We start from the raw sequence: 72,089 nt of genomic DNA, 5'->3' as shown, positions 1-72,089 counted from the left end.
ACAGGCTCGAGATAAAATACTTTCTTCTCCAATCGTTCCAATAATACCAAGGACGATGCGTATTCCCTTACAACTACGAATCTATGAAATAAAATATAAACATAATTATGACAAATAAAACAATAGTCAAATTCATCGTAGACTTTGTTTGACATAATAAATGTTTAATACCTGATTTCGAGGCGTTTCCTGGAGCAAAAGAGTAGCTAAAATACTTAAAGAAAGGTCTACAATCTTTGAATTGGGTCTAGATAGGAGTGACACTAATTGAGATACGATATTGGACTTAATAAGGAGCTCCAAGAGTTTTTTGTTGGGTGGTACGATGCTCACCCGGCTCTTTATCGAGACTAATGCCCCCACAATTTCAACGGAGGAAGATTTAAGATCCAACTCCATGGCTTTTAATAAAGGATGGTTACTAAGTTCAAATACATTCAATCAAAAAAAAAAAAAAAAAAAAAAAAAGAGTTATATAATTTTATTTATATTACAATTTTAATATTTTCATAAAACGAAGGAATATTATTTATTAATTGTACAAAATATATGTATGTGTACATAAACAGCTGATGCTATGAGTTTACTTATGACGTCATTTGTCCAACCCATCGGAGATATTAATATTATAAAGTAATATTACTTTTCTCTGCAAGCTGCAACCCATATAATTTTTTAATTGTAGAAATATAAGTATGCTTGTAACGTGACATTAATAACCGAGCAGCCTATCAAAATGCCTTCAATCACTATCTTTGCGGGAGTCTGCAAAAAAACTCAGTCATTGCATCATCAATGTAAAAAAAAAAAATATTTCTACCGATATTTTTTACCTTTTATACTTAATAGATAGGTCAAAGGATCATGATAATTGTTTTAAAGTATACTAACAGCAGTAATCTCCACGGATCTAAAAGATGCTCAATTATTATATATATGTTGTGACCGCGTTGCGATGTCTGTACAAGTTGCAACTTGTATAAGCAAATTGTACAAGTTCTTATTTCTTTGTCATTAAATGCATTATTTAATTATAACATGAGTCATTCTAATGAACAATTATACATTGATACTATCATTTCCTTTTTTATCTATTAAAATTAGCTGAGTATGATGTATTTATGAGTAATATAAATCATGGCATTTGAAATTTATAATGTGTCACAGAATATTTATACTTTAGAAATATGACTTAAAATAGTCAATAGACACAACTAATATATAGATCATCCATAGAATATTCCGTTATTTCATTAAACTTATTGCTCTATTTATTTGATTGCAACCTATACAATTTGCTTATAATATACAAGTTACAACTTGTACAAAATCGCTACTTGTACAGAACGTATAACTGCACTTATCTCAACGGGAAAAAATGTTTGACTTAACTAAAGGATAATAATAGGATTTTCTAAAAAATTACAAAACTTATCTTTTTATCATAGAAATACTATGTTCTACATAATATTTCATTGTTTAATATCTTATAATTAGATACAAATACTATGTGATCTGTCTGAAAAAATGAAAGCACACATAATGAATACATTTCAAAGATTTGAGATTATCTTGAAGTTTCAATTTTATTAATCAAATGATCACAAATGTATTCAATTTATAATTCACCAACTAAGAAAAAATACAGTTCCCAACGTAGCAAAAATTCATTAATGGAGCCTGTTCTATTGAGAATAATTGTATTTTTATAAAAGCCACATTAATCATGCCTTTCAATTATTCAACCAATGTTACCTTGCCCAAGAGGAATGAATCACTTTAACAATGCAATAAAATAAATTGAGGAATGAAAAGAAATACCTACCATTCAAATGATTAAATCAATAATGATGAATAAAGAAAAATAAACAATGGATTGCCTGGTGGTCCTTGTTTTTATTTAAAACAACCTGGGCGTACTTCATCTACACCCCCAACTAACTGAAAAAATGAAATCACTGGAATTTCAGCGAATTAAAACTTCGACTATTAATAGTGTTAAACGGGGATTTTCAATGTCGATGTCTAGAAACTGAAATATTCCATCTGAAAAATAGATTTCCTTACATATAAGAAAATAACACACACAAATTAATCTACAGTATTAAAACAATGTGACCTAAAGATTATAAAATGAACATGGAATACGCGTAAATACTAGTTGGTTAAAACGATTTTAAATACGTAAGATAGATATAAAGCTTTAGATAGATCCAAGATACTTAGAGATACTTGTCTCTAAGTATCTTGGATGGATCGAGATTGAATGTACTACGTTATTGGTGCCCCTATATTTAATCGCCCATTGTTAAATTAATCTAGAAGTTTGCTTTATCTCACAAACACATAAAATATCCTAAGTAGTTTGTTGTCCGCTGACGATTCCCTCTTCTCCCTGAATACGTCATGGCTATTTCATAATTGATTCTTTTCGACAAATATACAAAGTATTAAGTTATTCCATACATATGCTCCGTTTCCAAAAGAACAGGAATACAATGTCGTGTTGATTCCTCATCGTTTATATATTACATTGGCCATTTTATTATTTCTATGAAAAAAAGTTTGACTATCATACACAAATACAAATGTATGTATAACTACTATGTTAATAAAATATTACTAAGCAATATTCGAATACAGTATCGAATAAAAAACTATGTAGATTTTAATAATATGTAGTTTATTTTAAAAATGGTGAAGAGATAATATGACAGTGAGAGTCTGGGGGTAAATAATATATAAATAGTGGTTGGTGTGATTTATTTATTTGGCTAACGAACAAATGATTTCGGGCCTTTTTTCTCTCGCCTTTTTTTGGGGGGGGAAGGTTGCGTGGTACAATAAAAATAACGCCTAGAGAAAGAATATTCCGATTTTTTTCCTTTTTAGTGTGAAAAGAATAAGAAATAATGGGAATTGACAATTTTTTCTCTTTCAAAAATGGCGTCGCCTTTGTGGCTTAATGAGCAATATAACAAAAATCAAAGGAAATGAATTTAAACAAATACTTTTTATGGCCTGCATTGCCCATATCTAGAGCAGCTCCTGGAGAGAACATTAATTACATATTGGGTATATTTTTATTAGAATATTTATAAATATAGACATAAATTTTCAAATACAGAATTGAAGTAAGAATGCGTAAAACCTAATATGATTTGTCAGTCCTACGACCGGTCCTTATCCGCCTTTGATTGGAACTGCAACAGCTCAAATGACGTACTTACATTGTCCTTTCAGCTGTTCAACATAACCTCTTTCAGTTGACAAGATCAAGATAGCTGAATTGACGGGACTCTGGTGTCCAATATTTTGATTCATTTTTCATTGCATTATTTTTTATGATAATTAAGACATTTTTTATTATTAGAAAGAGTGATATTTATATAAAAGCATTTTTTCATAGAACTTTATGATCGTGCTAGATAAGTCTTTAAAATATGTCATTTTTTTGGAATTCGATAAAATAACATTCTACCTATCAGGTACTTTTCATGTATGGATAGTTCAATTTTTGTATTGCTTATTTAATATTTGTCTAGTATGAGGAATAATTGTTGGAAATTTGGCTTTGTTTTGATAGAAAATGCAAAAGTTATTCTCTGTTTGAAAGGTATATCTTTTTATCAAATTTAAAAATTTGTTCAGGATTAGAAACATATCGTATTTTTTTTCAGAGCAGGGATTCTCAACCTTTTTTAGTGATGTAGCACTTGTAAAATATTTATTTAAGCCAAGTACCCCCTTACCAGTAGAAAGTATTTTTAGCTTCAGTGACAGGAGTGTCCGCAGGTTTTGGGATTTTTTTTTTGAAAAGAAATCCAAAAATTAAAATTTTTTGGAAAAAATTTCTTAATATTAAATTTTTTCAAATTTTTTTTACATGAGTCCATCGCTACTGTCAAAAAATTAAATTTTGGGGAAAAGAAAATTCTAAGATTTTTTGCTATTCACAAAAAAATTAGTTTTTTTTTGAAAAAAAATTTCAAAAGTCCCTATCTATTCTCAAAAAATAAAGTTTTTTTTTGGCAAGAAATTCAAACTCTACAGCTGTTCATAAATTATAAAATTTTTGTAAAAAAAAAATCAAATATTAAATAACAAAAAAAAACTTCTTGCAAAAAACAGAAATTCCTTAATTTGGGAGACTGAAGCACCTCCAGCCCACCTCCTACGGACGCCCCTGAGTTATGTACCACTTGTAAATTATTCTTTCAGAATCTCAAGTACCCTTAATGTGCCTCCATATACCACAGGGGTATGTCTACCCCCATTTGAGAACCACTGTTTTAGAGTATTCATATTAATATACACTTTTTTTGTGGACATATTTATAAAGTAGAACGTGTTCAAACAAAAAAGAAACTCAAACAATTATACATATATATTTTTTATGAATAATTTATTATTGAATTTAGAGGTGTTCACGACCTAAATAAAAAAAAAGATATTTTAACCTTTTTAGCAGCACTATTAATGAACAAATTTATAGTATTTTAAACGAAGTAGGCAGTGCCGTTGAAGAGAACATTCAAAATGTATTAAATAACTATAATATAGTTTATTATAGGTGATGAAGCGGTTAACACAGAAACGAATGCATAAGATGTTTCATTGACTCATTAAGCCAAGATTCATGTCATTACAAATTATACTTCGAAATCTTCACTTTGATGATAACCTCAAAGATGATAAGAGTGACTGAGTATATACTTGTCTGTCAGAACGAAAGGTTCACAAAATTAGTGTCCTACCTTTGTAAAGTTCTACAATACAGGCATAGGGAGAGTCGATTTCATGGATCAAAGAAGCTAACTATTCTAGATATAGCATGTGTTCTTGACTACAAAGTTGTAATTGCCCAGAGTCTGATTTAATATTATGAAAGGCGTCAAAAAGGCTATCCAATCGTCTAGACCAGGGTTTCCCAAACTTTTTCAGCCTGACACCCACTTTGCTTCTCCCTCCCCCTAAACACATTTAATTTTTTCTTCCAAATTGAAAATAATGGGATGGATGTAGGATGTATTTGGTCGTTCTTCCAAATATGACCATGGAAAAGCAATAATTATAATTTAACCCAAGGCTAATAGATATACAAGGTTAGACCATCATGTAATCCGGCTTTCTAAAATTTTCAATCTGATCTATAGGATCGACTGCTGGGCAAGACAGGCAGATGTTGACAAAACACGCAGCCACTCATAGTATATGACGTTACTATTGCTAGAATCTTCAATTTAATGTATCGTCCCGACTGCCTGGCAAGAAAAACAGATTGTGATAAAACACACAACCACTCATTTACTATGACATCAATATTAAAAGCGTGGTGGAAGTCAAACATATATCGTACATGTGTTATGGTATAACCTTGTATTTCTATTAACCTTGATTTAACCTTATTTCATCATACTAGATAGAGGTCAGATATCTTTTTTTTTTTGTAGCTAAAAATATTGGTATGATATCTTGAATTTGGACTTAGCTCAAAGTAGTTTTTGGATACATTGTATAAGTTTTCTCTTTCTTTCTCAAAATGTGAGATAGCTGCAGTGGATAGTCTAAAATCAATAAAAAGTTGTTGTCCACGAATGACCTCCTCCACATAATGTGACCTTCAATTTACTTTCGTGATCCCCTAAGTGCTTTGCAAAGTTATTTCCTTATTATTCAAAGGTTTGCAATAATTGAATTTCAACAATCCATTGGCGTTGTCTTCAATTTCAAGACAACCCAGCATGGTACTATTAGCTATAAAATCCTGATCTCATTCAGACATGTATCTTTGCAACTCTTCCAGGCGAGAACAAATCACTAATCTGATATTTTATTCTCTTGAACCAGTTCATCGGGACTTGGAAAATGGTAAATGGTTAAATTTTGTAATAACAGATTCAACTTAGAAATGATTGGTATAATTTCCTTGTGACTGCAAATTAATTTCCTTGAATTTTGTGAATATATCTTACAATAAGCAATGTCATCATTATTTTTTAGAGTCGAAAAAAGAATAAAAAAGTATCTGGTAGTTTTCCTTTGATGGCCATGTACCTTTTTGTGTATTGGAATCAACATTAAAACTGTTTATCATTATAAACGCCAAGCTATGGAAACAGTCTGGAATCACCGCTTTTACCTCTAGGCTCTAACACCCCCCCAATCGCCACCAGGTGGTGGTATCGTCCACTTTGGGAAATGCTGGCTTAGACTAACGAAAAATAAAAAAGTATATCTCTTATAATAAAAAATCATAAAGGACATTTACCATAGTTTTAACACACACACAAAAAAAAAAGATTTGTCTACTGTGCATGCAAAAATATATAAATTGAACTTTGGTCATTTATATCACATGTAATCTTGCTTTATGCTTGCTAAGATATATGAATTCCTTCGTTATATTTCACATTTAAAACATTTATTATATTAATATTAATCAATAATTGTCAAAGATAGAATTATTACTTGTTTGAATTAGAAATAAAAAGTATATCAAAAGAATGAACAGATATAAAGAATTCGACTCCATAGCGTAACTTTAGTATTTTGTTTATACATAATAAAAAGTTACCGTTCACAGCCAGAGGGAAACGAGTGTCCCATCAAATTTTGGCGGACCTATTGATGTTATTTAAAAAAAAAAAAATACTTCTAATTAGTTCTCATATGATCAAACGGATCAAGAATTTACTATAATTACCCTTGATTTTCTTTCCAATTCCTTGTGGATCTGAAAAGTTTAATGTAGGAGCTGAAGAGGCTAGAACCTATTATTATACGTTCTAACTATCAGTTATTGTTTTATAGGTGGGACTGAAGGACCGAGGTTCACTGAATAGTAAAAAAATCGGAAGGACAGATAAAATAAAAGAGTGAATCAGTTCTAGGACCGATCCAGCAACACTAAAAATAATTGATGATAACATGCTTATTGAAAAATCTATAAAATAAGCATTTTTTTTTTTTTTCAGACAAAACATGCAGTGTTTTAAGCTTTTAATCATATATTTATGAACATCTTGCAATTTTGTACAATGCATAACATCTACAAGTTGCAATTTATTCGTCTTAATTATTATTATTTTAATTATTATTAATACATTTGAACTAAGAAATGTACATTATTGATTCAATCATTACATTTTGATAAACACAAATAACTTATTTATTTTGTACTTAATCTGTCATAGAATACTCTCAATTAATTAGTAATTTTTATCAGTAAAAGTCAAAAATTATCCGCATTAACAATCTATAGAACATCTGATATAATTCCAATCAGCGGATATTACTCAGTTCAAGGACAGTACTTCATTCGAAATTTTGAAATAGGTGAGGTACATTTTGCTTTTACGCCGAAGGGAGATTACCTTGACTATAACTAAGCTTAAGTTAGCGGCTATAAGGGTTGGTTTGTTCCTCTCGATGCCCACCACAATTTACAGAGCATTATTCCGCTCAAGAAAACCTGATTGCACTTCCGCTCAATTATTAAATTTGTGAGCACACTCCCACTATCCTTCGTTTTTAAAAGGAATGAGCGCGCTCCCACTCTCGCTCAACTAAAAATGAGCGGGGCTCATTTTTTCACTTGTAATTGGAGTATTTGAATTTTATAACTATTTATAATTACAATTAATTTCTGGAAATGAAAACACTCGTCTACGAGTATTATTATTTTCAAAAAATTGAAGGGAATTAAGGTACAAGAATAAATAAAACTTAAATTCTAAAATTATATTTGAAATTAAAAAATCCATGAAATGATTTGATTCATTCATCAAAGTTATTTATTTATTTTTTCCCCAAAGTTTTCATCTTTTAAACTCTGACATCTATTCTTAAATAATTGACCACCTTAAGAAAATACTCTCTTAAAGGAAACTGAGGACAGCAGTTTGTAAATCAGAAGGTAACATTTGTGTCTGAGTAGATCTAACGGCAATTCTCCCAGATATTCCAATATCTTAGAATAACAATCATAAAATTGATAGAATTACCACTTGCAAATAAGAGCACATTAACTACTAATGGGTAGTACTGTGTGTTTTTGGCCAGTCCAAGTGTTTGGTACAATTTGTGTCAACCCAAATTTTTTGATATTATCTCATAAGATGTAGAAAACTGACAAAGAAACACAAATTTATATTAATTAGCGAAAATTCGAGCGATTTTATCGCTCTTCTAAAATAGCGAGCGCGCTCTCGCTCGTTATTCAAATCAAGAACCGTGCTCCCATGTATGAATTTTGAACGCCGCGGACTAATGTTTTGACAATTTATAAAGCACATTTCATAAAGTTGTTTTAAATTATGTGTGTTTTGTTGAACTAGGTATAATTTGTCGTTTACAAAATCTCGGATAAGAGGAATAATGTCCAGATCTCGCTCACGTCATACCTGCTTGTACAATTTACGATTTGTATATTTTTTTAACAAGATAAAAATTGTATAATTAGATTTGGGAATAGTTGATATCATCAACTATTCCCAATCAAATCAAAAATACTTGGTGTTTATGTATTTATTTAGACATAGTGTTGTGCAGCGTCCTTATCAGTCTTAGAACCGATCTTCGGACTCTCAGTACTGGAATTGATTAAAAAAGGAAGAAATAAAGTTGATTGACGTCATATTGCACTGTATTTTACACAATTTCTCACTTTGAAATGCTTAATATCACACTGGGTTGCAACTTGTACAATATGCTGAAATACATACAAGCTACAACTCGTGTAAAATCGCAACTAGTACCCAACATATACTTAGTATGTGCTTTAGAGCATTTATCTGAGTTTAAATCAGTGTTATGATAGACTAACCACTCTGAGTAATTGTATTATGTAACGATATAATTAGATTATTCATTTCCGTAGATGTAATTTCCTTCTTATTGCTAATCAAAGAGAAGAGAATTTATGAGAGTTGTGAAAAACTATGTATGTATTTGTTGGAATATTGATAACACAGCTAAACAGAGATACTAACGTACTATAGGATGTAGAATTTAAGTATGCGTGAGGATCCATAAAATATATCCAATGGCATGTCGTTGTGACTTAATTTGAGTTAAATCAATTCATCTTTAATGAAAGTTTCTCACTGATTGTCATAATAAACAAATAAGTGTACAGACTACTAATATATAATAAAAAGCACAAGCTGGGGCCACTAATCCTATTATTTAAATAAACTACTGGGTGCTTCTGATAAATTGGGAAACTCTTTAAATGCTTATAACGAACGAACTAGACGGGGGTAGAACCTTTAACTTTTTATTACTTGAAAGCAAAATTTCATGACCTTCAATTATTCACAATGATCTCCTGAGGGTTAACTTCGATACAAAAATACTATTTAAAAGCCCTTCTGCTGCATTCAAGCAAAAATGGCTCTCCTACAGAATCGCTACCTCATCAATTTATACGAATAAGTCCAATAACGAGGATGAGAGTATGAACTGCACATTATGTAGTGAGAAAATAGAAACGTCAGCACGTGTTTTATACGAGTGTAATAGGGGGAATCCTTTGGTAAGGATGTATCAAGTAAAGCTAAAAGAAAAACTACCAGTCTCGACGTCAGAAACTGATTGGGTAGTGGCCACCGATCCGAATCTTCCCAGGGCTTTTAAGGTTGAGGTCATCATGAGTAAAGTGCAGGTTATAATATATTCTTGCAGATCCAACTAGAAACCCATACCAACAAATTTGGAAGGTGTAATTGAGAAAGAACTCGACGTTTTAGATAATTTTTCCGATAAAGGTCGTTAATTTGGACTTTTGGGTGTAGGGAAGACAAAAAAGTGAAAAAAGCTGTGATTTTTATTGTCGTTTTTCTTATTATTGTTTTTTTCATTCACTCATATCATTTATGATTAAGGAGTGTGTTATGTTTAGTTAGAATGTTTGCTTGTCAGAAATGTAAATAAATGTATGCCTATTGGACTTTTAAAAAGAAATCATAACGAGAACTGCCTTTCTTGATAACCTCGGGCACACAGAAGTTTTGGTAGGTCCGGGCCACCTCGTACGGATGCAAACTTCTTCAAGGCTTCCACAAACGAATGATACTTGGTACAGGCTTCATACTTGACCCTCTCCCACAGATAGAAATCGCATGGGTTCGGGCTGTTTGCAGGCGAAAAACCCGGGCTCCAAAAGCGAGGACATTTTGTGGCCAAGACATCCTGCAACTTTTTGGCCTTGTGGGCCGGTGCACTATCTTGTTGGAAAGTGTAATTTTTTCTTAAGGCTACTCCATTAATCCAAGGAGTGGACATCTTCTCAAGCACCTTCAGGTACACATCCGTCTTCACTGTTTTGCCCTTATTGAAGAATTGGGGGGGGGGCATGACATTCCCCTCACTGAAGATGACACCCAGGATCTAAAAACAAAGCTCAACTCCCTTCAGGATTTATTTCAAATCAAATAACCTGTAAGGCTCCCGGATAAAGGCTTGACGGGCTTGTTGTCCTCAGTGAGGCGATTTTGGATTTTTTTTTTTTTTCAAAAAATTTAATTTTTGGATTTCTTTTAAAAAAATCCATAAGACCATCATGACCTTCTTCAAAATATAATCCTACTGACGCACCTGTATTTGAAACTAAAAATACTTTGTCCTAGCAAGGGGTACTTGTGTTCAATAAATATTTTACAAGTGTTACCTCACTAGAAAAAGGTTGAGAATCCCTAATTTAGTCAAAAGCAAAAACTTCTGACATCACATCTCTGAAGATTGACTGTTGGAATGTTTTATTCCTCCTTAGCTAAACAAGTTTAAACACTTAAAGTCAATAGATATGTCGAGAATAAGAAGATACAGACATAATATGTAATGTGTTATATAAACATACATTGAGGTAGATATGTTGTATATCAAACAAAAGAGTATGTACATAGAATTCTTGTAGAAGTATAGTTCACCTGATGGATATTCATACATTTATATATGTGAGACATTTTATGGATATTGAGAAAAAAAAAAATAAGGCCGTTCATTCTTTCAGGATATTTTTGAGTACCTGAGCGGGAAAAAATCTATGAACGGCCTTGATTGGACAGAAATGTCCGCAGGGAGTGAGCTGTAGGTGCTGTGGCCTCCACCAATTAAGAAGTTTTTCTTTTTTGCAAGAAAATTTAAGTTTCTTTACAAGAAAATTTAAGTTTTTTTTACAAGAAAATTTAAGTTTTTTTACAAGAAAATTTAATATTTTTTCGATATTTTTTTTTTTTTTTGAATAACTGTAGATTTTTGAAAAAAAAATTTAAAAAAATTTAATATTTGAAATTTAATTTCTGAATTTTTTTTTTCAAAAAATTTAATTTTTTGTAAATAGCTGTAGACATCTTAACTTTTTTAGGATAACAGTGGATTTAAAAAAAAAAAAAAATTTAATGTACGAAATATATTTTGAAGTTTTTTTTTCCAAAAAATTTAATTTTTCAAACATTTTTTCCAAAAACCAAGCCCCCCAAAAAAAAAAAAAGAAAATATATATATATATATACTGGTAGTTGCATAAATACGCGGACTATTTGTGGCAAACAAATAAATGTGTAATAAAATTCGTATGACGTATTTTTTTTTTTTGAGAATTATATAATAGAGAATTTATTCTGGTATAAAATTTAATATAATTACTAAATATAACCGCCATCAGCTGCTATGACACCATCCAAGCCCCCACGGAAGGCCTTGTACACATTGATGATGTAATGTTCTTCCATGGCTGCCCATTGCTCATTGACGCTGGCCTTCAATGAGTATAAATTCGGGTGGCGGGTAGCACAGGCCTTCTTCTCAATTTGCCACCACACACTGTAGCCGATGGGATTCAAATCAGGTGAAAATGGCATGTTGGCAGCGAGCCAATCTTGAGTCATTCCAGAGGTATGGACAGGTCTTTCAGATCTTTTTCCTCCTTGACAATCTTCTGGACCTTGAACACAGTAGTCCTGAATAGTCCAGTGTCCTTGATTATCTCATTGACAGACCTACCGGGGCGGAGGAGAGGGGCAATCATATGACGTCTGACCTCGTCATTCATCGTAAACGACTTTGTTTGATACGAGTAAGAAAACAAAAACAAAGCCAAAAGATTTACCGAGTGACTTGTGCTGAATTTTTTTATTTCCGATCACGGAAACTTGAGATACAACGGTTTAAAAATTAGTCTGCGTATTTTTGGAACTACCGGTATAATACTGAGGAGGACGCCCCTTTTGAGTGTACATTTTTATTGTTCTTCAAACACATATTTTACCCTTAGTTAAGGCTAAACCCTAGTTTGGACCGATGACCCTGTGATTCATTTTTATCCAAATTTAGTTGTATATTAGAATACTTTTTTGTCCGTGAGGAACACTGAGGGTATCCACAGGATTACCACGCTAACACATAAATATATACTGTATTTTAATGCTATGTTTCTGCTTCTTTTCTCCTAAGTTGTGTTCTGAACGTTGATTGGTTGAATTAATTGCATAATAGTTTCATAGTTGGGAAGAATCGGCCAACTACAAATTGATTTTGAGCCTGTTTTCAATTTATTTTCGGGGGAAAGGTTGCGTCATACAATAAAGATAAGGACGTGTTTAGAACAACATAATCTTCAAAAAGTAACAAGGTCAATTCCCCGAAAGGAATAAAAATTTTTATACGTCAAATGATTAAGTGATTACTTTTTTAGTAGTACCTGAAACTGGACACCTCACGAGGGAGACAGTTTTTCGTAGGCAGCTCAATTTGTACAAATCATTTGTCATGTGATCGTTATTTCGTTTAAAAAATATATATGAACCGATATATATTAACAAATGAGTACCTTAATGGGCCTTGTATTATATTATGAAGTATGAGAGATTTGTGGGCAACTCCTTACATAGAATATACATATAATGTACAATTTACAAGTTAGGGGAAAGCATGAAGTTGATCGCAAAAGCATCAATGAGATTGAATTAATTGTTTTTAATATATGGATATTGTATATGTCGACATTGCACACGTTGACATTGTCAAAAATAATATTAATATTTCACATAATATGTGGTGATAATAAGGACATTGATTCCATTAGCGTTTTTTTTTTTTTGCAATCGTCACTGCTGTTGCATAAATATAACTCTTTAATAATAAAATACGAATGCACCTATTAATTCTCACTCTCGGGATCCAGGAATACCATTTTTTATGGAAATTGTTTGGGTTTTACACTTAAGGGATATCCACCATTTAATAAGTGTCATTTAGGGTAAATACTCAATTACCGCGAACTATCACAATTAAAAATGTAATATTTAATGTGCATAGATAAACAGGCGAGTCCGCAGTTTGCTGGACTGTAAATACTTGATCCCACACTCTCAAATAAAGTAATTTTTGTCGTCATCAGTCAAAAATTATTGGTATGTAGAAAATATTTCAAATGACAAAAGGAATAAAAAAATTAGAAAAGTTTCCTTTTCTAATAAAAAGGTCAGTTGATCAAATTCAGGGGCGGTCCAAAAATAGAAAGTTTTAAACTATTGCCAAAAAATTAATTTTTTCTTGGGAACCCTTTATAGTACAGCTTTAAAAACCAGTTAATCAGATTCAGCATACAATTTTGTATAAGTTATGTTTAGAAAGCGTTGAAAATGTCCTCCGAGTACGGTCATCGTGCAACAATATTTGTCGCCCTCTGTGCAGCCTGTGCGCCCAAAAAGATCATCAACTTTCTCAAGTTGTCCTGTACCACCGCTTCGAAAGTTACAAAGGAGTTCAAGGAGTCTGGAGGGGTGGGAACACGAGCAAGGAAGAAGGAAAATCGATCTGCGTACAAAATTGGCTTCCAAACAATTTGGAGGTGTTCTGGTCTAAGGAAATGTGCCCCCTAGCTCCCCGGACTGTAATCCTTTGGACTATTTCGTGTGGGGCATCTTGGAGAGGGAGTCCAAGAAGCGTGCTCACAACAATTTGGCTTCTCTTAGAGCCTCAATTATTGAGGCGGTGAACAATAGCAATAAAGATCTCCTGATCAAGGGGTGCAGCAGGTTCCACGCCAGGTTGGAGGCCGTGGTTGAGGCTGAGGATGGCTGGATTAAATGTTTATGTTCATGGAGGGTCCCTACGTTTGTATATAAATGGATTTGTAAATAATTATAGTAATTTAAGAAATAAAAAGGTTTTATGTCCTGATCTCGAAAATTCTTAATTGTAAAACCGCACCCTGTATATATATACTTGAATGTAATAGTTGCTATTATTTACTATTGGGATCAAGATATTTAAAAAAAAAAAAATTTGCCTGGGTCATACTCCAAGACAATTTCCCGGGAGCAGAGAACCCCTAGTACCTACAATCTACATAATAATATTAGGTAGTCATTACTTATAATATAATATTATCAGGAATGACCTAGCAAATATATTTTATAATGTGTAACCTGTAAGGAAAACGAGTTTTGATGTTTTTATTTCCTTTAAATAAGTGCTTCGTATTGAACATGAAGATTATGCATACAAGGCTTAACTGTGTGAGTGTTAAGGTAAAAATTAAATAGGTACATGAACGGTGTAGTACGTTTATGAACTAAAATCAATGAATCCTACGTATCATTTGATATGGAGTCCGTCGAGGAGTTTTGAACCCTCTATGATCGTTATATGTAAATGAAATATGAATGTTCATTTTATGTATTTGGAATTGATAAACTGATGAATCTAGATAATGTTACCTCCTTAAATATAAATTACATACATAGCACAAGAATAATATTATGCTTTTGAATTGACGGATTGAAATAGGAGATCCATGTCTACGATAAACAAAGGCCATGGCTAATATTCATATTTAGATTTGCTGTAGCTTGTACTAAATGAAAATAATAAGACTATTCTATAATAATCATAAGATATAGGTCGTGCTCCAAATAATGAATTAAATGACATCAGGTTATTATTCATCTACTAAATACATGTGTACCTATGTATGGGCTATATACAGTAATACCTCTAGATACGAGTTTCCCAAAATACGAGGTGGATTCCGAGGAAAGATTTCATTGTGATGCAAGTTTTTTGAGATACGTGGTAAATTCTGAGAAATTTTCATTGCCAGAAAAGTATTTAAAAATACAAGGTGGATTCCGAGCAAAAAATTGCATTTATTTACGATTTTTTGAGACACAAGGTTGATTCCAAGAAAAAAAAAAAAAATAGGATACGAGTTTGTTGGCGGATTCCAAGCAAATTGATTCTAAGTAAAAAAAAAATGTATTAGTATGTGTTTTTCGATATAACAGGTAGATTCCGAGCAAAAATTTGCTTTAAGATACGATATTTTTATAGATATATATGGTGGATGCTGAGCAAAAAATTGCATTAGTATAGTTTATACTAATGCAATTTGCAAAGATACAAATCCAGTGTGGAATGGGCATAAACCAAAAAAAAAGAAACACAAAATCAACATGGTAACCCTAATAATTTAAAGAATGTTTTGGAGGAGAGAAGGAATAATGCTCATGACGTTTCATTAGATCAGCTACAATCAGCTGTGACAAGAGAGGAAGGAGAAAAGGATATAAGCAAGGACATTTGCTAGAATTAATCTAATGTCGAACCACAATTATACACTGAGTCCAACAAGGACTTACAATTATATCTCTATAACAAATTCTCAGGGTTACACTCCGTCTTTTATGAGCACACACGAACGTTCAAACAGGTTTTGCATATAATTAAATCTATTTAGGAAAGGATGTTCACACCTCAGGAATTAAATAATAATGACAACTGTTAAGGAAAAGAAAATTCATTCTTTACACTACCAATTACAAATTAATGGGCCAGCTAAAAAACACGCCGGATTTACATGTATGAGTATAGGAGTTTTTTGAGATACGAGGGGAATTTCAGAGGCATATACATAAGTTATTTGAGAGAATGGGGATTTGTAGGGCATTCGATTTTTATCAGATACAAGGTTAATTCAGAGCAAAAATTTGCACTGTCTTAACGTGTTTTTATTGAGATATGAACCGTTCAAGAGTTGGCAATGGAACACAAAAGCCGCTTAATGGCTTTGGACAACGATTTTTTTACGAACGAGCTTAGTCCAGTAACGAATTAAATTCGTATCTCAAGGTGTTACTGTATATTATTTATTTTAATGATAATAAATAGGCGTTACAAAACAACAGAAATACATTAGATGCTGTGCGTGCTAATGACATATCTGTTTTTTATTAATATGTAAATCAATATCTGCGATCGTAGAAACTAACAACTTTGATTCCTGGGTATATACTACCTAGAGGATGTTGTTCTTGTGTTGCAACAAGTTGAAGGGATTGAGGCATGAGAAGAACGACTTAACTGCAAAATATTCCCCCTAAAAAGCATACCATTTCTCTCTACGTTGAATTATTTATCGATTGAGTTGTAAAAATAACATCAACGTGTAAGTAAAAGAAAGAAACCGAAATGTAATGTTAAAACTATGACTAGTGTTGTGTCAGTCATAATTTATTTGGTCTACTCCAGTCTTAAAACCGGTCCTATCATTCTTATAGAGCACAGTCCTTCGGACTGTCAGTACTGGAACTGATTAAAGGAATAAAGTTGAGTAACGTCATCACTTTATAAGTTTTAGGACTGATATGCAGGACTGAACTGGACGGAAATTGGAGTCTTTTGTGATGGACTAACAGTATGTATGATGAAGAATGTTTAGAAAGAGAACCTCTAAGCTATCACGGCGTTTTTATTAGATTAGATGCAAGAAGCTAAGTAATTCAAATCTAACCAATCAACTTTCATAACACTGATAAGATGAAAAAAATCAGAAAAACGACATACGATAATAAAATAAACTGTACATTTTTATGTTAGTGAGGAAATATCCTGCTAAATCTTCACTATGATACTTTTTAAATACATATTATGTACTTCAAATTAGGCCCTGATCAATCAATGATCACTGGTGAAGTCAGGAATCTCTCTTTCGCATTGCAGCACCATATGAAAATCAAACGTCACAGTGTGCCAATTTTGAAGAAGAGGATCAATTTGTGGTTACACTTTATAAAGTTTATAATAAACTAGTTCATAATAATATCTAATTATAAAAAATTGGACTCTGGACTTCTAAGATTGTAATATTTAGGAGTTAAAATGAGTGAGGGGAGTTTGTGGTTGGATTGAATCGTGGCTTTTATTCATTTCATGTTATTTTTAAATTAATAAATTATAATAAGTAATTGATTTAATTTCTTCATTATATTCCATGACTTGTGAGGTTTGGATTTTATATTTTACACGTATGTGTTTAAGTAAAATGAAGCAAAATATTATTACATTATGTATTACAAAACTCTACAAATAACCTAAAAAAGCATACACAAGCAATATTTTGAAGCCATCTTTTACGAACAATATATAGGCATGTATTTAATAATCAAGTTTTGGCACTCCTTTGATTATTTTTTTTGATGAACGAGTTGGTTGATGATTCCCAAATTGAATGATTAAATGGGGAGAATTAAAGAAACCCAATAATTTCCTATAATTATATTTTTATAGCTCATTTATATTGTGTATACATCAGAGGTGGGGATGTGGATCCGAGTCCATATTTTGAAGACTAATTGCAACTCTACTTGATCTCACAATCAAAGACTCAAGGCTATAAAGTCATTTCAAATTTTCCACTTTGATATTAAATAATGTATCTTTTATTTTCTGAGGACTTGAATTGGACTCGAGGAAAATATTCATGGACATATAATCAAAGACTTGAGACTCAACTTGGACTTAACAGCACGAGTCCTAACTATAATGTGTCCCTATGCAAAATGGATTGCACGAAACATAAATCCCAATCTAAAATAAAGGGCTCTTTCTTTTTATGAAATGACTATTTAAAGAAAAAAGTATTTTTCAGTGGTGTTTTTTAATTAATATTCAGGCGCAAGGCCTATTAGAAATACATGGTAAGGAGCATCCGTAGAGGGTGGGCTGGAGGGGCTGTAGACTCCCCCCAAATTAAAGAATTTTGGCTTTTTACCAGAAAATTAAATATTTTAATTTTTTTGGGAACAGCTGTACAATAAATGTTATAAAAATTAATATTTGAAACTTAATTTTTTCCCCAAAAAAATAATTTTTATTAAACAGCTGTGAAATTTTTTGAAAAAAAAATTCCAAAAAATTTAATATTTGAAATTAAATTTTCCAAAAAATTTAATTTTTGAAAAATTTTCCTGAAAATTTTAGTTTTTGGATTATTTTTTTCTCAAAAAAAATCCAAAGACAAATCCCTCTCTCTAAATATAGTCCTACGGACGCCCCTGAGGGCCAACTGCGACAGCAGTGGCCTTAGGCCGATTTTTCCCCAGCTCTGATATACATAGACTAACGATGAAGATTTTTGTATGTAGAATAAGTAAACAGATAGTTATCTCATGACATGAATTCCAATAGCTACACATTGATAAAATATGTATAAGTGTCACCTCTTATCAAATCCAATTCCATACTTTGATAACTTTTTTCCTCTCTTAATTATCTCTCGCTTTAAATAAACTATATTTTCAAAAATATTTATACCTAATATCTCTTTTATTTATCTATTCTATGAATATAATTCCTAAAAACGAAGGAATTTTTTTTTGTATGTGATTTGATGACTAGCTATGTAAATAATTAGTAGGATACTCATAATGAGTTATTCTACGCCTTTATTTACCCATATTTAAAGCCATTATTGTACACATTCATACAAGGTGAGTATTTAGGAACGTTCATACTTTCCAGTCATGTTTTGTACGGCTAAGGGGAATTTTTGTAGACAATTAATGCAAAAAGCCTTTGCTCACTGCTTGTTCGTTTACTCCATTTTTATTCTGCTCCAAAGACTTTATTTTCACCTGGACTAATACTAAAAACAATTGGCGAAACGAAGGACACATGATCAATTTTCGTCCTTTTTTGTGATTAGTAATGATGGGAGGATTCAAAAAAAAAAATCTCAATGCTGACTCCAATACGATTCTAATAAAAATACCTGATTCTGATTCTTTAATTTTTTTAATAATAGTTTAAAAAACATGTTGCTATCAGAGGCGTCCACAGGATTATATTTTTTTATAGGGGGAGGGAGGGCTTGGTTTTTCGGTTTTTTTTGAAAAAAAAAAATCCTAAAATTAAATTTGAAAAATTAATTTTTTGGTTAAAAAAATTCAATAATCCATACCTGTAGAGAAAAAATTACATTTTGTGCTCCAAAAATTCAAAAAACTACAGCTGTTCATAAGAAATTAAATTTTGTACTAAAAAATTTCAAAAAAACACAGCTGTTCACAAAAAGTTCATTTTTTTGCAAGAAAATTTCAAAAATCTACAGTTGTTCACAAAAAACTAATTTTTCTTACATAAAAATTTCAAAAATCAACAGCTGTTCACAAAAAAATATTTTTTTATGAAAAAAAACTCATAAATAAAATTTGTAATATAATATTTTTTGAAAAGAAATTCAAATTTAAAATTTTTGTGAAAAGTTTGGAAAATAAATAGTAATTCACAGAAAATTAAATTTTTAGAAAAATAAATTAAATTTTCAATTTTAAAGCAAAAGTTCCATAATTTGGGGGGGGCTATTTTTTCCCATAACTCAGAAAAGTAATAAATAATAAATACCAGTAATCAAAAATTAGAATTGGAATCGCAAAGTAAACATTAGTTTCCCGATGTCAATCCTAATTAATCGTCTTTCACTACTGATTATTGGTTTGTTTACATACCCGAGGATTTCCATGTCACCTTGCGTATCTTATCATCTAATAGTAATTTGTATACTTATTTGTTAATTAAAACAATTTAAACATACAATTGTTTCTTTGTGTGGAGCGTGCTATTTTTTTAGTTTACTTACGCCCAAGGTTAATTGAAATACAAGTTTAGACAATCATCTAATCGAGCTTGCTAGACTGTTCAATCTGATGAATTGTACCGACTACTGGCCCTGACACGCAGATTTTGACAAAACACACAACCAATGATATTCTATGACGCCACTATTACATTGAATTTTCAATTGAATGTATCGAGCAAGGCAGACACATATTGACAAAATTTGCAACCAATCATATTCTATGACGTCACCATTAAAAAGCGTGGTGGAAGTCAAACATCAGTCGTACACGCATTATGATATAAGTAACCATGTATTTATATTAACCTTACTCATGCCATATTTTATACGGGTATACGTTTTTGTACGCTAGAGGCTCTAACGGTATCATTAATTACTCTATAACTATCTAGATAACCCCCATAAATTCACAAGGTGAATTTTGCAGGAAAAAATGACATACGCAATGAAGAAAAATGATTCATTGACATCATCTCAAAACGGATATCTCAAAAGTTTTTTCGTAGATTACTAAATTTGAACAAAAATTGATTTTGTGAACGTCGTTTTATGTAGTAAAATATATGGCCAGAAAAATAATTTGATGACCAGATGAACGGACAAAAAAGTGTGAAGGAGTTCAAGAATATACAAATATAAGTAACTAAGAATGACTTGATTTTTTAATGGATAATATGTACTGAGCCATGTTCATCTTCACAATTAATGCAGTCAAATCAAAATCTAGGTACTTTTACGATTAAGCATTTTATGAATGATTGAACAATTTCTCATATGATTATAATTCATAGTATTATTATAATGATACTTTTGGTAAGAAGGAATTACTATTATTTTGATCAAATATCAATATTTTTGATTTTTGATAGGTTTATTTATGTATTTCATATCTAATTCAGTGATTTGGAGGTATAACTGTTTATTTTTATAAAAAGATAATATATTTGGCAGCTTTTGTTGTTTGTACATATTTTATGTATACAAACATAGGTATTTACTATTTAGCAACAATAAATGGCCATATGATTCCTTCCACGTTCATTTTTAAGTAGCATACTAACTCATATATATATCCTCAAAAGCCATATGGGCCTTCTGTAATAAGAAGTAAAAACAGTTGGACGGAGGATTGTAATCTTTAGCTTATTCAGTCAGCACGTCATATTATCTACCTATGCAGGTTTGAATATATATTTCTTGATTGGGTTAATTGCAGTTGCTTCGGCTGAGTACTATTTACACATAATAACAACATGTTATAATACTTGTTGAACATATGTTTACATAAAAATAACGAGTTAAACATACAAAAAAATTACAACTAGGAAAATCATAAGTAAGCCAAATTCCCTAGTACTTGAAATGTTGAGGTTTCAATCAATCTAGTATAATATAATTAATAAATATGCATTTGATTTTGTGTTGAGACTCGGTCCCACACTGATTCCCCCCCCCCCATTTGGTCTTACGTGATTTTGACTAGATTAATATGAATCGATATGTCGGGGAAAAAATTAATCATTTTGAATGGTTTTTTAAATTTTTTTCCCAAAAAAATTAATATTTATGTTAACAGCTGTGGATTTTTAAACTTTTTCCCAAAAAATTTAATTGTTGAATTTTGTTTCAAAATATTAAATTTTTTGTTTATAACTGTAAATTTTGAAATTTTTTTCTATAAATTTTAATTTTTTTGAGAATAGTTGTGGATTTTTGAATTTTTTATCCAAAAAATTGAATTTGCCATGAATAGCTATGTATTTTTGAAATTAAAAACTGAAATCTTTGACATATTTTTTCATAAAGTTTAATCTTCGAAATTTAATTTTTGTAATTTTTTGTGAGCAACTGTGGATTTTTGAAATATTTCTCCAAAAAATTGAATTGATGAATTTTCTTTTCAAAAAATTTAATTTTTTGTGAACGGCTGTGGATTTTTGAAATTTTTATTGTTTTTAAATATTTTTTTGTAAACTGCTGTGGATTTTTGAAATTTTTTTCCAAAAAATTTAATTGTTTAAGAATAGCCATGGATTTTTGAATTTTGTTTCCAAAGAAATTAATTTGTTTTGAATAGCTATGTATTTTTCCATAAAATTCTATATATAAAATTAAATTTTTGTAAGTTTTTTCCACAAATTTATTTTTTTGTGAACAGCTGTGGATTTTGCAATTTTTTGTAAACTGTTGATAATTTTTGAAATTATTTTTGAAAAAAATTAATATTTGAAATGTAATTATTCAAATTTTTTTCAAAAAAATTCCAAAAATAAAAGCTCCCCCCTTCCAAAAAAAAAAAAAAAAAATATATATATATATATATCTTTCGTGCGCTTCTCAGTACATCATTAATTGTTAGCAGATGTTTGATTGCAATTGGTCTAAGTTTTAAAAAAAAATGATTTATTATGTAATACTCATATATCAACAGGAGTTCTCCTATATAACACGGTTTTTGGAAACACAAAAATCCGTGTTATATCAAATCCCCGTTTTACAGGAACCATGTTGGAACTAAAACCCGTAATATGGAGGAATTATAAGTTCAGTTATGATAACTTTTTCCTGGATTATTCAGTATAATTAGACTAAAAATGTATTTTATGCATCAATAAAAATGTAGTTAAAACCAAAATATATTTTGTACAAGTTGAAACTTGGAAAACAAATTATACAAGTTACAACTCAAGAATGAGATGAATAATTTTAAATGAAGTATCTTCAGTAATTGGTATGAGGATCATATATTAATAACGTAATTATTGACTATTTGACTTTCCTTTTAAACCTTTATATTGAAAACCTTTATAAGGAACGTAATCCATTAAAATGTACTGCTTATCATTAGAAAATAAAGATCTTATTATGTATTCTATACTTTCATAGACGGAAAAACCCCGTGTTATAATAGGAATACTTAAAGTTATATAAAAAAAATGACCAAGAAAATGTGCGAAACTTTTTATAGTTGCAATCTGAAAATGATTTTTGTATTTTATGCAGCTGTTATCATTATTATCTAAATCTTGAAGACTCGATCGCATCGATGAATAAAGTAATAACTAATATGTGTCCGTATGTATAAATACTTGTTGTTATGATAGTAGAATTGAGATCGAAGTAATTCCATCCTATATATTATTGCTTTATAAAGGGTGGGATTTGTGTTTATTGTCTTCCTCTCACAGTCGCTTGTAGCTGATCTGATAAAACGGGATGACAGGTAAGCTACTCTCCTCTTAAACATTCATCAAGTATTCAGGATTATCACGTCAATATTTATTTTATTTTACATACAGGCGGATAATATTTGTACCAATCTACAAATACACAACTGCACTATGAGAGGAATTGGAATAATTACGCGACAGGACTAACGTAAGTGATCCTTTACAGATCGTTTTTCTATCTTTCCTTCTTTAAGATTAGCTATTTGTTTAAATATTTTCAGTTTTTTTTAGAAAATAACATATAGGCCCCTTTCTTTTCGTTTTTATAATGATCTTTTTTTTTTTAAATAACTTACACTTCTTTGATCTCAAGGCCCAAATCAAGAAAGGGCTATCTTTTTTTATTAATGGCGATAATTATTGATGAAAATAAGAGATACAAACATCGGAAAATTGACGTCCTTTGTCTGTGAAAAAGCCGAGGTTCATTTGATCCCACTAGGCAGATCTGAATATATTTTTAAACATTTCTACTATTATCTTTAATTTATCATTCTAAAATCTGCAACAATCGAAACATTAAATAAAACCTATTAAAGTACCACAACAGAAGAGTATTTTAAAGGCATTTAACTTAATTTGGTCAAGATACGTGAATAATTCAAGCTAAATACTTTTTGAACTATATTTAAGTAAGATCGTACTTCATATTTTAAAATTAAAACGATTTATTTTTCCTGCTATTGATTTATAGATTATAAATTTTAAGCGGTTTTGGTGGATACACATAAAAAAAACCCAGAAAATTAACATGGTAACCCTGACAATTTGAAGAATGTTTGTTAGCTAGAATGACATTGCATTAAATTAGGTGATATCAGCTGTGAGAATAAGAAATAGACACAAGTTCCACTCTGTACCAAGCAAGGACATAGACAGAAATGACTCCGTTTTTGATCCATAATTCTATTGAGTCCATGGAAGACTAAAGCTAATCACTTCTAAGCGTTACACTCCCGTCATCTATATACTGTATCTATCTTCTTTTTTTTAATAAAATTTTCAATGAGATAAATGAAAAGTGTATACCGGGTGGTCCACTGACTAATTCAATAATTAATATAAGGTTGAGTGATTGAAATTAATTCATATTTTGATATATTAAAGCCTAAACAATTAATATCAAAACAAACCTGAGCTCTCTAGCTTACGTCCAAGTCCAGAAGATTACACTTGAACATGATCTAAGAGTTTCCATTCCCATACTTCAAGCAGTTGGGGGTCTCCAGGACCACGGTCTTCGCCTTAAGCAAGTCCAAAGCGTTGGAGAGGAAAAAATGCTCGGTCATAAGGCCAAAATGCTCCCAGAAGAGTGAAAGAAAACAGACCAGCCCAATGCTCTCAAGTTCATGAGGGCTCATGCAAAAGATCTCGGGGTTTCACGTCAGTCTGTCCAGACAACTATCAAAAGTGTGGGTGGAAAGAGCCTTGTGAGGGTGGAAAGGCTACTTTTTATTCCTTTGCTGCAAGACACTTTTAAATTAGTCTTTTGAACTCTTTTTTTGACACTTTTGGACCCCCTACAGCCCTGATATAAACACCCTCTAGTACACCTTTTGTTGTATGTCGAGGGGAAGACCGGCAGTGTCCGTCATCCAAACACCGGGTTCGCTCAAAGCTACTACTATCCAGCACTGGGACGCCATGACAGATGACTATATCTGCAGCGGGCGCCAGGACTTCCGCCGCCCCCTGGAAGCCATCATTGTTACTAAGGGCGGTTACATTAATGATTAAGAGAGTTCATACACACATCTGTTTATAGTAATAATTTTGTTGAAATTATATTGTTAACTAATAAATCTTGTTTAAGTTTAAAATTCATAGTGTTCAGATTTTAATGGACCAGTCTCTATATATGGTTGATAAATTTTCACCAGGATAGATTTGACTCAAATTTACCACCATGTGATATTGTTGACAGTAGACCATCTCAGAATTATAATTTTGGATCTATAACTCAAACTCTGAGTTCTGAGGCCTTAAAAATTAGCATTTTGGTGAATATTGGATTAGCTATATATCGTAAATCAAAGGAATGATAGGCATTTATAATACATAATAAAAAGGCTATCAGTTAGCTTAACAAAAATTCTATGACAATTTTTTTGATATTTGTTATTAAAAAAAAATAAACCTCATCTTTTTTAAATATATGATTATTCATTTATTTTAAATTTAAACCATATAAAATTAGAACTTCTATAATTAAAAAAATAAGGAGTAATGGTGTGATTGATAAAAATCTTATAACGTGTGGCCCATCTAGCGGTTGCATTTTGAACTACCACTTTTTTGACGTCTGACAGCTGTAGTAACATTCTCATTGTATCTAATACTTTGTAAAAGGTATCCGGTTTACAAAATGCTTAAGTTTCGCTCGAAGAAAATTGGACAATACTGAAGACTTACTTCCAAAATGGAGAGTCTTCAAACGAAACTGCGAGAAAATTACGTCGGTCAAAATAAAGTACCTTCCAGGAAGTTTGTGGATAAATTTGTGAAGCGTGTTTGCTAAACTGGTTCGTTAATGGATAAAACAACGCGTTCCCGTGTTTGTCCAGTGCGCTCAATCGAAAACATTGCTACTGTTGCCGAAAGCGAAAAACAAGCAAGGAGCTGCCGTTACGGTCAATGGTGAGCGCTATCGGACCATGTTGGAAGATTTTTTGTTCCCCCAAAAGGAAAAGGAAGACATCGACGACATTTGGTTCCAACAGGATGGCGCTACGTGCCACACAGCCAACGTTACAGTGGATCTTTTGCGCACTGTCTTCGACAATCATATCATAAGCCAAAACGGCAACGTCAACTGGCCACCTCGTAGCTGCGATTTCACTCCGTTGGACTATTGTTTGTGGGAAACCGTCAAGGATAAACTTTACACCAACCATTCAGAGACGATTGACGATTTGAAACACGAAATTGGAGTCGCCTTTGCAGCTATTGAAGCTCACACAATCGAAAATGTATTGAAAAACTGGGTCGACAGAATGGGCTACTGTAATGCCAGTGACGGCGGCCATATGAATAAAATGGTGTTCCATTATTATCTGGAATGTTGAGGCTTTCAAATAAAAAAACAATTATGGAAAAATATCCATCCGTCTTTTTTTATAGCGATATCAAAAAGGAAAAGAGATTTGAGTCTTAGAAATTTATTACATTAAAAAAATTCAATATTTTCGTCAAGGATTATGATAGGCATATATGTAGGTATATTATGCTAACACACGCAATTTATCATTCAAGCATGAATGACTTCAAAATCGGACATTTCTTCTCCATACAAATGATTTAAAAGAGTTTTATTTCATAATAATATTGTATATATCATAAGTACTTATACATAGAATATGGATAATATATAATATCAATATGAAGGGAAGGTAGAGCTCAAATGAGCAATTCAATTTGGCTCAAAACATATTTTGTCTACATTGATTGATAATAGTTTAACTAACTATATAACATAAGTACTCGCAACCCATTTAAAGAATTATGTAACTGATACAATATTAAAGGAGTCACTGAGATTTTTAAAAACAGAAGGGTTATATATTAAATAGCTACATATAAGATTAGTTAGTATGACCCCCCCTCCCCCAATTTAATTACTTATTAATGAGCCTATATTCCGAATACTAGTGTATAGTGTTGTATCGGTTGACAAACTATCAAGACTGCAGTCCTATCTATCGAGTTTTTATCAATTTTTTCAATCCTAAGACTGGGTATTTTATGTTGACTACAAGAGCTGAAATGACGTTGTTACTAACAACGTCATTTCAGCTGTTAAAGTTGTATCATAACTAAGGATGTCATTTTCCTAATGACGTAGCTATGTTTAGAAAAGGAAAAACGATTATGCGTGTGCTCTTTCTTCTTTTTTGTTCACTCTTTTATAGATCGTCGTGGTGTTAACATCTGCTTAAGGAAGAAGAATTCTCGCCCATCTTAGGGGTAAATTGTTTCATAAATACATAATGAAATAAATATGATGAATTGCAATGTAGTTATAATATTTTATTTGCACTAATGCTATTTTAAATCGAGACCGTTCTCCTCGATTTATGAAAGTAATTCACTCCCCTCTCCCCCCTAAAAAAAAAATCATACAATTCAGACTTTTGTTATTATGAGTTGATAGTAGGAAAAGTCTTAATTCAGTTATAACTAATACCGCAAGTCTCGCTCTAGCCTTCTCCTCGCGCTCATTGGTTGTTTTTTTATTTACAAAAATAACATCCTTAATAATAATCTCATGAAAGGGATGAGATACTTGAAGTTTAAAGGAGGAAGTGCGTGGCCAGAACTTATAATACTCATATATTATACGTTCTAGCTATCATTTATTATTTTCTTTGTTTTTATATTCCTCAATCCTAGCTAGGTGTGAAAAAATAAAAAATAGTTAGGACCGTAGGACAGACTACTGGGCCCTTAGGACTTAGATGAAAAAAGACTGGGCCAATCAGAAATAATTTTATGTCTACTCATTACTACAAGTGTACTATTAATTATTATTATATCTTAACGTCGACAACCGTCCTCTTTTTATGTCCGAAGCGTCCAGTGACGTTTTTATAAATTCATGTAACATCCGGGGTTTTTTTGGTTTTTTTGGGAGTTAATTCTATTTTCATTCAACTTATAATACAAATGAAATTAAAAATAAGGAAGAATCAAATCTTTATTTTTATTAATCAAAATTATTATATGATTATTTTAGGTAACCTTAAATATTATCAATGACAGGATATTAACATCAATCCTGCATAATACCGAAGATTATCACTCATCGGTAGCGGCGTAAATCCTAAATTTTTTGTAGTGCGACATGTTTTATGGTGTTGGCAGCCTGAACAGTATTTTTTTTTTTTTTTCTAAATCTGTTATAATTACTGTTATCATTTTTGAAGAGAGAACCTCTAAGTATTATGTAACCACTAGTGCTTAAAACGGAAAGTAATCCTATTTGGGCTTAGAATAAGATTGAGGATGGAGATTTGAATAATTCTAGACTATTTATCCTTGCTATAATAGGGTGGTCGGAAAAGTTTGCAACCTCAACGTCAAGATGTTATTGCTCGAAATAAAAGCTAAACACATCTATCAAGCATCTGTTGACAGTTACTCACCAAAGTTTCAGCCATTTTGGACGCGCAGTTGTTATATAACAGTCGTTTGAGTTAAAGGACTCTAGGCAAAGAGTGGATACTCAAGGCAGGGAAGGTAGGATATATTAGTTCTCAATTCTGATTGGCTTAGAAACTGCTACATGTTCCTTCAGCTAGGCACGCAGCCCAGTGGGGGGTATCCCCTCTAGTGAAAAGAGAAGAATAAGGATGACTACTTTAGGAACATATTCTTCCCTGTGTTTTAGATTGAATTGTTTTATTCTTCTCTTCACCACTCCTTCCCTAGAGTCCTTTAGTTTTAGTGAATTGATGTGATTCTTTTCACGAAAAAAAATTCTGAAATTTGTTTATTTATTTTTCAACATTGTCTCTTTGTAACTCTACATACTTCTCCTGGGGATGCTACCATCTTTGAACCCGTCCCGTCTGTAACTTTGATGGGAGAAGTATGTATTATTAACAAGAGAGTATATTGAAAAATAAAATCAAAAATTCAGAAGGTTTTTCCACAAAAACACTCACTCAAACGACTGGTATATAACAACTGCACGTCCAAAAATGAGTGGGATTTGTGTTTATTTCCTGCCTCTCCCAAATGATCTAATTAACCGCCGTGACAGTTAAGCTGTTCTCCTCTAAAACATTCTTCAAATTGTCAGGACAACCACGTCACTTTTTTTTAAATACCGGAAATGCTTACAATTTACAACCTAAGTAATCTTCTCTTTCCTGGAAATCAAAAAATGGAGCACCCAATTGTATCCTTTTTATCAGAGCTGGAGATTCGTAGTCGTAGTTAAGTCTAATGTAATCTGAACTTCAAACTCGAAGTTAAAAGATTTAGACCAGAATACGAAGACTCGAGGCTTGAGACTCACACGCAAATATTTCATATTATCGTTATACGTTAGGTAATAAATATTTAAAACCCTTTATCCTTTAAACTCTTAGACCTAATGACTGTAGTAACTTCCCTTAGATTAAACTAGGGGTAATGTTATTGCATTTAAACTATCCTTGAATATAATTTTGTCGAGTTGGTGCAATTGTCAGGTCTTTAATTAAGTGATTCAAGTTTAATATTGATGATGACGGACGATGAAGTCTCGGTCAAACAATCTTACAATTTTATTATAGAAATATTATATATAGTCTAAAAAAGTGGGGCCAATGGTTCCGATACCACTACTCACAATGCCCTCTCAGAGTTTTGAAATCAGTTTGGCGTAAGATTTTTAATTTTACTACGTGACGTCATACGTGTTATGATGTAAAGAAGTTTTTTTTGTTGTTGTCAGCCTAAACATTTAATTCTTTATGATGCTGTTATCATTATTATTTCAATCTTGAGGCGAGAACGTCACAGTATGAGTAATTACTAATAATTAATTCATAGTAATTTAGTAGTGTGCTCATGAAAAATGTTGATTAATGTTGCTTGTTCGTCGACGCCTAATAACTAGTAATTAATAAATGTTGACGAGGATTTCGACAATTTTCATATCCCTAAGAGATATGATAATACAACAATTGATAATATTGTAAGAGCGAGACTCACGAAGGGGAAGTCAGCTAGAATTGAAACAATTGTTCTCTATTACATTATATTATATATTAATTCTCTCTATCATGGAAGTGATGTTTTCAGAGTGTTAGATACTCAGGTGCAATAGTGTATAAGTATGGCATATACTTCACTTTGCAAATGATCCCATTGCAAACATCATATTAATAATAACATTATTAGTAGGACTATTCCAACGTTTAAAAAAATATAGAGATGAGTCATGGCTTTTCATTACATGGGTATTATTTTATATTTATAACAATAATATAAGTTGGTGTTGGTGGAAGTAGTAAAAGAAGAAACGAAGAAATAGGTACGTAATCTGCAACTCATCATCAAGGATAATATTCATACCTATGAGCTATGAATCAACAACTGAGTCAAATGAATGAATCATGGACTTGCTTCCACTCCTAATAGTACTATAGACAAACATTCAATACGTAGGATGTAAGCCATTTTTGCTCCAGAATAAAATGAGTAGTAATATCTTTTTGGCCCTTGTGGATCATCATCCCATCCTCCTGCAATGGGACACGCTCACTTTCCCTTACAATAATATCCAATATCCATGTATTATAATATGATTATTTTGTTAGGATTTAAAACAATATCATATTTAAATATTATGTTTCATGTTTGCTTCTATGATAAAATACATAATCATTTTTGAAAAATCAAACACGTAGTCCATTGCAGAGGTACAGAGAGAGAGAGAGCGAGTCAAGAAGATTCCATCCACCGAGAGGCTACTACAATTAACAATAATAACCGTCGTAAATAAATACACTTGCAGACAGAATCAAGCAACAAGAAATCCCCATTTTCGGAGGGAAAAAAATACATAGATTCATTGACGAACCGTTGCGCCCCTCTGTTTATTATTGCCCCATTCACAAAATAGACTAGAAAAAGAACAATAACAATAAATGGAGGGAAATGGAGAGGAATTGAAATTTCCGTGGGAAGTAAGTATCTCACCCCTCCTCCCCGTTCCAGCTCCTCTTTGTTTTTATTATTTTACATCCATATAATAGATATCATTAAATAATATCCGTACAGAGACTCAATCCGTACCCAAACAACTCTTTATTTCAATGATAATTATTATTTATTTAAATGAGAATCCCTTTTGACTTGGTAGAGTCATCCTCAATTTATAAAAGCACCTATGTTCTGAGTGACATCATAGGCAGAAAACTGGATGTCCTTCCTGCTCTGCTACCCGTTTCTTCCTTCCTTCCTTCCTCCCTCCCTTTCTCTCTCCTTCCCGAATTTTAATACATACTATTAATTCTAATAATATTTTCTTTTTCTTATTCTTTTTGTAATGAATATGAGAATCAGGGGACGAATGTGAAGAGGGATTAAAATAATTACATGCAAAAATAAATGTATGGAATCAACTTTATTATTATGAAGGAGAGTTCCCAAAGGTATGCATAGGTAGAAGAAATAATAAATCTCTATCAAGTAGCGATTGAAGGAGAGTGTAATTTATACACGGAAAAGGAGACTCAATCCATGTAGTATATGTATGTTAAAATAATATTTGCTTTATATACTACTACTACTAGTAGATCGTGAATGCTTGGCCTAAACTGCCAATATATTTTAACGTCAGTTTTTTTTTCTTTTTGAAAAAAGGCCCCCGCGGAACGTTAAAGAAGAATATGAGCTAAGCTGGTGAGGAGCTGTGCTCATGTACAAGATGGAAGACGGAAAGAGAGGGAGAGAGAGAGAGAGAAGGAGTGTGTGTGTGAGAGAGAGAGAGAGAGAAACAAAGAAGGTAAAAAACGTTGAATTAGTTTGAAGACACGAGTCCGTGCGAGAGGGTTAGAAGAAGAAGGATAGAGCTTGATTCCCCCCTTCCTTCTCTCATCACTCTCTTTTTTTTTTATTTCTTTCTGTTTCTCTCTCTTTAGTCCCTTCCATTAGATTCTCTTGCCTAAAGGTGAGGGGCGAGTTAGAGGCTCGTGTTATATTCTCCGATCAGAAAAGAAGACTTGATCCGTCGTCCTTTTGATTCTACAACTACTACTGGATTCCTTCCTTAAAAACTAGATCCGCTTTTTGCTCCATCCTACTTGAATTTCAAAATGCCGAAAGCAGTTAACGTTCGTGTCACGACGATCGACGCAGAGTTGGAATTCGCGATCCAGCCCAACACAACAGGGAAGCAGCTCTTTGATCAAGTTGTTAAAACCATTGGACTTCGAGAGATTTGGTTTTTTGGACTTCAATACACGGACACTAAAGGCTTTTCCACATGGCTTAAGCTCAACAAAAAAGTCATGGTCCAGGATGTGAAGAAGGAGACGCCTCTTCAATTCAAATTTAGAGCCAAATTCTATCCAGAGGATGTCGCGGAGGAGCTCATTCAGGACATTACTCTAAGGCTATTCTATCTACAGGTAATTTAATCTAGACTTGTGCCTCGGGTCGTCACCAACCATTCTGGATGCCATCCTTGTCGCGCTCACGCAATCCTTCTTTTTTCTGCTGCTCGTTCCTTCCTTCCTTCCTTACCCCTCCCTCCTTCCTTCCTTCCTTCCTTCCTCCTTCCTCCCTCTCTTCTCTCTTACACATTATTTCAAATATACCCCATGTTCTCAACTACGCATTTTTTGCTACTTCTTTAACAACTCATCAACGAATTCTTCCTCGTCCTCTTCATTCTTTTGCAAAAAATATATATAAAGAATTTCCTTTATTTCTCATCATAAAAGAGGTATCAAAAGCTAATAGCTAGCATGGAGGTCCCGCTAAGAAAAAAAAACATATCTCCCATGATGAAATATCCCGAGTCCTTATTTCTCCTCTTCATCATTTCAATCTTCCATGATATCCCTTCTTTACCATTCATTGATATGTGTACATACTTCAAAACGTAGTCCTATCTATTCCAAAAAGGAAAAATAAAAAAACGACTAAAAATAGTTGATCATTCATTGTCCTTGACGACTAAGGTTATTCCTGACTTGGGTCATTCTTTATTTTCTTAAAGAGAAGAAACGTCTACTTATGCATTTTTTTGCAATTCTTTTATTAGTATGTTGTTTATTTCAAAACTTTTTAAGTATCTCCCTAAGGAGACATTTCCGTATCAACCAGAACAACAGGTCGACAACCTTAATAATATATCATTTAATTGTCTTATTTTTGTTTTAAATTGTAAGGTCAAATATGCGTACAGATGTTTCTTAAGTAATTGATTTATCCCATGTCGTCGTTGTCGTCATGTTCATTAATTTTGATTTTTTGATCTACTGTTTTTACGAGTATTTGATATATATATATATATATAAGTGGAATAGGATTATGGATAATCTAACTTTACTTTTAATATTTATATTGTAGATTGTATGGTTTCATGATTTAAAAAAAAAAAAACACAATTTATTTTTCCGTTGTAGAAACTTAAAAGATTTAATTTTTTTAAATATATGTACTTTATCTTAAAAATACTGTGGTTTTGTACATATAAATTATATATGTATATATATTACAACTTTCATATTTTTTGTTCAAGAGCTCGACTACTTGTTGATTCATATCCCATCGATTTCTCTTGATATTATTATTATTATTTATTTATTTTTGATAATTTAGGTCAAAAACGCTATTTTAAGTGATGAAATTTACTGTCCACCTGAAACATCTGTTCTTCTTGCAAGCTACGCTGTTCAATCCAAGCATGGTGACTTCCAAAAAAGACTTCCATGTTGCAGGATTCTTAGCAAATGATAGATTATTGCCAGAAAGAGTAACTCAACAACACAGACTAAATAGAGAACAGTGGGAAAAGCGAATCACGGAGTGGTATTTATATTTTTATTTAAAAGAAACTAAACTAGACAAAATTGAGTATAAATATTATTCCAATTGTTCTAACAATCTCTTAGTAAGCTATGGGTATCCTTGTCCCAACTATAAAAGAAATTCGTTTCAAGGAACTCATCCTCAAATGTTTTTATCTCTCTTAGATACAATAGGAAAATAATTATCCTTAATTCGTACAGTTCCCACGTATTCTAAATAATTATTATTTACAATTATTGCATACATGACGTTTGATACGTTTTAATTTCCTGTCAAATGCTATTAAAACAGTTTAATTTGTCATTGGATTAAATGCTAAGTTATTTTGAATCCTGTCCTATTTATAAATAAATGCTCTAAGCAATGAATAAATGACTTATAGAGGAGATGTTGTTAGAAATGATGTAGAATATTATACTGATTCAAACTAATATAAAAGGGTTATTTTTTTGAAGCATTATTAACGTGTAAATATATGTATCTGCATATTAGCAAGTCAAAAGTTATAATTTGATTAATTTTGTAGGTACTCAGAGCATAAAGGTATGATGAGGGAAGATGCTATGATGGAGTATCTAAAGATAGCTCAAGATCTCGAGATGTATGGTGTAAACTACTTTGAAATCAAAAATAAGAAAGGAACAGAGCTTTGGCTTGGTGTTGATGCTTTAGGTCTCAATATTTATGAAAAAGACGATCGATTAACCCCAAAAATTGGGTTTCCATGGTCTGAAATCCGTAATATTTCCTTCAACGATCGTAAATTTGTTATTAAACCCATTGATGCTAAAGCCCCTAACTTTGTATTTTTCGCTCCCCGACTCCGTATCAACAAAAGAATTTTAACTCTCTGCATGGGAAATCACGAGCTCTACATGAGAAGACGCAAGCCCGATACGATTGAGGTATATTCAATTAAACTTGCCTTTTACATAAATATTTATATGTATATCATGATAACTCCCCTTTTTACATGCAAAAGTACGTTCAATTATATACGTCGTCTTCGCATATGTTTGTTTAGACCAGGGGTTCTCAACCTTCAGTAACAGAAGGCACACTTGTGATTGTCAAAACATTTCAGGGTACATCTTCCAAAATAAATTTGCTAAATAGTCATAATAAAACAATCTAGTACATCTGCTTTTTCGGAACGCAGGTTGAGAACCCCTGGTTTAGACTATGATGTCTGACATTATATTTCTTTGAGTTTAATTAGAATGATACTAATGTACTTAACTTTTACTGGAATTACTGTATAATAACTTTAGTTGGATAACTACTTGATGAACGTGATACTATTCGCTAAAAAATAATCAACCATGCCATTCAATTAGTAATTAGTATATGAACATATATGAGTAGTGTTTGAGTTTTCTGACTTTTCATTTGTTGTATATTTTTTGTTTTCATTCATAGGTTCAACAAATGAAAGCTCAGAATAAAGAGGAAAAACTCGCGAAACAGCAAGAACGTGAAAAATTGCAAAGAGAAATTGCAGCGAGAGAAAAGGCAGAGAGAATTCAAGCCGAATATGAGGATCGCCTCAAAGCAATGCAGGAGGATATGGAAAAGAGACAGAAGGCTCTTTTGGAAGCCCAAGAGCAAATTAAAAAGTTGGAATCCGTCCTCCGGGAAACTCAAGTATGTTTAAGTCAATCCTGTTTTTATATGATAAATTTCCTCGGATACCTCCACTTTTTTAATAGCTGAAAATTTATTTTGAAAATCAACTTCCTTTTTTTTTTTTTTTTTTTTTTTTTTTTTTTTTTTTTTTTTTTTTTTTACACATTAATTTTTGGAACTCGTTGCCGAGTGGTGCTATTAATAGTCGAGTATTAATTATTTTTTTTGTTATATTAATTTATAGGATGCTAAACAAGAGTTAGAAGAGAGTCAAAATGAATTGAAGGATATGATGAGGCGATTAGAGGATGACAAGAACTTGGAAATTGAAGAAAGAACTCGTCTTCAAGATGAGATTGCTAGGAAACAAAGTGAAGTCAATGATATCTACACTCAAGTCCAGACAAAGGAACAAGAAAATATGGAACTACAGAAAGAAATGGATGACGCCCGACGTAAGCATGAAGAGGCAACTATTGCTCTCGTAGCTGCGACAACGACTCCTAAACATCATCATCTTGAAGAAGACGACAATGATGATGAAGTTAGTAACTCTGAAAGGGATCTACATGTCCCATCAGATCCTATTGACGATCCTGTTTCTGATCGTCTACTTTTGGTCGAAAGAAATGAAAGACTTCAGAATCAACTCAAGTCACTCAAAGAAGATCTTTCCCATACTCGCGATGAAGGCGAAGAAACAACGATGGATCGTATTCATAAGGAAAACGTGAAACAGGGTCGAGACAAATACAAGACCTTGAGAGAAGTTCGCAAAGGAAATACTAAACGAAGAGTCGATCAATTTGAAAATATGTAAATCTAAGAAAAAAGAAGAAAAAAATGTTTGTATGATTATTAAAGTGCTAGGAAGACTTAACTAAACAAATTATAAGTAAAAAAAGAAAAAGGAATTAAAAAACAGTAAAATTGATGATGAGTCAACAACCATTTCTCTCTCTCCATCCTCATTATTATTAAGTGGAAATATTTTTCTCATAGAAAAATGCTCTGACATCAACAACAACAACAACAACCGACCCCGTCGAAATTACCATCGGAATAAATAGTTGAACCCCCGGACTTTACTGCTGTTGCTACTACTAGAACTGCAATGTGTATCATCCAACCTCTTTGTATTCTCTTTTGAATGCCTTTCCTTCATTTGGCCTGAACTCTGTTACTGTGTTAATTTCGGAAGGAGGAAATAATTCAAAGCCATTATTATTATTATTGTGTTGTTTCATAGTTTATTACGGTCAAGAAAGTGAACACTGCACATATAAGCATACATCCTTCATTCATTATCATTTATGTGTCTTAAAGTGTAACTACCCACCCACCCGTATGTGCTATATATAACTGCCATTTCTTTGGGAAATAATTGATGCCGTCGCATATATATATATATATACAATACATAGTTAAGAGATAGTGCCTTATGGAATTGTACGAAAAAAAGTAATTTGGCCCCACTTCTATTTTTTTTTTTTTTTTTTAATGTTCCACGATAGGAGTATGTTTATTTATTTATAAATATTTTTTTCTTTGTCAATCAAACAGAGGCAATTACTTCGTCTTATTATTTTTATATTAAAATTGGCTTTCAGTAATAATTATAATAATAAAAGCTACTACAAATATTAACCTGATGTGGACTCAGTTGCATTTTGTGTTGTTCAACTATGTTATTTAAAAAAAAAAAAATCTTATTATCCATGACATGCTGTAATTTTGAAGGATTTATCTTTTCTCAAGAGGATAGATGTTTTTCTACACGGGATTAATTGTGTCTTGTACGGGGAGTACATATTATTAAGAAGGTTGTCCATTTATATTTTGAAGGATAGTCAGCTCTGTAAATAGGGCGCAAATTTGTTTTAGTCTCAAAAGTAAAATATCTACGGTAGCAGGCTATTTCATGTTATTGAATAATAGTTGGAGAAGTGACTTGGAAATAAAATTTGACACTTTTAATAATATTGAAACTCAACACCTCTTGAATATTAATAGGATATACAATATAATATGCAATATATGGAATTCTTCCTTATTTTTGTCTTTCTTATATTAAGCTATAGTCTGTTACTCATGTTTATTTTTTCAAAGTCAATGGAGTAGTGCTTAGGGGGTTGTACATGAGTGAAGTAGTTGCTTGGATAGGAGGAGCATGATGATTATGGCATTGCAGAAAAAAGGTAGTATGCAATTCGGTATTCGTGGAATGATTGTTAAAGGGACATTAAATTGCAGATGAAGACAGAGCGCCATCTGACGATTGCATTTTTTAGGAGGGTGTCTGTGCTGATATTTATAGTAGTGTGCGAAATAGTTAACACCAAAACTTAAACAACATTAACACTAATGTTGTTCTTCTAGCTACGTACACTTCCGAGGGTTGTATTTCATTTGGACATTTGGCACTTTCGAATATCCTCTAAGGATGAACTACAGTTCGGATGGTAAGTCCTGTATTTTTTGTTTCCTTTTCTAGTATACTAAATTATCACTTACAGTACCAAGTCCTATTCCTTTTCAAGGTTTTCATTTGAATTATCGTCCTGATCATCATAATAATAGTATCACGAGCATGGCAATATATCCCCATTTATTGCGCTCTGTTGCGGAAATTCGTAGGCAAATACTCAAATTAACGGAGGAGCAACGACAATTAAACAGAAATTATCAAACTTCCAGTGGAATTATTCCTAATTTCAATATTGGAAGAGGATATCAGTGTCTTTATCAACACGATATCGAGGATGATCCAATAGGAAATGGATCTAATAGACTCTCCTCATGACTTCTCTGCTTTTTCACTTGATTAAAGACAAAATTAATATAAATTTGAATTTCTTCAATAATTGAACTAAACTTTTTAAAACTTGAAATCAGAGCTGTCATGGACTCGGCATTCAAATTTCGTGCTTTCCGCATATTTAGGTAGCAGAATCCTTCTTTTGTCTAAATTACCAGAGCATTTGCAAAACCCTGATGCTGTCTTCTTCATTATGGAGAATTTCGGAAGAGTAGAAAGAGTTAAAATACTCAACAAAAAGCGTCATACTGCTCTTGTTCAAATGAGTTATTCACATGATGCAGCTCGTGCATTAAGAGAATTCAATGGATTAATGGAGCGCGCAGGTCATGATGTACGAATAGTTGAAGCCACAAATGTATATTCAATCAATATGCCTAAAGCCGGGCAAGAGTTTACAGAGGGAACCAAGGATTACTCAGTGTCTGACATTCCTTCTGAAAAACACCCTTCATCAACTCTATATAAATAATAATGATCTCTATGATGATATCCACAGCAACGAAAATGATAGGGAGTATGGAAATGTGATCCTTGTGAGCAATCTCCCTGAGAGACTTCAAAACGTTGATTATCTCTTTAATCTTTTTGGACATTATGGAAATGTAGATCGAATAAAAATCCCTATTAATAAGAGAACCTGTGCTCTCATTCAATATACAAAACCTCACTATAGCCAAAACGCAAAAAAGTACCTCGACGAAGTAGATATTGATGGTTGCCACTTGTCAGTTTCTTTCTCCATTATTAAGGAGGTACGGAAGGGGAATCGAGACAAGGCAGAGCTAAATAAGGATTTCACAGAGGAAAAAATTCTTCAGAGATTTAAGAATAGAGAAAGAGCCGCACGAATACAGAGGAACCTTTGCCCTCCTACAGCAACCATTCATATCTCGAATTTGGAGGAAAATCTACGAGAGGAGAACCTTAGGCAGTATTTTATCGAAAGGGGATTCACTGTCAAAAATGTACTCGACTTCAAAAATGGAATGGCAGTGATCACATTAGCGGATTCAAAGGAGGGGTCCATGGCTGTCTCTACGTGCCATGGAGACAATAAGGGCATTGCCTCCAAAAAGTCCATAGGGATTTTTATTTCTTTTTCAAAAAGAGTCAAATAATTATTCATTATTGTTCCTCTGCCTTCCCTTTTATTCATAGATTTGTAATCTTTATTGCTCAAAGTCTAAATAGTGAGAGAGACCCAACTCTCAAACTGCGTAAATCGACTGCATTTATATATTTTCTCCTCTCCCGTTGTGCTTTTGTGTTCAATCTTCGATCCGTAAACAAGGATCCATCGATTACTTCTTATTGATTCTCAAGTTCTCAAGATTAATTAATATATATTTACAACATATTGATCTCCTTTTTTCGCCACATATGTATCTGTGTAGTCACGGATATTTTGAAGATGGAAAACAAATAATGCCTTCGGATTTACTCCAACATTTATTTATAAAACTATTATTTTTTTGTTAACTTCAATCCTTAAAAAAACCTCAAAAAATGTTGTATTTCCTATTAATGAATTTTAAAAATATTATACGATTCTTAAAAATTATATGATTAAAGATAAAGAAAAGTTGGAATGAAGTGCTTGTTGAGCGATGATGTTTCTCACTTTGTTATTTATTAATTAATATTGATCAATCAATTCTTGCAATAAATTATACGAATCCTCTTTGCAATTTATCTACATACACGAATTGATCTTTTAATTTTCAAGCGATGTTGTCCCACTTTCTTCCGTTTTCCCCTTTCAATTGGTTTTATCATTGTGGTGGTCACGATAATGATGACAATGCATATTTATGATGGAAAGCGAGACACGTTTGATAACAAAGTGAATAATGTGTAATTATATATATTTAAAAAAAAGTCATCCTCTAAAAACATTTACATGTACAAAAAAAAAACACTTTGGTAATAATTAAAATAGTTTATTTTAATAATAAATAAATATATAAGGTGAATTATGAACATATTCATATATAGAAATGTATGAAAATGATGTCTACAGCACATATTTTTTAAGTTTTTAGAAATACTTTTTAAGAAAAAAAAATCAATATAATGATAGAGAATCAGATTGAATCATTAAAAAAATATAATTAATATAGATTTATCATACATAACATATTATTTGAAGAGGTGGGATCCATCCCTGATTGGATATTTAATTGTGTGCTAACATGTATTCCAAACCAACAAATACATTCGGCTTAAAAAAGACTAGATATTTTTCCTTTTAAATACATTATATATCTTATAGAATATATTCGATCATATTTAAAACAAATTAGAGGCCACAATTACACCTGAAAGGAATACACATTTTTTTTTCAAAACTGATTCATGATGAACCTGAGCAACATCTATTTCTGGGAGAAGATGGACTTGTGTCGTCAAATATATGAATTCTATTTCCAGTCCCTCCTTCTCCTGAGGAGTTCTTGCTGTCAGACTTGTTATTTAGAGCTACACTTATCATTTGTTTCGTTAGTTCTAGGAAAAGTTCGTCAATACCTGTATTCAACTTGGCGGATGTGTGGAAATGTGTAGCTCCAACAGACTTGGCATATCTGGAGTAGAAAATAAAGCAAGATGAATAATGATCTTTGTACAGCTAATATGTACATGAGACTACTTACTCTTCAGCCATATTCGGCTCAACATGCCTCTTTTCCTCTATATCTGTTTTGTTTCCAACAATAACAAGAATGATTTTATTTCCCAGCATTTTCCTTAGTTCCTTGATCCAAACTTTTACTTTTCTGAAACTGTCCAAGTCCGTGATATCATACACTAAAATGGCTCCATTTGCATCTCGGTAGTAGATAGGCCCTAGTGCGTGGAATCTTTCTTGTCCAGCTGTGTCCCAAATGGAGAGATTCACTCTTTTCCCTCTGACATTTAATCGTTTGTTCAGAAAGGAAGCCTATTCTCAATAGAAACGTATATTTACATTAAAGACTAGTTATTTATCAAATATATTATTTTGTAGTTGTTGAATGAGGGTAAAAATATGTCAAAAGGAATTTGAAAAGAGTTTATTTTATTCAAAAATATACTTTAAATAAATGCAAATAGCAGAACATATGTTTAACTAACTCTGTACAACACCCAAATCTATGACATATTAAAGTCCCAGAGATCCTACATTGAGTTAGAGAGCTACCTGGAGTGTCGTAATGTGTCGCTCATTGAATTGATCGTCGACGTAACGAAGGACACAACTCGTCTTTCCAACACAGCCTTCTCCTAGTAATACAATTTTGAAATTGAAATTTGCATCCCAGCCTTTACTGGATGAAGGCATTCTTGATAAGGCTTCAATGGACTTTATTCCAGTGCTCCTGTACTATTATTAGTTGAAGTAATTTAATAATAAGGTATGGCAGCAGTTGTAGTTAGAGACACACTTCACTTTGTAGTATTAAAAGAGGACTTCTTTCTAATTCTCAGTTTATAACAATCACAAGATGTCGCTTTTCTCTTAGGATATTCATCATTTACTCAGTCGAAAAAGTAAAATATATTTATGCTCTACTGCTGCTGCTGCTCCTAGAGTCTTTGAGAGCAGCTGAGCTCACTCTTTTCTCTTTCACGCACTTCAATGCACATGCTGTATGCATTACAAAAAACAGTCAGTAACAACATTAATAAAAGAATATCCACTGTAAACCTTAAAGGTGCCCGCGTAAAGGATGACACATTTCATCCCTCTGGACTCTACTACCCTACTTAAGTACTTTATTCATCATTAGTCCTACTTTTCCCCCCTCAAGTACTGTGTGCCATATGCCTACATAATGTTGTTGTACATGCCAGCATAGACGTCGAGATCCAACTTTCTATCCATAGGCATGCCCAACGATGACAACCGAATATTATTAATTAAATGTACCTTCCACAATTATTATTAAAACGGGATCGAATTGTGTCAGTCAGTGAATATTCTATTCAAGAGAAACCAATAAAAAATGAACGCTTGAGGTTTAATAAGACATACGAAATATATTTTTGTATTATAATTAATAGAAATGGACAATAATACATTATCATCATTTGAACAATGCTAATGCCGACTCAATAGCACATACATAAGTAAATAGCAATTCTGAAGCCATGCAACAACTTCTAATGTGATTAAATGAATTTTTCAAAGCATTAGCAGAGGCTTTCAATTCTCTAAGTTTATTTTTCATCAGGGAAATAACCAAATCCCGGTTATCCATTTCTAGATTGTCACGATAAATTTGGCTATATACCAAAGACGAAGCATCATCACGCTTCAAAATATCAAAACAAGCATAAATATTCCATGAGGGTGAGGCCAAGGACGCTGATTCTTCTTTCGTCTCATGGATTTTTGATGATGTTATAGCGAGACACATATTTTGATCGATTTTATTGTCTTTAAGGAGTGTAAGCTTTTTAGAATCATTATTCCTTAATGTACTCATACCCTTGCCTTCTAGAAGAACACTTGTTAACTCAGATAGAGTGATAGGTATGGCGTCATGAGGATTGTTTGCAATCCAGAAACCATACTCCAAAAACAACTTGATGTTACTATGGGGACCATAATTGATAAAAACTTGGTCAAATTTCCGTACACAGTGCGGACCTGAGATGATTTCAAATGATCCGTCCCTTGCTTCATTAATGGAGACAGAGACATGAGGGGAATGATTAAACATATCAAGGAAAGGGATGAGTGCCATGCCACCATCAGAGTGATAGACTGCACGAGTATTGACAGTGAAATAAGCCCAAGCGTTAGTTAAGCTGTTTTTTAGCCTCTCTTTTTGTTCCAGAACGGGTTCTCTCCAGAAAGATGGGAGAGCATTGAGAGCCTCATCCTCAGGTATGAAAAAAGGAACATCATAGCTACTAGGAAGAGACTTGATATAGAAAAACCACTTTGAGGCCTCCCTTAGAGCAGATTCTTGAGTTAAAAATTGAGCGAGGACGTCATGAGTAGTTCTTGTATCATTAGTTTGACATTGAGCTTTAGAGCGTGTAATCACAAACTCGTAAGGTACACGGATTATAAGAGAGTTTGACTCAATAGGAGAGAGAGCCATGAGGCCTCTTCCAGTAGAAGAAAAAAAGGATAACCGCAAGTTGGTATTTGGATTCCATCCTAAATTATGTAACCAACGTATAAACTCAATAGATTCATGACTAGCGTTCTTTCCGTACTCTGAAACATTTCGTTCTTTCCGTTGTTTACGTCGATATCTTCGACCCATGTTGTTGACATGTGAGCGTGAGTAAAAATAAAATCTAAAAAAATTGTCCAATATAAATGTATATAAACAAATAAAACTTATCAAATTAATATTATAAAGGAATGGGCAATCGAATGAAAAATCTTAAATATCGAATGTAATTCAGGGATGTAAGAATTTTCAAAAGAGAATGGGTTCTAGACTGTTCCCCTCAGTTTCTAATTGCAACCACACTTCGGTTGTCCAGATACATTAGGTGGAGGGAGTGATGGCCGTGGTTCTTCTATTCCGGGGGTGCGATCAAGAATACTCTCTGCCAATTCTATAAAAGCACGCTCAATGTTAACGTTTGTCTTTGCAGAGGTCTCCAAAAAACGAATCCCATATTCTCTGGAAATCGCTTCTCCCTTTTCTTTTGAGATGACTCGCTTATCTTCCATGTCACACTTATTCCCTAATATCATTTTGTCAACCTCTTCTGCGGCGTGTTCCTGGATATTTCTGAGCCACTTTGCGATATTGTCAAAGGACTTGGGATTTGTGACATCATAGACTAACATTATTCCCATAGCATTCCTGTAGTAGGACGTTGTGATGGTGTGAAACCTTTCTTGGCCGGCAGTGTCCCATATTTGAAGCTTTATTTTTTTGCCCCTTAGATCAAATGTTTTAATTTTAAAGTCTATTCCAATCGTTGAAATGAAGGTCGTATTAAAAGTATCCTCGGAGAAACGAAATAAAATACAGGTCTTTCCAACACCTGAATCTCCAATTAATAAGAGTTTGAACAAAAGGTCGTAGCTCTTCTTTGCCATCCTTGATTTGGCCTTTTCCTTTTCTTTGTAAAAAAAATATAAATGTACCTATATATATCTGCTTCAACAATTCCGTCGTATTATTCTTTTCGGTCCTCAAAGTCAACAAAACTTCATCCTAAAAATAAAAAAATAAGAAATGGTATAATGGACTGAATATGCAACAAAGAAAATAATAAATTTACACACATACACTAGAGATCCGACGAGTGAATCAGAAAAAGTAAAGAGTGCTATTTTGTGAAATTCAAGAGATCGATTCTAGAAGACTAGTATGTTGTTCATGATAAGGACGTAGGAAACTGAAAGAAACAAAGGGGAAAAATAGATGACAAATGAGAAAGAGAGAAAAAAAGAATATATAAATGCGTCTAATTAAATGATGGTGAATATTTATTTTCTTCTATGAATATTTAAATTCAAACATGGTCTTATGTACTATGTAGTTGATGGATAGGAGGACCTCAGGATAGTTGAGACAAACACAAAGTACATAACAATTCTACAATGTTTACAAATTCCTTTTCTTTTCTTTTTTTTAAATAAAAACTTGGATCATACACATTTCCTCCGATTTTTTGATTAATGTCTCTCTTCATCCATGATTAGTATCACCAGAAACACCGAGCAACAACAGTAACAAATAAAAAGGTGGAGCAGATCATCTCTCTTTATAATCTGACACTCTTCATGTTCCAAAGACCATCATTGAGATAGTGATAGTTTTCAACTCCAATGCCCTTATTTTTAGTGGCAATTTCTTCAGTGGACATGGAGGTAATCCCAATGGCCAGAGGAGTATCTTTCCCTTCCGCAGTGACAGCAACAATGGTACCCTTTTGTGCCGGCGTCATGCGTGCATTGGGATGCGTTAGCCCCGGACACATGATGTTTGCTCCAGAGAGAACAAACTTAATGGCGCCTTTGTCCACCATTTGATGAGGTAAAAGGAAGGGGTATTGATGGAGGAGGCGGAGTGTGGGGATCCAGGGGCTGTCTCGTTGGCGGAAGAAAAGGAGTGCGCCCGAGGAGTTGACTAAGAGTTCGATATGTTCGTGGCATTTGACGATACGGAAGGCATCCTTCTTGGGAAGAAATAGATCGAGGTAGTCTGCAATATCCGGGTAGGCGTCCAGGATCTTGGCTCGGATGCCTTTTTGAACAGAGGACTTTAATTGTGTTATTCCGGAGACACTCTCCTTCTCTTCGAATTTCTTAAACATCCTGCAAAGTGGGGCAAAGACATTATTCATTAATCATATCAAGCCATTATTAAATCAATGGTGGGGGGAAGGGAGGGGCTTTCCAAAGGGAATCACGGAGAGGAGGGAAAAAGATCCTCTGCCCCTTAAGAGTACATCGTTGCAAAAATCGATAAAGGGGTGGCCGCCGGATAAACTGAGGGTCACATTCATTACTCATTATTAATTATTGTTAAGCCTTTACCTTTTGTCTTCCTAGGAAATGAAGTGGAGTGCAGCTCCTAGCGAGAAATGTGATGTGCTGACAAAAGCTTAAAAAACAATGTAGGGAAACAAGACCACGTGATCAATATTTGTACAAAGTAATCGTCGTGGGGACAGTTCTTTTTGTGCGCTAGGAGCGTTGAAAATATCCGTGGAAGATACAAAACTATCAATATCAATATTCACCCTTTTAACTCAACTGACAAGGTAAACTCTACGGTATAAGGGGAAATCATACAGTGATGTCATCTGGGGTATCATAAAAAACGACATCTGCCGTGGGAAAAATATAACTATACGACCCAGTATCTCCTCAAGCTAACAACTACTTTGTTTAAGGCTTTAAGCTTTAGTGCTGACGACACAGAATTAACGAAGAAGAAGGGAAAAAAAAGACTTATTATATTTATAATAAGCAGCAGTTGACTAATATATGAAGAATTTTGCACAAGTTTCAACTTGTACATGTAGATTGTACAAGTTAAAACTTGTACACACGAAGAATAATACTTGATCCTGTCTTATACGTTTCGTTCTTTCTCCCTCCTGCTCTTTTATTATATAGGGAGTAGCTGCTGTTGGCACAGCTGCATATTTTTATAAGAATGGGAATTAAGGGCGGTTGCTCACGTCTACGACTACTGCGTGTGCGTAGAAGGGACGTAATCCATGGGTGGGGAATTTTCTTTGAAACTAAAATAACATATTAAAATATCTAAATCTTTTTGTCAATTGACAATTGCCTGGATATAATTATAATAAAATTGATTATTCAGCACCATCCCCCATATTATTAGACGATTATTCTCCGCTTACTGATTTTAGCATTGGAAAACACATTTAAATTCATGCCAAATTTAGTTATTTGCTTTTACTTTCATTACTAACTAAAATATTAAATAAATTATATAAATATACTCACGCAACAGCTCTTCTCCATCTTAATAACAATGACTGACTTAAGTATTTAAGTGCATGCCATGGGCATCATCATAGGCTGATGTGAACGAACCCTCCTTTAAATCACACATTCATATCACATGATCGATGAACGATGTTGATGATACTATACTACAATGTTGGATTAATTATATATATATTATTTAATACTAGAGTACTGCTAGCTGATCATCATTTAATATTTTATTTTCATTCAATCCTATATCTTTTTTTAACGATAATAATAATTAAGCTCGCTTCTTTGCAGTTTGCACTCAATATTACATTGGCAAAGACGTGGGGGATTGCTTGCTGTTTCATAGTTCATGGACATGATATTTGCGGAAAATAGTCCTTGAAATAAGTCACACAACCTCTTTACAAGGTTATCTTTGACAATATCATTATACAGCAAGACCTCGTTATACTTTTTTTTTATAAATATTTATCGATTTAGAGAGGGCTACAGCCCCCCCCCCTGCAAACGCCCTGATGACCTATCGGGAATGATCCAACGCAGAATTTTTGTAACATACAAAAACTGTATTAAGCGTGTTACAGCACTTCCCGACCAGCGGTCACACAAATTATTTTGAGTATGATAAAAGAAAAAGCAAATCAACATGGTAACCCTGACAATTTGAATTATTTTTTGAGGAGAATAGCTTAAATGTAATGACGTTTGATTAGATCAGCTATAAGCAGCCGTGACGGAGATGGAGGAGGAGAAGGAAGTAAACAAGACATAGGCAAGAATTACTCTAACGTCGATCTTCAAGGTTACTCTAAGTAATACAAGAGCTTACAATTAGTGTTGTGTGGGTCCTTATTTATTCGATCCAGTTCATTCATGTCTTAGGACCGGTCCTATTGGTATTTGGGATCGGTCTTTAGGACTGTCATTACTGGAACTGATTTAAAAAATAAATTTGAGTGACGTCATCAAAGACCGAGTTTTTAGGAATGTAGGACTGAACTGGAAGTGACTGCAGTTTCCAGTCCTAAGTAAGGAGAAACAAACGCTACTTTACACCCCATTTTCTTCACTATTCATAGAGGCACCTGCTTTTAACGGTCTCTTCCCCCAATTTTACACAGATTGTTGAGTACAAAACAAAGAATGAGTGACCGAGTATAGACTTATGGACCCTCTATTGATGAGTTAATAAATAAAATATTTATTCAGCACATAAATTAATGTTTTCCTCACATTTTTTTGTTTTTTCCTCGGAATGAATGTTATCCCAGGGTATTACTGTTCAGATGTAAGTTTGATCCTTGATTATTTTATTTTATCCAATATTTTCAACAAAATACCAACCCCGCTTTAGGAGTTAACCAATAAATATGCGGTCACTTTTTCAACTTCTCTTCCCTGACCGCTTAATGCTTAACATATTTACTACAAACCATTGGCATTAATTCTTTGCATTGGGAATGATTTAATAAATCTGATTATAGGGCAAAGCAATTTTTTTACTCTTGCGTCAAAAAATATCAAATGTAATTATTGATAATAAATATTTACGCTATGTGAAAAATCCGCGGGTTATTGAAATCGCGAATCCCGAATGAGTAAGGGCTCACTGTATACATTCTAGAATGTGCAAACATAGATAAACGAACAGAAACTATATACTTTTATCAAAAAATAACTCCTGAGAAATATTTGTTTTTGTTAAAAATATTTAACTATGTCATTCAATAAGTAGATCAAATGATATTAAGAAAAGTCGTAGGTAATACATATTTTTTTTTCATTCTTTAATTGGTTAAATATGTGAAAAAAATGTAAATATATAGATTATAATTTACTCAAATTGATATAATTATAATAAAGTAACATAAGATGGAAAAATAGTTAGTGAAAAAACTGATTTCTACGATTTTTTCGTTTAATAATATCACATCGCCGCCGTCCTCGTAATGGGCTTCAACGATACTTCCTTGTATTACTAATATGGGTAGAGATAAAACAGAATATATCAGCATTTAAATACAACATCACTAGTCAACCCAAGTACCTTAAATCTCTTAATTTGAAAATGAGGACGCCTTCCTCCGGGAGTATTTTCATCTCCTAACTTGAATGACTCAAACTTGGCCTTCAAATTTGAAGTTGTCTCAAGGGATTCTCCATTTTCGTCATGAATCATCATTTGTCTGATTTGGTCCTTTGCATCTGGACTATCCTCCCATTCTTCGAATTTGGCTCTAAGTTGTTTTGCACGAGCTGTCGCCTATGTAAATTCAAGGGGAAAGTTAATATACATAATTAAAGATAAAGCCATTATAACAATGTAAAAGATTACCCTAATCGCTCTCAAGGTCTCGTCTACTTCCTCTTCCTCGGATTCAGAGTAGGAATAGTCGCTTCCATCTCTATTAGCAACAAAAATAAATGGAATTTTGATACATAAATAAAACATAGTTCAATCATAACTATAGTTGTTAATTCTAAGCATTTTCTATCGTGTGAGATTTTGTTGGAATTGCTAATCATAGCTTTGTTTTTTATTTTACAAAGCCCCTATTATTAATTTTTAATTTTTGAGGGGTGAAAACATTCAAGTATAAAGTGCTTGTGATTATGAAAAGCGGATGGCAATAGGAAATATATGTTGAGCCCTCGAAAAGTATGTACATATTTTATACATCATGTACGTACTTTATTTATCAGAATTCAGAACAAAAAATACTAAGAAAGTGGCGAAACGGTCCTGTCAGCTGAAGTAGATTCCTTGTAGTATTAGTAGAATTGAGTTGTTTGTAATTAAAAAAATATAATTAAAAATTAGAAAAGGAAAAATGGATATTGCGTGTCCTCTTTTTTCTTTTTGTTCATTATTTAATAAGTCGTGGGCGTGTTAATTTCTCCCTCTGAAGTAAACATTATTTCCTATCTTTGGTGTAAATTGATTTAAAGAAGCATAATAAAATAAATATATATAAATTAAACTATAATTACAATATCTTCACTGCATTAATAAAGGAATATCCGTAAGATAATATCTACATATATTTCTTTGGGGATGGGCCTAGGATTTTGGAATATTTTTGAAAAAAATATTCCAAAAATTAAAATTATATTGAAAAAAATATGAACAATTTCATTTATGGAAAATAAATTTCAAATATTAAAGTTTTTGGATTTTTTTTGGAAAAAAATCCATTGTTACTCTCTAAAAATTGCAAAAAGTCAAAAATTCACAGCTGTTCATTAAAATTAAAAATATTAAACTTTCTAAAAAAAAAAATCAAAAATCCAAAGCTATACTCAAAAATTAAATTTAAAAAAAAAAAAAAAATTAAATTTTCGAGTTAATAAAAAAACTCTTTAATTTGGAGGGGGCTGTAGCCACTACAGTCCTCCCCCCACCTGCTATGCTATTTTAAATGTAGAAGGTTCACCTCTTTATTCAAATATCAAGCAGTTTATATTAACAAGGGTCTTAATTCATGTGTACCAAATGGCTCACTCTCTCCTTCTCCACGCGCTCTTTTTTCATTACAGACCACTCAACTCTACATATTAATTTCCTTTTACACCACGCTAGATGATGTCAATTTTATGATGGTTACAGATGGCGCCACTTTATTTTTTTAACAATTTTCCCTCTTGATGTATGCAAATTTTTCCTCCTTTCAATTAAACGGATGAATTTGTGGAGGTGGCATTTTTAGTTATAGGGGAGGGGCAGTTACAGGGTATGGGCTGGAGGGTGTGTAGTCCCCTCTAATTAAGGAATTTTGTTTTTTATTAAATTTTGTTTTTGTGATTCGAGCAAATTATACAGCAGAGAAAAAAATATAATATTTGAAATTTAATTTTGGAATTAATAAAAAAATAATTTTCCCTGAGTAGCCATGTATTTTTGAATTTTTTTTCCAAAAAATGTAATATTTAAAATCTAATTTAAATATTTGTTTTTTTCAAAAAAAATAATATTTGAAATTTCCTTTTTATTATTTTTTTCCAAAAATATTGCTTTTCTTTGAATAACTATAGATTTTTGAAAATTTTTCTTTAAATTTAACTTTTTTTATATACTAAGAGTGCTTCGAATTTACAAGTCTAATGTTCATGCCATTGCTTACGTGTAAGAGTCGGTGTAGTCTGAGTCTGAGTATTCACTTTCCGAATCAGAGGTTCCATGCTTTCGAGGTGGTGTGAATTGCTTCAATCTGGGTCTATCTCCAACTATATTATTCAAGATGAAAAAAAGAAAGATTAGGATCAATAATTCCCATTTGTTGACCTGGAGAGGTCTCATAATTATATGACATATTATGTAAAATGAGCTTACAGAGTTTGTTTGTTGAAATTCATATAAAAGGTTTGGGATTTCTCTCTTGGGAACCTGGGATTTCTCAAGGTTTTACAAGAGAAATTCCTGGTACACATTTATTTTCAGAGAAACCTGGGATTTCTCGAGGTTTTACAAGAGAAATCCCTGGTAAATATTTATTTTTAGAGAAACCTGGCATGTAATTACATCATTAATATAAGCTTCAATGATTTATAATCCACCACTAATTGGCTTGTTCATCACTTACTAGCTAATATTTTTTATTGCATTTGGATCAGTTTACGGAATTCCAACAAGTGGAATCCTAGGACTCTAAAAAACCACCCTGGACTCTATTCGAAATTATGATAAAAATGAAAAAGATGAGAATTGAATACATCTATGAGTTAAGTCTCGTTAAAGAAAATATTATTTCTACTTAAAATGTAAAAACAAATATTTAACTTTCATTGTATTTATTATTTACTAGTGGGATCTTTTCATTTCAAATTTGTTTCTTAGGAAATGAGAAACCCTTAGAGATACGAGTAATTCAGAATGAGGACTCAAAAATTAGAATCCTCTTAAAGGCCATCTACCCACAGTTCTGACATTTTTGTACTAGGCACCATTCGAAAGAACTGACGAAAATTTAGAATTTGATGATTTTTTTTTTTATGCGATCAAAAAAAGTCAGAGCGACAAGCAAAAACAAAGATGGTGTGCGATCTCCTCGGCGCACATGTCAATCTCCGACAAGAAGATCTTCACAGTGGAAGCTGTTCTGACTGGAGAGATGATTGTTTTCTTAGTTGAATCAACAGCTCAGTTCGAGGGAACCTTCAGGACCAAAAATTAAGCTCAGGTCATGGTCCTCGGCGTCGTATTCAAGGCCAAGGAAAAACTCAACAAAGATGTCTACTACAACGTCCTCAGGTACCATGTCTTGCCATGGTTAAGAGGTCGTTCCCCTGGGGCAACTATGTGTTTATCCAAGACGGCGCCTTGGCACATGCGTCCAACAAAGTGGAGCATTTCTGCATGGAGAACATGGCTGCCTTCTGGCATCCAGAGTTCTGGCCTTCGTCCACCCCCGACGTGAACTCCCTAGAATTTGATGTTTGGTGCGTCCTACAGGGCGAGTTTGACATGAATGTTCACCAGAATGTCGATACCCTGAAGGCCGTGATCATGGAGGAGTGGAACAAATTGTCCTCAGACTTTATCAATGCTAGCTGTGCACTCTGCTCGTCTCCGTATTGAAGCCGTCATTCAGAATGGAGGGGACATAATGAATAAAAAGTGTAGAAAAATGTTGAATTGCCAACTTTTGCTTCAAAAGTGTGCCATCAAAATGGCACAAAATTGAAATATGTAGAAGTGAAAACGGATTTTAAAATTTTCTCATTTTTTAGTCCTCAGCCTTTACATCTACATTTAAATAATCCACAAAGGTATATAAGTACATTCAGTGCCGATTTTAAGGGGGGCTCTGGTCCTAGGCCCTACACTTGAACGTAAAACATAGGATTTCCGGGCAAAATTATTGTCTTTAAAAAACAAAATCCAAATTAAATTGAAATTTAAAGGAAAGAAAATGACCCTGTTCATGGTATAATCAAGATACTTGGAGACAAAGGTATATTATCCTTCTTCTACGTACCACGCCAAAAATATTAGACATAGAAGATATATTTAATTTATTTTTATCCCTGCCTTGAGTCTCGAATACATGTAATATTTATCTCATATTTTGTAAGATTTATACGTATTACGTTACAGAACAGGGCAAAATCATACATCTCCCTAACCATTATTTACTAAACAATATAGTTGTATGTTACTCACGTAGAGGGCGCTATGAAAATTCTTCTAGACATGCACCATTTGAAAAAAACTGGCTTAAACAACAGGTTACAGATTATCAAAACACTCTGGGGATAGTATATTCTTTTAGTTTGCAAATATCCTGGCATTCAATCTTTTCTTTTTATCAAGAAAACAATGATATACTTTGTTTCAAGGTATCTTATGTATAATATATATATATATAACCAGTCCCCAGGTTAATAGAAATACAAGGTTAGACCATCATATCATCGGACTTGCTAGAATTTTCAATCTGATGTAACGTACCGACTGCTGGGCAAGACAAGCCGTTTTTTTTTGACAGAACACAGAACCACTCATAGTCTATGACGTCATTATTCCTAGAATTTTCAATTGAATGTATCGTTAACAACTGTTGGGAAAGAAACAATCACGCAACCACTCATCTTCTATAACGTAAATATTAAAAGCGTGCTGGAAGTCAGTGATGGTATAAACTTGTATTTCTATTAACTTTGACACATCTTATCCTAGACTATGGACTTTAACATAAAAAATAGAAGCCAACATACTGTATATATTTTGAATAAAAAGACTACTAATATAATAAAAGTTATGTTGTCTAATTCTTACTGTAAAAAAACAAAACCTATACTCAAACTGTTTTTACGTTTGTTAAAAAATGAAATGATGTTGTCAAAATGTTTAATATTTAAGAACAGGTCCTATTCTGTTCCTCAAAATTATAAAAATTAATTTTTATAATAAATGTGGAAAAGTGGAAATAATGTTCTTTATTTTATGAAAGAGCCCCAAAATGTGCCTGGGCCTCAATAAAAACAGCTCCACCTATATACATAAATAAGTAATTCATCTTACATATAGAATGGATAATTCTAATAAAATATATCATATGGAATCTAATATTGCTGTTGAGTCCAATATTGAAATTAGATACCAATTGATAATTCAACCAACCAAAAAAAAAAAAAAAAAATCAATCTGACTTAGGGAATAAAGATAAATAGGGAAAAGATGGAACCACGGAACGACGACTCCTTTAGAAAAAAATAATATCAATCCTTTAAATATATATATTAGGGACATTCTATATCAAATCCATCCCTCCCAAAAAAGGCAATTTTTCAACTTACCACCTCAGAAGTTGATGAAATTGAGTATAAATGTAGATTTTACCTACAAACTTCGAAACAACTTTATTTTTTGAAATCTGATGACTGGTTTGTGAGATATGGAGCTCTTTATTTTTGCAATTTGGGTAAACACTCTGGAGTACACCAAATTTCAAACAGTAGGGGAGGCTCGAGAGGGGCTGTACCCTCCCTGCCCCAAAATTAAGGAATATTTGATTCTTACTAGAAAAGCTAATATAAATAATATTTGATTTTTTGCAAAATTTAATTAATTCTTTTTTCCAAAAATTTAATTGTCTCTGAATAACTGCAAATTTCTGAAATTTTCCTCCGAAAAATTTAATATTTGACTTTGAGATATATAAAAGTAAATACAACTTATTTTCACATATTTATTCGTTCCAGAAGTACTTTGTTTGTTGAAATAGAACCTATGGTTCAGAAGATATGACTATTTAAATTTGGTGTAAGGAACCACTTTTTTTAGTGAAATTGCCAAAATGAATGCCTCCATATCTCAGGAACCAATCTTTTGATTGCACAAAAATATATTTGATTTAGAGTTTGCAAGTAAACATCTACCTACATGTATAATATGTAGTGTTGAGACTCGCTCCAAGACCGAATTTTTTCAGGATCGGTTGATTTTTCTTGAGCAATTTGGACTGATATTCCGGTGTAAGCCGCAATCATAGAGCGTAGACAGAAATTTAATTGTTTTCAAATAGTTAACGGATTTCATTTGGTCTCAATCTATGGAGCGATTTTCAACACTCATCTTGATTGATGTGTTATACAAATTGGATTTGTGTAAGACCTTTAACTTCATTTGACATTATTGTGGGTCCATGCTCACAATTTTGAAATACAAATGACACCATCAACAATTCTAAATGTAGATTCGGTCTAGGCCGAATCTTAAATGAGACTGATTGTTTTGTTAGATTAACCTAGACAATGTTTTCTTTGAAACCAGTCATTATGGACCTACTTTCAATGATTTAATTCTTTTTGGGGATTTGGTGTTGAATGATGCATAATATACTATATAAGGAATAAAAGTCCAGAATTCTGTAGGATATGTCAGACAGTGAGCCCATCTTAAAGTAATAGCAGTAAGAATAAATAAGCAGAATAGAAAGCTCCAAATCAACTTGGAATTCAACTAAAAAGCATGAAAGATTTTTTCTTTTCAAAAGTAAATTCTTAATTCTAAAGTGCCTATTAATAAAAAAAGCAGTAAAAAGAATCAACCTACTGACATTGATAATATAAATAGTTATTAATTAATTAAGGTAATGATAAAAAGGATTAATTTATTTGAAAGATAGAAAGAGAAAGAGAGAGAGAGAATAGAATTGAAAATAAGTGTGTTACAAACATATTAGTACAAACAGAATAATATCTTAAAAAACTCAAGTTAATAAAAGTTATCATTAGTGCACTTACCACCAGGTAGTCGACCCAAGAAGCCGAGTGCAGTCATGACAGGCTTATCGGGGTCATCGCTTTTTTTTACTGAAAGAGAAATCGAAGAAGCCTAAAGTCTAATTTTGTTTAAGCCTATGTATTTGTTTCGAAAATTACTTAAAGTTTTTATTATCAAAAGTTAAAAAAAACTATTTACTTAAATTCTATCTTTGAAACTTGTCTTAAGCCACCAAAAACAACACCCCAATCATATTTGGAGTTTTATAAACCCAAAAGTTGATTCCAGCAACACATTTTTGTGTGTGTATTTTTCATTTCATTTTGGGTTGTTTAAGGAATAAAATTAAGAGTCCCGATTCAAGAAATAGTACTTTATATATGAAACGCGCAATCGTTTCTCTCTTTTATTTCTTTTAACTTACTTAGGGATATTTTTCTATTAGTAGAATAGTTATGAAATGAAGGAAGGTGTTGAATTAAAAAAAAATCATGCAATGAAGGTTTCAAAGTGTGGGAAAGCAGGGTCCATTCTAATAATAAATGAATAGCTACTCCGTTCCATTCATAGACGCTAAATCAGGGTTTCATTGCTATTGTTGTGTCTTCATGTACCAACAGTCCTAAATAACGATAGAACACGTCCTAAGATTGGACTTGACCGAATAAAAAAGGACCGAATCAACACTAACCATTCCCACTTCACTTTTTAAAATGCAACAACAGTGAAAAGTTTAGCAATTACTGATTATTTTTCATCAATGTATTTGCATCTTTAATTTTTTGTTTGGTTTGTCATTCTCCTCCAAGGAGCTGTACTAAGAAATTTAATTTTTTTTGACGTTGACCTATTTATAATTAATAAAAAAGTTTATTTAATTCCTTAAGACAAACGATTGTTTTAATTCAATTTTCTTTTTCATTTCTGAACTATTTTACCAAAAATAGCCTTATGTAGGTCAAAAAAGAGTGTTAGTAGTATTTCTTGTCCTATCCCGTGTCGGTAAATAAGTGCATAATTATTCTCAAGATCAAACAATGATATTTTTTTGAGTGATTAAAGGAGCGAATCTCTTCACTCGGTTATATTCAATTGATTCGATCTACAAGAAGAGGTATATGAGAAAGTGGAGTGTTGTTACATCATTATTAAGAGGCGTCCACAGGATTATATATATATATATATTTTTATTTTTTTGGGGGTGGGGGATTTTGGAATTACAAAAAAAAATTTGAAAAATTAAATTTTTCTGATTTTTTAAAAAAAAACCCACAGCTATTGACAAAAACTTTAAAAATCTAAAGCTACTCTCCAATAATTAAATGAATGAAAAAAAAAATCATAAGTACAAGAAAATTCAAAGACCCGTATTTTTTCTCCAAAAATTAATTTTTTTGGAAAAAAATTCAAAAATTCAGAGCTGTTCTCAAAAAATCAAATTTTATAGAAAAAAATTCTAGAATTAAATTAAAAAAAAGTGGAATTAAAAAAAATTTCGGTAATAAATTAAAAATCCATTGCTATTCCTAAAAATTTCAAAATTCCATAGCTTTTCTCAAAAACTTACAAAGCTATTTACATAAAATTTCATTTTTTGGTAAAAAATTTCTAAAATTAAATTTCAAATATAAAAAAAAAAAAAAATACAAAGATTAAATTTCTCGGAGAAAAATTTCAAAAATTCATAGTTATTAGAGACAATTACAATTTTTGTAATTAAATTTGGCAAATTTAATTAAAATTTCAATTACTAAATTTAAAAAAGAAAGAAAAAAGTATTACATTTTCTAGTAAGTATCAAAAATGATTTAATTTGGCACCTCCAGGGTATCCCCCTGTGGACGCCCCTGTCATTCATTATTACAGTTTTTAGTCAACGGAGCAAAGAAAAAAGTAGTAAAAAACGATCTAGGTTAAGAGCATTCTTCTCATGGGTTAGATGTTTATTAATTCTGAATGGTTTGTTGTTTTTTATTTGTTTTAAGAGAGTGAGTCAAAATTAGAATAATATAAAACCATGCTTGTATTAAGTGAATTATAAGTATTGACTAATTACATACCATATACATTCTTTGTCCATCAGGGGCGTCCACTGTACCCGCTGTACCCCCCACCCAAAAAAAAGGATTTTGATTCTTACTAGAAAAGTTTAATATTCGAATTTTTTTACCAAATATTTAATATTTGAAATTTAATTTAAAATATTTCTTTCTGAATTTTTGAAATGTTCTTCCAAATTTAATTTTTTGAGAATAGCTATAGATTTTGAAATTTTTATCCAAAAGTTTAATAAATGAAGTGTTTTTATACTTTAAATTTAATTATTAGAAATGTTTTATAAAAAATTTCACTTATTTAAACATCTCTGGATTTTATAATTTTTGAGGAAAACTACGGATTTTTTAAAAATATTTTTCTGAAAAACTTTATATTTGAAATTTTTTTCGAAAAATTTTGTTTTTTGGAACAACTCTGGATTTTTGAAACTTTTTTCAACATATATATAATTTTTTGAGAAAAACTATGAATTGTTGAAATTTTTCTTCGAAAAATTTACTATTTAAAATTTAATTTTGGAGTTTGTTTTCCAAAAACTTACTTTTTTGAGAATAGATGTGGATTTTTGTTCTAAAAAAATTGTTTGAAATTTTTTTCCAATAAATTGTAATTTTTGCACCCCCAAAAAAAAAAATAACAAAAAAAAATTTATATATTTATTCACGTGGACGCCCCTGTTAATGTATATACTATTCATGAAGGATATAACTAGGTTTCTGACTCAGATTGTTTTAACTTCTAAGTAACTAAAGTCATGAATGAGGGATAGAATATTGTTATTCATTAGGTATGGAGAAATGGTCGAAATCTTGGCGAGCATTCAAATAAAGCCTGTCCAATAATGTCATAATTATATGATAACTTCGAAAGACGACATTTTTGAAGTACATAGTAACTTCTACGCAATTTCTAGCAAGTAATATTTTTTGTAGCTGTTACAGCCTAAAGATGTTTTTTTTGTTTTCCAAAGCTGCTAGGGTAAATACTCAATTAAGTATCATCATACCGTTAATTAAATATTTCATGTTATGGGCGTCCACAGGGAGTGGGCTAGATGGACTGGATGGGCTGTAGCCCTCCCCAAATTCAGGATTTTTCTTTTTACTAGAATTTTTTTTTGTACGGATGAAAAAGTTAAATTTTAGAAATTTTTTTCCAAAATATTTCATTTTTCCTTAATGGCTGTGAATTTTTTTTTCGCATAAAATTAAATTTTTTGTGAATGGCTGTGAATTATTGCATATTTTTTTCGGAAAAATGTCATATTTTATGAATAGCTTTGAATTTTTGGGAAATTTTATTTAACATTTGAATTCTCATTTTGGAAATTTTATTAAATATTAGAGATCTCATTTTTGAAATTTATTCTCAATTTTTTTTTTTTGTGATGTGGATTTTTTTATTGATTTTTGAAATATTTTTGCGAAAAATTTAATATTTTGTGAGTAGCTATGGATTCTAAAAAAAAATTTTCTTAAAAATGAAAGTTTTTAATTTTTGGATATTAAAAAAAAGAAAATATCGAAAAACCAAGACCTTAAGGATCTTAAAGGTCATTCTAGAAGTATTATCTTTGAGTTGACGGTATTATGATGATAGTCAAATGGTAATTTAGTATTGACCCTATCATTTATTTGTAATTCTTAAGGAGGGAACATCTATTAATAAAGTGCAGGGGGAGTTTTGTGTTAAAAGCAGTGTTTAACTTAGAGCAGAATTGGAGATTAACATTGGAGTCATTCCTACCTATGACCTTTGTTCATTTCCTTCTACCCATCGTAGCTTCTTGTAGCTGATTTAATGAAATGTCATGAACTGCTCTCCTCTAAAACATTCTGCAAATTGTCCGAATTAACCTGTCAATTTTTGGTTTACTTATTCTTAAATAACTGAAAGTACTTAGAATATATAACTCTAGACAGGACCGTCAACTATTTGGTCCCTTTCAAAATTTGTTTATTATTAAATGGAAAAGTCTTTTCTAAAAAAAAAAAAAAAGATCACCAGAAAAAAAACATGAACACCCCAAAATCCCAGAGACAAATCCTAGCAACGGTCCTAGCTTTAGATGTATCAGCTGATAGATCTCACTAAACTATGGTGCTCCTTACTTACTTGCTAATACGTTTAAACTTTCAAATATGTAAACTTAAACACTAAAAACTTAAAAAAAAAAAATACACTCGTGAAGATTTCGACAATTTTTACATCTCTAAATATCATATATATTTAGATACTGTATACATGCTACTGCACTGTGACTTAAGAATTGTGATGATCATACATTTCTTTAATACTTTAATTTTCTCCCAAAGTTCATAAGAGTACTAAATGAAATAATTAATCATAGAATCTTACCATCATCTTCGCCATTTAAAACCTTTTGCTCCATATCTTTGAACTTATTAAGAACACTTCGTGCCTTACATTCTCTTTTGGCAATTTCTGTCTCAGACATGTATTTTTTCGTTTCTTCCACATCTTCATCCTCCTCGTTTCCCTAGTAACAAAGCAGTCATGATAAAACAATCAAAATGATGTGTACGTGCGTGCAGGTGAGTTTCCACATCTAACAGACGTGTACAGTACGTTACATAGTTTATCATTTGGAAATAAACCAATGGACCGTTTATTTCTAAGACCTTTTTATTCATTTAATAATCTGGGATTTAAAACGTTTATTGTATATAAGGAATAAAATGCCAAGATATATTACATTTTGGAAGCACAGTAGTTACTAAAGGTATGTGAGCTTTCACATGGATCGGACGTTTACACGTGTTTGGAATTGAGGATATCCTTCTAATAATATAATCTTCAAACCACATCAATTCTCTTTTTCAAAATAAATAGGTTCTATGATTTAAAATGTTTCTTATGTGTAAGAAAAAGCCCTGAAGAGATAAATTTGTAAACTCGTAAGTTAACCTTGTGCTTCTGAAATGTAATTTTATGTGGAATTTTTACAACTAAAACAATAGAAAAGTTTCAAATCACTAAGCCTTTTCATTATTTTAGAAAAGAGCATTGTAGGGGCTTGAAGATTATAATTTGTAAATGGAAGTCTTAGAAATACATTTTACATTGGTTAATTCCAAAATTATACACGTCATAACGGTTCTAGGAAAATTGACACGGATAAACTTGCCATTGGGAAAATTTCAAGTCATTTATCAATCATTGCAGAAGACTTGTTTTTTGCAATGGCAGGATAACCTTGCAGACTAAAAACCACCATTGTCACTTCAAAAAGCATTTAGGCCCTCCAAATACTTCAAAATAAACACGGAAACCGGGTCCATGGATTGATTAAGACTACGACAAAGACACCAAGCAGGTTAAAAACCATTACTGCTAATTCGTAAAATATATATGCTTTTCCAAAAGCTCTACAAAAACTCCATGCCCCATGTTTATTAGGACTACGGCAGGGTGACTGAGCAGGCTAAAAACCACCTCACCACTTCACAAAGCATTTAATACCCCTCCAAATACTTCAAAACTAGACCTGAGCCATGGCTTGATAAAGGTTACGGCAAAAACACCAAGCAGGTAAAAAAAAGGGGTTAATTATGAAGTATTAGACGAGCATAAATGTTTTGTGAAGTGTTGGCGGTTGTGTATAACCTGCTTGGTGCCCCTGTCGTAGACTTAATCAACCTATGGATCCGGATTTTTTTTCTAGTTTTTGAAAGAGGCATACATATATGCTTTTAGAAACAGTAACGGTGCTTTTTAACCGCTTTGGCGTCTTCGACGTAGTCTTAATCAATCCATTGATCCTGGGCTCATTTTGTAGTATTCAGAGGGGGTCTAAATGCTTTGTGAAGTGGCGACAGTGGTTTTTAACCTGCTTAGTGTCTCTGCCATTGGACAAAATAAGTTTTGGCCCGGGTTATTGGGATTTTGTTAGTTAATGACGGGAAAATTTACCAATGACAATTTTCCACCCTGACTATTTTCTCCAGAGCAATTTTCTTCAATGACAATTTTCCGTGCACGCGTTGTAACTTGTAGACTACGGTACCCCCCCTCAAAAAAAGAAAGAAAAAGTGGTTAAAAAAAGCATAGCCCCTATTTTTTTCTATTTGATCTTGGGTATACTAATTTCTTCTTAGTATCTAGGATTATAATCTTAGGTGCCCACTTGAAAAGTGAAACTTTTCTATGATTTGAGTCAAAGGGATAATTGAAACATCTCATACTTCAATGTAAATGACAGAAAAAGTAAGGATTATAATTCTTATTTAATTAATTAGACTTTGAGGGAATTTTAAATGTAAATTGGTCGTATAAAAATTTGGTAGGTCTAACTTGAATCATATCTAAGTAATTTAAGAAAATGTGAAGAGTTTCAACTAACTTTTCATTACTTTATTCATTCTGATAATATTGCAACAAACGTTCAATTTTAAAAAGAGTTCGAAAACAGTGGACAATGGACGTCCGATAGACGTGGAAACTCAGATTAGCATGCATTCAAATTGAATTTCTCGCGGTCTTTTCAGTTTATTGCAAACAATGAACTTTTTAAATCACAGAACCTTTTCATTTTGAAAAGGAAACTTGTTGAGGCTTATAGACTATAAGATGTACATAAACGTTTGATAGTTATATGGAAACTCCCCTTAAGTTTAAAATATAACTTACTTGAGTCCATCTGGAAGGAGAGAGCCGACTTGTTTTTTTTCCTTTTTTCAACAACTCTTCCTGTTTTTCTTCAAAATGCTCAAAAAATGTAAATTTGTTGGATAAGGACATTTCCGCTTCATCAATGTCATCAATATTTTCCTCACTTGTCTGTATAGGAATAAGTAATGAGCTTTTGATCAAAATAGTGATCAAGCTTTTGTACAATCTTTCTAATTACTTGTTTAATTTTTCCAACCAGGAGTTTCGGCTTCACGGACTTGTCTTCCAACTTACCTTCCTCCATTTGTTTGAAAAAATCCAACTGATCATGTTTTTTCTTCCGTATTTGATCTAATTCTTGATTCTTTTCGAAAGTGGATTTATCGTTGGGAACAACGGCTTCAGGGACTTCTCCTTTATCAAACATGTCTCTAAACTTCTTTGCGTTCTCACTTCGTACATCCACCTATAATCATAAAAAGTAAACCCATGGAGAACGACGAAAATAAGATAAAGGTTGACACACTTTGGTCTTTTTAATTTTTGAGTCTTTTTGTAGCATGATGTCATCAAACTCCTTCATAATACTATCTCGAGTCCCGCCCGTTAACTTTTTCCTTAGACCTTTCAACTCCTTTTTTCTCTCTTCGGCCAATTTATTTTTTCTCTCCGTTCCTCCTTCCTCAAAGAGCTTCTCAGCGTGATGCATTTTCTTTTGAACGTTTGTCATTCCAATTTCGTCTTCTTCTTCTGATGAAGAAGGAAGCTCTTCATCAATCTCAGCCAATAGATCCTCCAATTCCTCTCCATCCTGTAGACGCTTCAACTTTTCCATGATGCCATAACGATCCGAGGATATCCCTCCACCATTCCCCCGCTCACCATGCCCACTCTCAAACATTTTAAACTTTGAGCCGACGTCCAAATGCTCAAGTCCTGCATATTTCTCACCATCGGGATTGCATTTCACTACGTCAGTTAATTCTACAGGATTGCTCTCACGAATAATCGTCTCCATTCGACGAGCCTGCTCTTCATGTTTGACTAAAAAATCACAAAATATTTAATGAGCAATGTTTTAAAGGATACCCAAGTCAATGCCCGTTTTTGTGTGAGAGGGATCTGGGGCTATTATCCAATGTGAAAGGTTCTATTCTTTTCTTCCATTTTGAACATTTGTATTTTATTTCGAATCATTTTTTTTGTTAGATAATAAAGTTTAAATTTGGGAGGATTTTTTTCTCTCAATTGTTTATTATCCCCTACACAGGGTCCAGGGCAATTGATCCCCTTCTAAAACTGGCACTGACCCAAGTATTTTAAGGAGTATTCTACTCACGGACAACTTCACTGGTATTTACAGAGCTATTTACGTCAATGATGTCACTTTTGACAGTCTTAGGTTGAAAAAGCTCTCGGTGATGAACCTTGCAATAAATCACTCCTTCATGACTCACATAGGTGTCAAGGCTAAAAACAAAAAGTTATTATACAATTATGAAGAAATCTTTAATCTAAAAGTGGAGTAGACGTTACTTCAGTATTTTCTTGCATTGATGGCATTTAAAACAGTTTTTATGCCACCAAGACTTCTCCGCAACAATTCTTTCCACTAAATAGGGCTCCTTTTCGCATATTTTACATATTTGATTCACTTTTTGCTGCGGGGGAATGGGTCTCTGAAATGCATGAATAAAATGATCCACCGAGGGGATTAAAAATTATTTTATTCTAATATTAAAATTAAGAAGTTACATTATTATACAATATCCGGTATCTTTTTAAAAATATGTTGTAGTATTTAAAAATAATGATATTCTACGCTATGGAACGTTGCCAAATAAATATGTACATACAAAAAAAAAAATTATAACTTAAAAAAGTATTTATCATTTAGAGTACATCTTGAAAATGATGAAAATATTAATATTTGAAGATAAACAAACAACTTTGGTGTGTGTGCACATTAAGTAACACACCAAGGAAAAAAAGGAGAAGAAACAAACTTATTGCATGCCTCTTAAAAACAAAATACTTGATCCATGACTAAGTAAGGGGGGGAGGGATTGGAGAAGTGTATCGTGGAACATCCTTACCTTGACATCCTTACGTGATTTAGAGCCTTTGGATTGCGAATTCTTTTCAAATTGTCGAGCAATTCGAGATGGATCCTTACTTCTGACATGAATTTTCTTGGAGCGTGAGTCACCTTCACCATTTTTCTTACTGAACGCCTCCTAGAGAGAAAGAAGAGGCGAAGGACGGAACTTATTAGTCATAGTCGTACAATGTCATCATGAGAAATTGTTACTCTACTCAAGAAATTGAGAAGTATGTATAATTCCATGGGTTTACATATTCAATTTTAGAATTGTAAAAATATACTCTTGCAAAATTACTTGTAAAGAACCAGGGGCTGTACCCCCAGCCCAATAAAGGAATTTTTGCATTTCACTAGAAAAAATATTATTTGAAAAAAAAAGGAAAAATATTAAAAAATTAAATATTCATTCAAATTTAATTTTTGACATTTTTTCCCAATAAATTTGACTTTCTGCAAACAGTTGTGAATTTTAGTTTCTTTTCCCAATTTTTTTTTTCTTTGAGAACAGCTATAGATTTTTGAAATTTTTTTCCAAAAAATTTAATTCCTTAAATCTAGTTTTTAAAATTTTTATATACAGTTGTGAACTTTTGAGATTTTATTACAAAAAACATAATTTTTTGGGAATACCCGGACATTATTCAAATTTTTTTTTCCAAAAAAATAAATTGTTCTGAATAGCATTGGATTTTTGAAATTTTTTTCTAAAAAATTGGATATTTTAAATGTATTTTTTGAAAACCGTTATAGATTTTTGAATTTTTCCCAAAATATTAAATACTTAAAATTTAATTTTTGAAATTTTTTTCTAAAAAATCAACTTTTTGTAAACAGTGTTGAATTTTTGAGTTTTTATTACAAAAAACTTAATTTTTTGAGAATAGCTATAGATTTTTGAAACTTTTTTTTCCAAAAAAACGAAATTTTTGTGTAAAGCTGTGGATTTTTGTAATTTTTTTCAAACAAAATTAATTTTTGTAAACAATGTGGATTTTTGAATATTTTATCCAAAAAAAATAATTTTTGAAATTTTTTTTCATAAAAATTTAATTGTTATGAATTTTTTCCCAATTTTTTAAATTTAAATTAAAAAAGAAAGCCCTCCCCAAAATATAATCCTGGGGACTCCCTGTGAGCATAAGCTCAGTCTGTCTATAATTATCATTCAAGAGGACATTTAACACATCAATTTTTATTAACATTGAACACATCCTGTTAATTATATGGGGCCGGTCAACACAAAAGTAAGCTAGAAATTGAGTCTGAGCTATTCTTCGACATATGATTTCTCATTTCTAATAACAATTTAGTCTCATTAACCCATTGGAGGCCCTTGCAAATAGCACTTGGTGTAACAAAAATCATTGTCACAATGACAGAATTATTAATTGATAGATTTTCTTGGAAAGGGCCATTTCCGAGCTAAATTAAGTTTTATAAATCAAATGAAGATTTTAAATTATAGCTAACATTCTTATACATCTTAACTTATTCTAGAAATTTGAATACAAAGCCTATAACTGAGCTAAATATATCCCTAAATATTGTGCTGTATGATGTAAGAAAATAAATTTGGATTTTTTCCTTTTTCTTTTGATTTTTTTTCTATTAACAAATCATCAATGTATGCATGAGTTCTTACAATTCTATCCAAGTGCCGGGACTTCTTCTTTCGAGGTTTTTTCTCCCCGTTTTCATCTTTGCTTCGATGTTTTTTTTTATCCCCATTTGTCGACGATTTAACTTCCTCCTTTGATGTGCATATCTAGTATACAAAAATATCATAAAATATTACTGAAAGAACCAGTATTAGAAATACTTGACACTCAGTTCAAAAATCAATGTTAGTACAAAAATCAATCAAAAACACAGAGAGATCGATAATTATGAGTACGTGATGGACCAGAGCCAGTCTTCATTTAGCTCGGTTTGTAAACATAAATGCACTCTAATTACATCTTTTTCGGTTGTGGTCGTTAGAGGAGTTGAACTAAAGGGATCAGGAAGCTCCTGCTCTTCAATAGGGATCCCTTCCTCCGCTTCTTGTTCATCCTCCATGTCTCCCTTAGCCTCTTGACCATTTTCTTCTCCTTCTGAGTACTCCCATTCGTAGTCTTCAGCCTCCTCATCCTCATATTCCCACTTAAGACCCGATCGTAAAGAAACAGGGATTTTTCGATATCATGCAAATATGATTAATGAGAGTCATGCAAAATGAATATATAAAAAAGAAAATAAGATTTCATATGATTTAATAATTTTAAAAGAAAGAATTGCTTCTCAAAATGCATAACCAATTTCTATCAAATATTTTTTATTATGAAGGAATAAAGCTTCTTACATCTTCTGTATCTCCATTCTTTTTAGTTGAAGACATTCTCGGTCTCGGTTGAAAAATAACCTATGCTGAAGAAGTCAAGTCTCAAATATAATAGAAGCCCTGGAACAATAAATATATATATATATAAAGCATAATATATAAGCCCTCATGCCGGGGATACCTTACCTCTATGAATGTATCTTCGATGATTGTGAAGCACACAGAAAAATAGACAAGGAACTCACGATATAAATATGATGAATCGGTCCGTACACACACAGACTTCTGAGCGACTGAGTGATTTCTTTCTTTTTTCAAAAAGTTGTAGCTCTTGCCAAGTTTGTGAGCTTAATTGTTTGAAACTTACACGACCTAAGAAGTTTTTAGGAGTAGTATATATGTATTGCGTTTACTACTACTAATACCAGGGGTAAGGAAAGGCAGTTTTTTTTCCATTCCTCTCTCTCTCACACAGCCGCCTTGTTAGATTTCTATTTAAAGGCTCACGTGCTTTCACTTATATCGGCATAAGTCAGATATTCGAACAAAATAGAGGGAGTAGCCTGCGGCTTAATACTCGGAGGTTTAATATGCGCATAATAGTATAATTACAACTATATAAAAACATGGAAAGTTTGGGAAACCCCCCAAATTGTCAAAAATGTTGGTGGGGAAGGGATTAAGGGACAAGTCTGAGGGACTCTGTGGGAAGCAGTATCCTACTACAAAATGATTAATTATTCGTACGAAAATAGTATTCATTATTTGGATATATTAGTATTTGTAATAAGCGAGAAAGCACCTATACTGAATCATCACAAATGAATAAGAGGTTGAATGGTTCAGAAAGTCTGACGCATTGAGTAATTATTTATCGAAAGACTTACTCTAAAATAGTAAATGAATACTGTCCTTAAGCAAGTATGACTCAGGGGGACATAAGTTAAAGGGGTAAGAAATTTCGGGAGAGAAAAAATTACTATTACGTGTAAAAATATGCATGTAACTGCCCAATTATAGTCGTCAGTATCTTTGAACGATAAATATATGTATATATATTCAGGAAAGAAGAAGCTTTCTAAATATAAAATGACGTCATGTAAATTAAAGATAATTATGATTATTGAAAAAACCAGGGGACTTATATCTAATATTAGAAGGATTTTCAAACGAACCAGAGGCTCTATGAATGATGCAAATAGTTTCTTTATAAAATAAATACATTCTAAGTTTTGGGAGTCTATTTTTCTAATCAGTAGCTCTGTTTCTTTCAACACCTCTTATTTGTATGCATATAATGAATGAGTCATTACTATTATTGCAGGATGGAATCATTGCTGTTTATTCATAGAAAGTATTTAAGTAATCTTTACACAAGTATATACCGGGTGTAGATCATTTTTTGATACACTTGAAATATTTAACTTCCTCTTTTTTTGTTGATTATTTTTTTTCCATTTAAAAAATTGAAAAAAACTTATATAAATATCAATGAAATGTTTTTATTTAACGCACCATCCTTTAGCAGCTATTCATAACGCCAGGCCAGTGGTGGAGTGGTAGAACGCAACTTGGCCCAAATCTATCCCTCCTATGACTATTTTATAGGCACCAGAAGACACGAATCTTATAGGTACTTCCTGAATACGGGGCACGTCTTAATTATTTTGTCAAAAACATCTTATCCTAGCACTAGCTGACAGGTTGTTGTGATAATTGATATTAAGGGGGTGTTGGACTGTGTTTACTATGATGAAGACTTGGTTCTTGCTTGATGTGTGGTCAGGTGTACGTATAATCCTATTAGATGACAATTAGTATCAACCTAGCCAAGACTAAGGGTTTTATCTTTTCCATCAAGAAGGCATCATTCAAAAATCCCCTGGCTAAGAGCATTTCTACCACGAATATGGTGGCTGAACCCAGAAGCTATCTACATAGTATTATGAAAGCTGTTTTCTTCAACCACTACGGACGTGATCTTGCCAAACTCGTCATGAGAAGAGTTTTAGCTTCTTTTTTGGCCATACGATGAAAAAATACACTTGTTGTAGAAAGTCTGTTTTCACATCAAGGAAGTTACTTCGATCCCGTAGATTTCACACAGCATTGTCTTCCGTCGAATTGAGTCAATAATTATGAGATGAATCAAGGCAGTGGGTCTTTAGATCGACAAATATGATCAACCAGATCAGCAGCCCTTCTACCTGTGTTCAGTTTCGGTTTGGAAACCATAGATTGGTTCCTTACGGTTATAATTTTTGTATGACCGAAAAAAGCTTAATCTCTCTTATAGTAGAATTAAAATTCGGTCTACTTCAAAAACAAAATCGGTCTTGAATTGAATTCTTTTATCAAGTTCCCATATTGAAAATCATTTCCTTCCTATAAGAATGTAATTTTTTTATCTAGACTTTGTCACTTTATAAAATATTTTTTTTAAAGAAACAAAACAGAAAAAAAAAAAAACTTGAATTAATTTCCAGTCAAATTCATGCTTTGGTACGTGACAAATTTTTTTTCTCCCACCCTGTGTTTACGTGGCTTGAAGAAAATGCATCATCTGTTAACATCACATACACGTACTCAATTCATGTACTAAATAGTTACAAAATATATACAATTCATTTGAGCATCTTCTATTGAAACCCCCCCAAAAATGTATCATCTCAAACAATAATGATCTATTTGGCAGTGTTCCAAGGATTTGGTGGTCGTGAGTGAAGTCTTTACTTTTTATACATAGTTATACAGTTAATACCATCTTATATGGTTATAGAATCCTCTCAAATCCAGGAGCTCATCTTAAAATATATTCATAAGTCGTAATTCTACACTATTTAGAAAAATATAACGTGTATAAGATTGGAGGAGTCCTAATTTAAAAATTAATTAATGTGCGTTGCATGAAGTATTAATTAGAACATGGTTTGCTGATAAAAATAGGTAAGGTAATAATTAAGTATGTGTTATTTATGCCTTTCCGCTCTAAAAATGAGCCCTCCAAAAATATAATGCAGAAAAAGATAGGCTCCTACATGCCAAAATGATTTGTGTCATCATGAATTCAACTTACAATTATGTATATAGTTACAAGGGATTTATTTCTCGGGAGAATGTGTGAGGTTTCAATAAAATGAGAAATTTACTCTTGGCATTCGTTCCACGATATTACCGTTGTTGTTCATAGCAAAATGACAGTTCACCTGGAAGATTTTTTCGTCTCCAAACCTTATAATCTCCTTTTTAAAAAAGTGTTCAAGCATGCAACTTACATGCAGAGAGAATAATTCTTAAAATTTTACGGTCTTTTTTTTGTTTTTTTTGTATTCGTCGTTGGATAGTAAAACATTTCTTATTGGAAAAATGCTATTTCAAGACCGTCAAGATCTTGAATGCCAAAAAAATTGTTATCAGAACCATCTCTGGAGCCGTTAAGAACCTCTATAAAAATTTCAGCAAAATCTATCGATTGGTTTAGCCGTGATTCCCGGACAGAAATTCTCACAGATATTCACATTTAATATATAGACAAAGGTGAAAGTCCAGAATGGAATGGAGATGCTAAAAAAAAGAAACCAAAAACCAATATGGTAACCCTGACAAATTGAAGAATGTTTTCGAGGAGAATTAGAATAATACTCATGACGTTTCATTAGATCCGCTACAATCAGCTCTGACAAGAGAGGAAGGAGAAAAGGATATAAACAAGGACATTAACTATAATTTCTCCGATGTCGATCCCCAATTCTACTTTGAGTCCCACAATGACTTACAATTATATATCCTCAACAAATCCTCAGGATTACGCTTCGTCTTTTATGAGCACACACAAACGTTCAAACAGGTTTTGCATATAATTGAATCTATTTAGGAAAGGAAGTTCACCTCTCAAAAATTAAATAATAATGACAACTGCTAAGGAAAATAAAATTCTTTCTTTATACAATCAATTACAAATTAACGCACCAGCTAAAAAACACACTGGATTTTACACTTATGTATATAGATAATTTAATATAAGCTTCCTTAAAGTAGAAAATATATTTACGATTCACTTGAGAATAAGAGATAAAGCTTTTAACGATTTACGCTACAGTCCAAACGAGTTATAAGTATGAAGCACCCAACTAACAAATGAATATTTCATTATAAATTCATCTTCTTAATCTGGAATCATGGATGTATTCGGGATATTTCACTAATGAATTGATAAAACTTTTTAAAATTTATGTTTTCCTTTTAAAATATTGAATAAGTTACTTAAATTTCATGGGATTTAATTTAATTTAGAACTTAATATTACAATATAATATTGTCTAGCAATGAAATTACTCAATATTATATTGCTTACATTGATGTTGCTTCACGTTTATATTACCTACAACAATTTTTTCAGCAACCTTTTTACTGACAATCATTTTACAGTGATCCCTCTGCGAGGTTATCAAGACCATCAAAAAATATCAACAAGAATATATTTTCAAAGAAAAAAAAATGTCATCCAAAATTTTCCAAAAATGTTTTAAATAAAAATGACTCTAATATTCGGCAGAATTAGCTGTTTCGTAAAAAAACAACGCCAAGAAACTTCCTACTTCTTACTGATGAGAAGGTTGGGAATCACTGCTTGAATTATAAGACCATTTGAATTTCCGTTGAATGTTTCAGTCACATATTTTTGTGCCATTAATTTATTATAGAAATGCACTCCCTAAAATCCCCGGAAAAACCACAAGAATACCCCATCCATAAAATGTTTTTGATGAGGGACATCCTATTGTTTAATAAAATATGTTTCACACTTTTTTCCTCATAAACCCATTCCTGTTTTTGTCAGCATACATAATACAAAAGGTATAATAAATAAATAAAAACTCAACAACTTCGATGAGATCATAAAATATATATACTATCTGTTCTTAGAAATTCTTTGCTTCCAAAAAAACGACTATGGTTAACTTTATGACCAGATTGTAAACTTTATTAAGTGTGATGTATATTTAAAAGTCCCGAAGGTGCGTCCCTTACAAGACCTTTAAGAAAAAGAAGAATAATTTGGTTATGTGGGTCAAAGTTATTAGTAGGGATCGTAAAAATATGTTATCGCAACTAAAAAAAAAATCACTTATTTATAGAAAGAACGCAATTTCTTCCAATTGATATATTTTCGACATATTAAAAAAAGTAATTCTTTTCTGGACAAGGCATCATCCCACATACTTAAAGATTTACATTGTCTTGTTTTTTTTTGTTTTTTTGTAATTTATCCCTGGACATTTTATTCCAATTTTAAAGAGGGATATTCTGTGTCATCGTAGGGTTTATATTTTTAAATTAGTTAGTAGTCGAGACTGGAGATGGCTAGTGATGGGTGGGAGACGGATATGATTTATGAGCGATCCTTTCTGATGGTGTTTATGGATCTGAATTCATGTCATTATAAGTCCTTTATTGTAAGTAAGAATATAATCCGTGGATATTATTATTAAAGGATACCTTGTAAGGTACAAGTAAATCCCATCCTTGATCCGTGGATGAATTTTGCTGGGAATTAAATTATACGAAATGAAATTACTAGGAATTAGGAATGTAACGATACCAAATTTTCAGCCGATTTCGGTTTCGATTCCAATACCATCTTTATAGACGATTCCAATTCCTTATTATGTATAAAGACATTTT

The 72,089-nt window shown here is 32.2% G+C and overlaps 7 protein-coding genes, 1 long non-coding RNA gene and 1 other non-coding gene across 15 annotated transcripts in view; 2 read left to right on the top strand and 7 right to left on the bottom strand.

Annotated features, from left to right (window-relative positions):
* Window positions 1-630, bottom strand: part of LOC121114604 (uncharacterized) — a 3,941-nt gene extending 3,311 nt beyond the window's left edge. Inside the window, exons 1-2 of the mRNA XM_040708618.2 lie at window positions 172-630; window positions 1-81 (exon numbers count right to left, since the gene is read on the bottom strand). The exon at window positions 1-81 is cut by the window's left edge and continues 1,151 nt beyond it. Coding sequence (XP_040564552.1) covers window positions 1-81; window positions 172-399 — 309 coding nt within the window. The 5' untranslated portion in view covers window positions 400-630. The remainder of the gene's footprint in view (window positions 82-171) is intronic.
* A 5,760-nt stretch (window positions 631-6,390) lies between these two features.
* LOC121115454 (uncharacterized) lies at window positions 6,391-8,754 on the bottom strand. Its single transcript, XR_005863514.2, has 2 exons — window positions 6,707-8,754; window positions 6,391-6,624 (listed from the first exon to the last, which is right to left on the bottom strand). It is a non-coding gene; the product is annotated as an uncharacterized lncRNA (long non-coding RNA).
* Window positions 8,755-31,679: 22,925 nt separating this feature from the next.
* Window positions 31,680-36,957, top strand: LOC121114597 (moesin/ezrin/radixin homolog 1-like). The gene is given in 6 exon segments (XM_040708608.2): window positions 31,680-32,276; window positions 33,475-33,582; window positions 33,584-33,684; window positions 34,211-34,589; window positions 35,104-35,328; window positions 35,555-36,957. Coding segments are annotated over 6 exon segments (1,704 nt in total). The 5' UTR covers window positions 31,680-31,961; the 3' UTR covers window positions 36,131-36,957.
* Window positions 36,958-37,623: 666 nt separating this feature from the next.
* Window positions 37,624-39,829, top strand: LOC121114599 (uncharacterized). The gene is made up of 2 exons (XR_011779274.1): window positions 37,624-37,772; window positions 37,827-39,829. It is a non-coding gene; the product is annotated as an uncharacterized protein (transcript).
* A 150-nt stretch (window positions 39,830-39,979) lies between these two features.
* Rab21 (RAS oncogene family member Rab21) lies at window positions 39,980-41,672 on the bottom strand. Its single transcript, XM_040708613.2, has 3 exons — window positions 41,310-41,672; window positions 40,783-41,069; window positions 39,980-40,713 (listed from the first exon to the last, which is right to left on the bottom strand). Exons 1-3 carry the CDS (start codon window positions 41,448-41,450, stop codon window positions 40,485-40,487), a joined length of 657 nt encoding a protein of 218 aa, XP_040564547.1. The 5' UTR covers window positions 41,451-41,672; the 3' UTR covers window positions 39,980-40,484.
* A 456-nt stretch (window positions 41,673-42,128) lies between these two features.
* On the bottom strand, window positions 42,129-46,717 carry LOC121114601 (SET domain-containing protein 4). 4 transcript variants are annotated; one of them, XM_071887145.1, is made up of 3 exons: window positions 46,572-46,717; window positions 44,373-45,407; window positions 42,129-44,301 (listed from the first exon to the last, which is right to left on the bottom strand). In XM_071887145.1, the coding sequence occupies exon 3, from the start codon at window positions 43,387-43,389 to the stop codon at window positions 42,196-42,198; it is 1,194 nt and encodes a 397-aa protein (XP_071743246.1). In that variant the 5' UTR covers window positions 43,390-44,301; window positions 44,373-45,407; window positions 46,572-46,717; the 3' UTR covers window positions 42,129-42,195. The 4 variants fall into 4 exon arrangements, with proteins under 4 accessions (XP_071743246.1, XP_071743245.1, XP_040564548.2 ...); XM_071887144.1 differs by having other exon boundaries at window positions 44,377-45,407; window positions 46,572-46,610; XM_040708614.2 differs by lacking the exon at window positions 46,572-46,717 and adding an exon at window positions 45,630-45,976 and having other exon boundaries at window positions 44,377-45,407.
* LOC139904688 (ras-related protein Rab-10-like) lies at window positions 43,587-44,183 on the bottom strand. Its single transcript, XM_071886848.1, has one exon. It carries the CDS (start codon window positions 44,181-44,183, stop codon window positions 43,587-43,589), a length of 597 nt encoding a protein of 198 aa, XP_071742949.1.
* On the bottom strand, window positions 44,855-45,406 carry MCTS1 (malignant T-cell-amplified sequence 1 homolog). Its single transcript, XM_040708617.2, has one exon. It carries the CDS (start codon window positions 45,404-45,406, stop codon window positions 44,855-44,857), a length of 552 nt encoding a protein of 183 aa, XP_040564551.1.
* A 1,663-nt stretch (window positions 46,718-48,380) lies between the features above and the next one.
* Window positions 48,381-67,258, bottom strand: LOC121114596 (uncharacterized). Of its 4 annotated transcripts, XM_040708604.2 has the most exons (16): window positions 66,591-67,258; window positions 66,426-66,524; window positions 66,041-66,226; window positions 65,727-65,849; window positions 64,077-64,217; window positions 63,517-63,659; window positions 63,320-63,450; window positions 62,507-63,024; window positions 62,219-62,446; window positions 61,999-62,148; window positions 59,707-59,848; window positions 55,311-55,379; window positions 50,687-50,789; window positions 48,901-48,970; window positions 48,613-48,828; window positions 48,381-48,543 (listed from the first exon to the last, which is right to left on the bottom strand). In XM_040708604.2, exons 2-16 carry the CDS (start codon window positions 66,459-66,461, stop codon window positions 48,541-48,543), a joined length of 2,259 nt encoding a protein of 752 aa, XP_040564538.1. In that variant the 5' UTR covers window positions 66,462-66,524; window positions 66,591-67,258; the 3' UTR covers window positions 48,381-48,540. The 4 variants fall into 4 exon arrangements, with proteins under 4 accessions (XP_040564538.1, XP_040564541.1, XP_040564539.1 ...); XM_040708607.2 differs by lacking the exon at window positions 66,041-66,226 and having other exon boundaries at window positions 66,591-66,824; XM_040708605.2 differs by lacking the exon at window positions 55,311-55,379 and having other exon boundaries at window positions 66,591-66,798.
* Between the last annotated feature and the right edge of the window lie 4,831 nt (window positions 67,259-72,089).

The sequence above is a fragment of the Lepeophtheirus salmonis genome, chromosome 3, assembly GCF_016086655.4.
Source record: "Lepeophtheirus salmonis chromosome 3, UVic_Lsal_1.4, whole genome shotgun sequence".
In the NCBI taxonomy this organism is placed as follows: Eukaryota; Metazoa; Arthropoda; class Copepoda; order Siphonostomatoida; family Caligidae; genus Lepeophtheirus; species Lepeophtheirus salmonis.
This window is presented reverse-complemented; position numbering and strand designations above follow the sequence as displayed.

What these genes read in the sequence shown, in the direction of transcription:
- Rab21 (XM_040708613.2), bottom strand. Translation starts at nt 41,450, where the DNA reads ATGCCTTCATCCAGTAAAGGCTGGGATGCAAATTTCAATTTCAAAATT. An exon ending in GACACATTACGACACTCCAG is followed by an intron (nt 41,070 to 41,309) that starts GTAGCTCTCTAA and finishes TATTGAGAATAG; the next exon opens with GCTTCCTTTCTGAACAAACG. An exon ending in GAGCCGAATATGGCTGAAGA is followed by an intron (nt 40,714 to 40,782) that starts GTAAGTAGTCTC and finishes TTTCTACTCCAG; the next exon opens with ATATGCCAAGTCTGTTGGAG.
- LOC121114596 (XM_040708604.2), bottom strand. Translation starts at nt 66,461, where the DNA reads ATGTCTTCAACTAAAAAGAATGGAGATACAGAAGAT. An exon ending in AGAATGGAGATACAGAAGAT is followed by an intron (nt 66,227 to 66,425) that starts GTAAGAAGCTTT and finishes TCGGGTCTTAAG; the next exon opens with TGGGAATATGAGGATGAGGA. An exon ending in CTCCTTCCAGATGGACTCAA is followed by an intron (nt 59,849 to 61,998) that starts GTAAGTTATATT and finishes CTTTGTTACTAG; the next exon opens with GGAAACGAGGAGGATGAAGA.
- LOC121114601 (XM_071887145.1), bottom strand. Translation starts at nt 43,389, where the DNA reads ATGGGTCGAAGATATCGACGTAAACAACGGAAAGAACGAAATGTTTCA.
- MCTS1 (XM_040708617.2), bottom strand. Translation starts at nt 45,406, where the DNA reads ATGTTTAAGAAATTCGAAGAGAAGGAGAGTGTCTCCGGAATAACACAA.
- LOC139904688 (XM_071886848.1), bottom strand. Translation starts at nt 44,183, where the DNA reads ATGGCAAAGAAGAGCTACGACCTTTTGTTCAAACTCTTATTAATTGGA.